This window comes from Cydia splendana, chromosome Z (genome assembly GCF_910591565.1).
Source record: "Cydia splendana chromosome Z, ilCydSple1.2, whole genome shotgun sequence".
Taxonomy (NCBI): Eukaryota; Metazoa; Arthropoda; class Insecta; order Lepidoptera; family Tortricidae; genus Cydia; species Cydia splendana.
The window spans coordinates 30,552,768-30,624,856 of NC_085987.1; the positions used below are offsets into that span (position 1 = coordinate 30,552,768).

At 38.4% G+C, this 72,089-nt stretch overlaps 1 protein-coding gene across 1 annotated transcript; it reads left to right on the forward strand.

Moving 5' to 3' along the window:
- Window positions 1-25,186: 25,186 nt before the first annotated feature.
- On the forward strand, window positions 25,187-59,646 carry LOC134804878 (uncharacterized). Its single transcript, XM_063778185.1, has 4 exons — window positions 25,187-25,339; window positions 27,085-27,137; window positions 48,556-48,786; window positions 59,219-59,646. Exons 1-4 carry the CDS (start codon window positions 25,294-25,296, stop codon window positions 59,591-59,593), a joined length of 705 nt encoding a protein of 234 aa, XP_063634255.1. The 5' UTR covers window positions 25,187-25,293; the 3' UTR covers window positions 59,594-59,646.
- Window positions 59,647-72,089: the final 12,443 nt, after the last annotated feature.

Genomic DNA, 72,089 nt, shown 5'->3' on the forward strand with positions numbered 1-72,089 from the left:
CGCCGTATGCCAGTCATTTCGGTGGGATGTACGAGGCAGGTATTAAAAGTTGTAAATATCATTTGCGACGCGTTGTAGGCAACGCACATTTGACATTCGAAGAATTGAGCACGACCTTGACCGAAATTGAGACCTTGCTTAATTCTAGACCACTTACTCCTATGTCATCCGACCCCAACGATTTTTTACCGCTTAGCCCAGGGCATTTCTTGATTGGTCGTCCGCTAACTGCACCTGTGTGCGCTAGCCTGAGCAACGTTCCTGAGCATCGGTTAACGCGTTACCAGAGAGTCGAACAGCTTCGTCAGCATTTCTGGAGTCGTTGATGGTCGCGAGAGTACGTGACGGAGTTACAAGCTCGATCGAAATGGAGGTTCCAGTCTGACGACCTTAAAAAAAACACGCTCGTCGTCATAAAGGAAGACAATACTCCCCCGCTTAAATGGAGTTTAGGCCGCATCGTCAAAACGTATCCAGGCAAGGACGGCGTCTCAAGAGTGGCCGACGTAAGGATGCCTTCAGGAGGCACTGTGAGACGCGCTTTCTCGAAACTGTGTCCGCTTCTTCAGCCAGACTGTTAGTTACGTCATCACGTTTTGTAAACTACCAGTTTCCAAGGCCGGGAGTATGTTAATGCAACTTATGTGGGAGACCGTACCCAATACAACTTACGCAGCCTACCGTACACATATCGCATCATCGGCAGCCAATCAGCGCCGATATCACGACATCTACAGCTCCTGTGATTGGTCCAGGACGTTGCTATGGAGGAGCCGAACCCCACTCAAGCATTCGCTATTCATCACCTTACTAGATGCACGCATACGTGCCTTTTTTATATATACTTACCTTTCTTCTGATTTCTATACAAAATGTACTAGTTTGTAATTAAAGTATTTAAAACGAAAGGCGTCGTCTACATTATTGCTGCTGAACCCGCTCCAAGAGGCTACGAGCTGAACCTAGCCAGATCCACGCGAGTACAGTTATATTTGAATTAAATACACTATTATCTATTATATCACACCAAACTCAGAGCTCTATAAATTGCACACCTTCAATTCTTGTTGTTTGTTGTTGCCCATCCACTCCCGCACCCACCGCTGAATAGCTGCCAGGCGCCCGAATTAATTAATAATGATAGTATGGCATACTAACTAGAGGGATTTCGTTGCTCTAAAAATTGCATACCTATTTCCGTGGCTAGCTCTCCGGCTATACCGTCTAAAACCACCAACGAGTGCCGACTCCGCCTTAGATGAGGTGCCGCAGGGTCGCTATCAGCATTCGACCGCGTGCGCCCCGGCGGGAAACACATAAAGGCCTAAAATAAACGTCAATTGCCATATAAGAACAAATCAAAAATGTTTTTACTCTTTTACGTTATATTACAACCTCTTATTTATAGATTTTTTAATCTAACCCAATTTTTTTTTTTGCCTTAAACAAACATCAAAATAAATAAAAAATAAGTACAAAACCAAAACCAACTGCTGAAAAGTCACGTACCTACACCTAGAAAGTATGAAATGATCAGCAACATACCTACATCATAAATGCGGAAATAACTCTCTGTTACTGTTTTCTCTGAACGGATTTATATTAAAGTAGCTTTTGCCTGCGACTTTGTTCGAGCCAAATTGGAATACCGTACAATGCACAAAGTTATCACATTGCGTAATAGGTATACATATTTTACTAGAGACCCGTTGCTGCGTCGAAACGCCGCTAGAATACAGGAATTCCAATAGTGAAATAAGTACTTAGAAAACTTTTGAAACCTTTTGACTTTTGTAATAAAAACCGACTTCAATACAGATTAAAACGCAAGCCTCGGTAAAAACCACTTGTTTGTTAATTTTCTTAAAAATTACTGAACTGATTTGGAATTTTTGAAATCGATTCATAAACAACGGGGTTCTGCGCGACCAAACATTAAAAAAAAGAGCCGAATTGAGAACCTCCTCCTTTTTGAAGACGGTTGAAAAAGAAGCCACTTTATCGATAAGAAGTCATTGCCAATAGATAGGTAGGTACTCGAGAATACACTCGTTAACCTTTTCGACGCAGTGTCAAACAAAAGCTGTCACGCTGACGCTACGTCACCGAAATGTCAAAACTAAAATTGAACTTTATGGCACTTAGGTCTTTGGCGTTGAACCTACACGGTACGCATATATATCGGTCATTGGCGTCCAAAAGGTTAAAAAGATATTTTAAACATTGACGATTGAATTGAATATGAATTTGTTTTTTCAAACCTAATGAAAAAGTTTTCTTTTTAGGGTTCCGTACCCAAAGGGTAAAACGGGACCCTATTACTAAGACTTCGCTGTCCGTCCGTCCGTCCGTCCGTCCGTCCGTCTGTCACCAGGCTGTATCTCACGAACCGTGATAGCTAGACAGTTGAAATTTTCACACATGATGTATTTCTGTTGCCGCTATAACAACAAATAATAAAAACAGAATAAAATAAAGATTTAAATGGGGCTCCCATACAACAAACGTGATTTTTGACCAAAGTTAAGCAACGTCGGGAGTGGTCAGTACTTGGATGGGTGACCGTTTTTTTTTGCTTTTTTTTCGTTTTTTTTTTGCATTATGGTACGGAACCCTTCGTGCGCGAGTCCGACTCGCACTTGCCCGGTTTTTTTTAATCTCTGTAATTTCATTTTCACGACCGGTACTTTTTTTGCACATAAATTTGGTACGCGACCACAAACTCAAGAATGACGACACACTCGTGTAGTAAGTAAGTTATGGAGCGTATTCAGCGGTCAGTAAGAATTCTATGTATTTATACCTAATGAGAATTTTCATGAATTTTTGCGTTGATTGATTAGGTCGCAGTGGCTATATAAGGGTCAAATTTAATTTTCACTCGTCAAATAAATAATAAAACAAACTTTGGAAAATAATTAGAATGTATTAAGTTACTAAACAACAAAATTATAGGCAAAAGGAAAACATAGGAACATGGCAGAGACAAACATAGATTACATGGTAAATGTTGTTTTGCTGTAATGTATTATCCAGGAAGGAAACAGGGAAATACATTTTTATGGAGCAGCCGCCATCGTGACAACACATACGAATTTCACTTTTATTTTTTTAGTTCAAAACGAAGAGCTCTACAATAGTTACAACGCTGATTTAAGCTACCTAGACTGAATTTCCGGTCGGGTATTACCGAGTGCAATGTTGAATAGACTTATTTGGTTTCTTAATCTACTCGAACCTATTCGTATGCTGTGCTAGAGAACACATTAAAATAACTATTTCAGGTCACCTAATTCCACCGTGGTAGGTGCATACGAAAGATTGGATAAACTACTACTTAATCATGAAACTCCGCGCGGTCTTCAACCACCGAAGTGTCCTTATCGTCAGAAATATTGATTTCCCCACCGGAAACCTTTTCATCATGCGCCGAAGTCTCCGATGTGAGGAGTGTTTCGTTTGATATTATCTCGCTCAGGTCTTCTGACGAAACCTAGAAGAATAATACATACGTGTGTTTTAGTTGGGTTACTTACTGACAAAGAAAATGAAAAGTATAGTATTAATTATTTCCCTAATATTTTTATTTTTGAAGTGAAAATTTATTTAGGCGCGTTAGGCACTTTTTTATACGGGAAAAACAAACTCGCGACACCGTCATTGTCAAATCGTCAACCTACGTCACGACACCAGTACGGTTACCATCAGTTTGTCACTGACATAAACACCGTCTAGAACGTAATTTACTTTCTATACATCCCGTTTGCACGAATATGCGAGCGAGATGTATAGAAAGTAAATTACGTTCTAGACGGCGTTTATGTCAGTGACAAACTGATGGTAACCGTACAGGTCATCCTTCAAAAATATGTCTGCAGTCTTATGGGCAGGGTGAATCTTCGACACCGCAGTATAATCAACAGTCGCTAAGGCCAAAGAATTGAATTGAATACAGAGTTGTTTAGAAGAACAGCGTATTGTATTAGTTAGGGAGGCGAGGTAGCTAAATGGCGTAATTCAACGGCGCCGTCGAGAGCTATCAAAATCGAAAGATAAAATAATTTCGAAAAGAAAAGCTCGTATGGCAAAAACCATTTTAGCGGTGGGTTTGGCGTGTACGGTTTTTCAAAAATGTAAAAAAAAAACAGTTACTTGGGCATTCTCGAGCGCGTCAGATATTCATACTACGTATGCCCCGAGTGCCTCTGATAACAACGGTATACTAATCTGCCGGTTTGCGTGGTGGGGGTAGGCATATAAAGTAGTCAAAAATGCAAAAAAAAAAAATTTACTCCAGCGCGTCAGATTTTCGGAAGGGGTGTTAAGTAGGCCCCAAGGAAGCTTCCTTTAAAAAAACTGACGATTTCGGCGTGACGATAAGTTACGATGAATTTTTGAAAATGCAAAATAAAAAAGTTTTTTTGAAATACTCGAGCGCGTCAGATTTTCATAGGGGAGGTTTATCTCGGTATCCTGAAAGCATATTTTTTTAATCTGAAAAAAATGTTGGTGGGTTCTCTTAATCTGACCGAAAAAGGTTTTTTGGTTTCGTTTTTTTCCTTTCTTTCTCCTTGATATAACGGGGAATTTAAGAATGACAATAAAGCGATAGATACAACCAACGTAAATGTAGATGAAATGTAGTACGAAGTGTATTATTTATTGTATAAAAAAATGAAATGATATAAAAATTGGATTAAAATTGTATTGTTATTTACATTTTTGCTCAATGCAATTCATCTTCTTCTTCTTCTTCACTGGAACTTTCATATTGTGGCTCCTCATCCACAATTCTTTCCTGCTGAGTGCCTGCAACATCCGTAACAATTATTTCTATTCAGTAATTTTATTGAAAGAATATTATAGAAGTATAAAAATTTACCCGAATCAAGCGTCTCGTCATTGCTGTCCTCAGTGTCATTCTCGTTGCCCAGAATATCCGGCGATACAACAACATTTTCATACGCATCGGGCAATTGATTCCCGATAAACCACGTGAACTCGAATTTATTATTATTTTCATTCCACCCATGATCGGTTGGTGCAAGGTCAGTGATGTCGTATTTGTAAGCATTCCTCCACAAATTGGCGATGTACCGAGTTCTGAGGCAATGTTGGTATAGCTCTGACTGGCATGGGGGTAAATTGCAAGCGTCGTAGTTGCGTACGTCCAACGAGAACGGCTTCGATGTGTCGTGCACCTTGTATGTTTTATTAAAAATGTCGAATCGAGCTTCGTTGACATCAGCGAGTTTCTTCAGTCCGTACATGTGACATATAAAAGATTGAAGCGTGGGGAAAATTGTTTGGATATCACAATGATCGGACCCTACATCAGCGAGCGCTTTTTGAAAGATCTCAGATTTTCTCAAAATATCAAAAGGTCTCTTTTTGCCTCGTTTATACAATGCTGGATTAAAATCGCATCCTGTTAAAGCGTGGAAAGCAGGCAGTGCGCGTGAAAGCATTGAGCCTAACTGAACTGACAGTGCCGAAACATCTATATAGTGACGTGCATTACCGACTCCGAGATCCATCCACACTCTAACCGATTCGTTCAAATGCTCCACATTGGCCAACATAATGACCAGAATATCTGTGTCTGATGTTCGAATGATTGTTGTAGAACCTTGTGGCAATTGACAGGCAAGGAAAACCGTAAAGTAAGTATATAGATCGAGGTTGATAGTAAGTATATAGGTTGAGGTTGACATCGTTCGCGACTTATATGCCGCAACGCGTTCTTAGGAAGACGAAATGGCTCCTCCACACTTCCGGTCATGCGGAAACCGGCAGATTTTGTATTTTTAGTAAGTTTTAGATTATATTCTTCAAAATAAAAAATAAAAAAATCGCGCTCGAGAATGCCGGATTAACGTTTTTTTTTTACAAGTTCGCGACCCTATAACTCGGCGGCGTCAAGGACTTATCGTCAGATTAGTTAAATTTAGTCTTTAAACACTAAAATCAACCCCCGATATCTTAATCTGACGCGCTCGAGTATTTCAGACTATCCATTTTTTTTTACTAATCTGATCGTCTATCCTAGGCGCGCGTCACTACATATAGAGCTAAATACTTTACAATGTTGTTCTATTAGGTCTAAGGTATCTCTCATATCTTAAACTGCCACGCTCGAGTATTGCAGAAAATTCCCCTATTCGCCTCCCTAACCATATGTATGTTGTATGGATGTTGGATGAATGTTGATTTGATTTTGGATGAATGTTGGATTAATGTTGGATTGATGTTGATGGATGTCGATGGATGTTGATTTATGAATGTATGTACGACAACGACTACGACGATGACGATGTCGATGATAATGATGATGATGAGTTTTCACTTCTGTCGGCACTCCCTACTGTCTTTTTTTTTTTACAGCCAAATTGAGACAATTGCATATAGATATGATGATATGTAGATGGCTTTCAGATATGTCTCAGATAGCGAAGCAGTTAAAAAAACCTAAATAAAATAATACATATTAGTTATAAATATTATTATACTTACGTTCCAGTTTGGAAATAGGTCACTATCCTGCGTTTTTGAGTCCTTGTAGCTAACAGTTGTCGCCTGTAGAAGAAATCGTGAAATACATCATTTAAAGTTATAGATTTGCTAAACGAACACACCACATTTTAATAAGTTTGTGAACAAATAAACTTACACATCAATTTCTTCTTTGGAAAGACTGGCTTACATTTTTAGCCTTAATAATTCTGGTGCCTCTTGGAGTTTCACAACTACACACTTCACAAAAATTAAATGTGTCTGAAACAAAAATATAATATTATCATGGAGAAAAACCAAAACACATTATGATTACCTACTAACCGTTTCGATGCTTTCATATTTAAATAAAATGATCAGTTGAGTGCCAAGCTGATGATATTAACGTAACATGTGAATCAATATGAAGAACTAAAAGGATTCATTAAATACATTTGACTCATAATCAATGTATACCTTAACTTTATAGTACATTGTAGGAGAGGACGGAAACCGCTAAAAGATGGACGAGTCGTTTGAGTAATACTCAAGTAATACGAGTCCATCTTTAGCGTTTCCGGCCGAGGCATTACATAGTGCTTTTCACGACTACTGCGAGGAAATAAGAAAACATTTGCATAACTATGTACTAGCCCGCGATTTCTCTGGTAGCAAATTACTAGCCACTGCCTGTGCTGTCTCTTGAATTTCGGTAGGCGTCAGCGTAAGAATATAATTTTCTTCACTAGAAGAACTCATTTTTATAGCGAGCGTAGATACGTGTTTCTTGTATTTTTTAGTCAAACACAATTTACACTATCCAATTCAGTAAGTTTTTTTCAGATCCCGCCTTTTTTACTTTTTTTATCACTTTTAAGAGGCGTTTTTCTGCTATTTGCTTCAAAGCGACTCTAAACTTAGACGCGTTTTTGCTAAAAAAAAACACAAACAGCTACAAAAGTAAAAAACGCTTTAAGCGTGAACTGAATGGATAATTGTTAAAAAAATTTAACTGAATGGTTTTGACATTTCTTTTTTTTTAAACAAGAAATTGGTCCTATAAATAACCTAATTTTATTTATGAAGGAAAAAGTTGCGCCAAAAAAGACCTTTTATTAATTTTTATGTTTTAAATGATACTCATTGCTGTAGCGAACCGTCACCAATGACAGATTATGATAACAATGAAACATTGTAGTAGTGGTGGTTCAGGTGCTACAGCTATTGCCTACTTTCCAGCTTGGTTTTAGACCATCTATTGCCACATTTCCGAACAGTGGCGTGAAAACACCTTTAGGTGTCGTTGGTGTGGAAGGAAGTGCATTTTTAGTTGTTATTGGTATCCTAAAAGGGTTAAATTAGAAACTCCATCTCACCTAATATCAATACGTCGCATTCCATGCATCGATCGTATCTTGGGTGACCGTTTGATCGCCTTATAATTTATTTTCTAAAATCGTCGCATTTTGCTAAAATAAAACAGAACAAAGATTTTATTTTATGAATAAAAAAATTACACACTGCGGCAAAAAGAGCTTATAAATATAACTAAACTAAAAACTAAAACAAATCTAAACTAAACTAAGTCTAAAAAAGACGCTTAAAGCCATAGATGTAAGTAAATTGAGGTAGATATGGTACCAGGCGCACGATAGTGAGCCATTAAATATAGGTTACGGAACCTATATTTAGTTAGTCGTATGGGTGACGCCAACCTGTCAAGTTGTCAAAATAGTTGGATCAAATTTTAGTTTTGTCAACTATGAACGTCACACGTCTACATAAATAAAAGGTCATTGCTTAAAGCTGCCAGCCTTTTGGTGTCCGGTGACGTTGACCAGCATCTTCGAGATGTGTTTGAAGAGACCGAGTGCGCTAGGACCTGATGGACCCATGGGGCCTCGACGCCCAAGGGAATAGAAAACTACATTTTAGGCGATTAACGATACCTAGGCATAGGCTTCTCTAAAAATACTAAGGAACTTAGACATGAATCCTCCTCTCTAAGACCTTTATTATTAAGTTATTGTACCTAGTACCTACCTATCAGTGTTGGGCATAATGTAATCTAACTAACTACTGATTACTAACTACAACTACATTTTGTAGTTAGTAATCGTGATTATTGATTACAAGAAGTAACCGTTAAAAGTAGTTAACATTTTTGATTACTAACTACTAATTGTAGTTGCAATCACGGTTGCGTGATTACTTTTTCTAACTACTTTTCTATCAGAGAATTCAGCAGAGATTGGCATTTCGTAATTGATTCCTAATAGGTTTGAAGGGAGTGCAGATTTCAAAAATGATGACCATTTTTTAATCCAAGATGGCGGCCATGCACTTTGCATAAAAGTTGTCATGGATATTGTTTTAAAGGTTTTCGGAAATGCAGAATTCGAAAATGATGGCAGTTTTGGAATCCAAGATGTCTGCCGTGCACTTTGACATAAAAGTCGTCATGGGTGTCGTTTCATAGGTTTCAGGGAGTGCCGGTTTCGAAAATGATGCCAGTTTTGGAATCCAACATGTCTGCCGTGTACTTTGACATAAAAGTCGTCATGGGTGTCGTTTTATAGGTTCCAGGGAGTGCCGGTTTCGATAATGATGACAGTTTTGGAATCCGACATGTCTGCATTGTACTTTGACATAAAAGTCGTCATGGGTGTCGTTTTATAGGTTTCAGGGAGTGCAGAATTCGAAAATGATGACAGTTTTGGAATCCAACGTGTCTGCCGTGCACTTTGACATAAAAGTGGTCATGGGTGTCGTTTTATAGGTTTCAGGGAGTGCAGAATTCGAAAATGATGACAGTTTTAGAATCCAACATATCTGCCGTGCAGTTTGACATAAAAGTCATCATGGGTGTCGTTTTATAGGTTTCAGGGAGTGCCGGTTTCGAAAATGATGACAGTTTTGGAATCCAACATGTCTGCCGTGCACTTTGACATAAAAGTCGTCATGGGTGTCGTTTTATAGGATTCAGAGAGCGCAGAATTCGAAAATGATGACAGTTTTCGAATCCAACATGTCTGCCGTGCACTTTGACACAAAAGTCATCATGGGTGTCGCTTTATAGGTTTCAGAGAGTGCCGGTTTCAAAAAAGATGACAGTTTTGGAATCCAACATGTCTGCCGTGCACTTTGACATAAAAGTTGTCATGGGTTACAGTAATCAGATTAACGACTACTTTATGTAACCTGATTATTGTAGTTAGGTTACATGTAGTTATGACTACTTGTAGTTAACTACTTTTAGTCGTAATAAGTAGTTAGATTACAAATAGTAGTTAACTGCGCCCAACACTGCTACCTATGTAGGTTACTATGCATCAACACGACTTTCTTTTACCGGAATACAACTGCATACCCGAAAAGAGAATGCACTGATAATCACACCATTACTTTTAGGTACGGTCAGCCAAGAAAGATCATCTGATTGATAGAGTTGAAAAGTGGTAGACCTCTTTCTTGGCTGACTGTACCTACACATTTACATTACAATCATAGGAACCAAAATTACTTACATTCCTTTCGCAGAGCTCGCCGAGGCATCCAAGCATTGCAATGATGGCAAAATGTCTACCAAATTGAGCTTCATTTTTTAATTTTGGGATATTTGTTAAAGATATCACTTGCGTTGCATTGTTTAATAATTCTTCTTATTTAATACTATATAATAAATAACTACAAATAAATGTAAAATAAAATCAAAGACCATATAATCACTATCGTTCTAAAAATGTCATAAATAAAATAATTGAAGAAGCGTAAAATAATTGAAAAATCATAATTTGAATTTGGAACCGAAAGTCTATACCCGAACTCAAAATACAAACTTTTGTGGCTTCCCTTTCATTCAAATGGAGTTGGACAACAGAATGAGAGAGAAACAATCCATGTATCCAGTTTGCTATTTGAACCTAATTTTGGGGTTCCTTATCTCAGACGGTAATAACGGAAGCTAATATAAGATCATTTTATCGCCAGAGAGATAGAGCACAAAGCGCGTGTCTGCGATGCCAAAACGGCTGGACAGATTCCAATACACGGGTAGCATGTGAACCCACAAATACTTTTTACTATTATGGTTATGACTATTTTGCCCGCAAGAAGTTCGGCATCTTTTAGTCTAATAAAAACCGGCCAAGAGCCAATCCAAATCCAAATCGCACTTCATCGCCTTTTTTCCGCAAAATTTAATAAGGACTGTTCAGTTTACTAAGCGGACACTCTTACACCTCTTTTAATCGGCGAATTTAAAATCAATACAATACAGTACAGCTCATAACAATATAATTAACAATCCCTTATTTATCAATTGCTACATATTTGTTCCCATAATAGTCAAATATTTTTCCCGAAGGACCGAACAAATTTGGAACATAGCAAGTTAGTTCTGCAATTAGGATGCACAGGATTCACTGCGAAAAATCGTAAATAAGGTAAATGGCCCCTGTTTCGGCAGGTTAAGGCTTTCGAGAGAGAGTTGAGAGTTTGTATATTTTTTTTAATATTACTAAGCATATCATTACCTTGAAAGCTTTTGAATAAGTTATATTAGTTCTTTTTTAATAATTTAATTTATAAACTGTAGGGTTTTAGTTGAAACTTTTTTATTATATGAATTTTGTCGTGAACCTCTTATTTGGCTCCCATTTCGTGATACAAATTTAGGTCAGCTCCTAAGTTCGTGAATTCGTGTCCCCTGTTTCGGCATAAAGTTTTCTTAGAGTAATTGGTGATAATTTGCTGATAATCATTTATATTTAACGGTCTTACCTACTTACGAATAATTGTATGGTCAAATTAAAAAAAAATATAAAAAAAATGTTAAATTGAGAGCTATAGCTTAAAGTTTTTTGTACTCGTCGTCTTTAATGGTTGAATTAAGACTTTGTAAACCATATGGGTACTTTAATACGTGATTACGAGCCAAACTATTAAAAAAAAAAAAAAAAAAAAAAAAAATTATTTACAAAAAATATTTTACTATCTTATACGTTAAATATAAACATACACAAAAATAAATCAAATAAATTGAATAATAAATAAAATTGTGCTAGTAGTTAATATGAGAATATACGTGGAAATATACCTTAAAATTTTTAACTCGGGTCACATTCAAACTCGTTTTATGAGAATTCTAGTGAAAAAAACATATACCGAATTTCGCTCATACGAAACTTCATGAAATACATTAATTGTTTACCAATTTATTTTTTTAATTATCTTCGTTGTTATATTTAAAAACAAACACTCAAAATGTATCTAGAAAATCCTTGATTCGTTAGTGGCACGAAATAGGAGACACACGAAAAATAAAATGACCGCTATTTCGTGAGTCGATTTATTGCAATTTTAAGTTATTTCTATGTATATATTCAATATTTATTCTTATCAAATCAATTACTAAGGAACCCACAGAAACACTCCCAAAAACTTTTATTCGAATGGGTTTAGCTTTTCCTTCCTATAAGCTTAACAAGTGAGAGCGGGCACTTTACGCCTAAAAAAAGTGCACGCATACAACACAGCTGTTCGCGGCCGTCTGACAGTTTCGACCGTCGTATTACTCTCAGTTTAATTACTAAAATATTGGTTATTATTTTATTGAAGAGATTAAATAATACAGATTTTTTTCATATGTATAATTTGAATAAAAAATAATTGAATTCCTTATTATTTGCGCCAGAAACAAAACTAACGAAATAACGTACTAACACGAACTTGGGGCCGTTTACCTTATGTACAAATTTTCCAAGTTAAACGTGAATAAAATAATTAAAACATTTGGAGAGCATCATATGCTTGAAGATTTTACAAAATCCAGGCACAGAAGCGGCCCGGCCAATCCAGAAACAAAAGTATTGTCATGCGGCTGTTAAAATCAAAAAAATACTTATCGGTTCGCGAAATTCCCAAGACAGCAGGCGTTAGAGTAGGCATAGATTAAAATATAAGAAGTATGTACAATAAATGGACCCATAAAAAGAAAAAAATGGACAAAAGAATTGCAGAGCAGCGAAAGCAATCGAAAAAAAGAAGCGTCAAACTGTACTACATTTTACATTAAGATAAATTTCGTAGCATTTTAATGGACAACGGAAAATGCGTAAAATGTTGCTGTAGTACGTTACCAATGGACCTGATGCTACCATGCCGTTGTAGAAGATGAGGAGAGTAACATCAAAATTGACCAATTCGTGAAGAAAGTCCTTGTCTGGCAGGCAATTGGTTCCTGTGGCCTTAAAAAGTTTGTTCTATTTTGCGACATGAACTTTGGTTGCGACATTTACAGAAAATAATGCATCCAATAACGAGTACTTTCCGTCTATCAGACGCATAATGTCACCTCTTCATTTTGGCCTGATTTGGCAAGTGCCCCCTATGCTGGTCAGAAAGTGAAGCTACTGAATTTGAAAAACATTGATTTCGTTCAAAAACAAGTCAACTCATCTAATTGCCCGGAGCTCCACCCCATCGAGTGGCACTAGACCAATGTGACGATGCACTTAAAAAAGAGTAGATGAGAAGCTAAAACATTGAAAGAAGTCAAACGAATGTTGTTTACAAGTTGTCAAAAAGTGTCAAAAATTGATGTGCAGGCACTTGAACGGCGCAACCGTGTAAAAGTACGAAAATCTTACCGATGTTATTATATTATACTATATAATTACATTAAAATGTTTTGCGTTGGTTTCCGTTTTTATTATATTTATCTAAATAAAGCGATACCAGTATTAGAAAAATGTAATTTATACTTTTTTGTGTGTCCGCTTAATAAAATGAACAGTCCTTATGCACGAAATAGTTTTCATATCAATATTTTTCTAAGATAATAGAATATAACCTAACAAAATACTACTGACATAATAGTCACGAATAAAAAAGAAATTAGAAGTTGTCACGTTGACACAATAATATTATGATTGTCAATCATTATAAACAAAAAGCAGAATTATTTTTGTATTTTTTATTTTATTATTCTCTAAAATGTTGCACGCAACTATAGTTGTATTTTTATGACATTTAATGTCATTTGACATACATTGTTTTAAAAATATATTAGGGCGAAAAAAATTTGTACCTACCGTAAAGAGTTATATCTAGAGGTGTAATCCTAAGATAAGTATTTTCACCACACCAGCTCGGAAAGAATTACTTTGCACTTCAAAAACGGATAGCAAAGTTGCACTTTGCTATCAGTAATTCATATGTGAGGCAAAGTAATCAAATGCAAATTTTGAATTGTTTTCTTATGTTTGCTGGTAGAATTGACTATTAAATGATGATTTTGGATGATAAATATTTAATAACATTCATTTGAATTTGATTTGGTTTGATTTTGTTTGATATCTTACATTTAATATTTGCTTCGGGTTGGTGTGGTGAAAAATTTTGTGTTTCACTCGGGCGCAAATTTTGTTTAACCCTCGTGCTTTGAAACCCTCGCAACGCTCAAGATTCCATTTTTCGAACCACTCGCTACGCTCGTGGTTCAATTTTGGAATCTTTTGCTTGCTCGGATATCAATATTAGCACGAGCGGTTAAACAACAACTTTGCCCCCTTGTAAAACAAATAACTATTATTTTATAGTTAAGAACAAAAGTGAATATTCAAATGTATTTGTTTTTTCTGCCAACCATACCCTCTGCTACGAAAACTGCACGTTGATAACGATCACTATATTGAGCTGTAGGACTACACTGAGAGAAAAATCATCACCAGGAATTAATAAACAGTTCTGTACTGGGGGAAAAAATGAAGTTTTAGTAGTAATCATGGAAGTTTCACTATTTCTGTAAAATTTATTTATTTCTACAAACAGCTCAGTAATACTAAATCTAATTTCAGCAAACAGACTTTAGTAAATGGAGCATTAAACAAAGTTCAGTATTTGTTACAATCCATTTTTATTACTACTAAAATTCTCCGATTTTTACTAGTAAAGTTTGTGATTTTTGGAAAAAAGCATCTGTGATTTCAAGTTATGATTTTAGTAAATGTCTCAATTACATAGTTTTGTAATATCTAAAAAACGAGTTCGCGGGAATAACATTACCCCATTTAAAATAACAATTCAGTTGTTACTATAGCGACATTACAAAGTTTACTGGTATTTAGTAGATAGACTTGTTGTTCATTGTTGTACCAATCACTAAACGAGTTTTGTAATACCAACACAGCGAAACGAATGTTAGTGATTTTAGTAAAATTGACTACTTGCTACGTTCATTTGGTTAGAGTTAGTATTGTGTCGGATGTCGGGCGGGCGTGTCTCGTGTCTTCTTTGTTTAAAACATACTTAAGTTAAATAATAAATTTAGGATATATTGTGGGCCATGGACATATTAACCCGCGACCTACTGTGTAGTTGGGGTCTACAGGAATATATTGTTCTGCAACTTCGAGCTAGCTGTTGTTATTCTAGTGATAATGACATCAAAGGTAAATCTAAACTGTTTGCAATTCCAACCTCCCTAGCACAGGTGCGCCGCGAGAGCATGTTGCGCGCGTAATAACTACTAGTCTCTTTCTGACTGTATGAATAAGAAAGGAATGGGTAGAATATCTCGACAGGCTTTTATAGTGCCTCTTTAGTACAGAGATATACTACCAAATGCTTTTTTATTCATACAGACAGAAATAGAGACGGGTAGCTACCACGCGCGCGACATGCTCTCGCGGCGCCCGTTTGCTAGGGGCGGAGGAATTGCAAACAGTTTAGTTTTTGCCTGTGACGTCATTATCTCTAGAATAACAACAGCTAGCTTGGAATCGCAGTACAGTTTAGTAAAACCTATGACGTCATCGTCTCCGATATTGCTAAAGCACGCTTAGAATTACAAAACGGTTAGTTTTCACCCATGACGTCATCACCTCCGATATTGCTAAAGCACCTCTCGGAATAACAAAACCAAATTTCTGAAATTACTCTAGCATACTTCAAATTACAAATATAGAAGTTGTATTTCCTACTAAATGGAAATTGCAAAAGTCAATTTGTTCCTATTAGTTGACTCTCCTTGTCCCCGGATTAAGTTTTATTTTTGTAATTCTAAAATAAATAAATAAATTAAATAAATATTCTTTATTGCACCAATAATTATACATTTTACATACATGTAAAACTACAAAGAAATTTTAACGGAAAAATAGAACCAGGTAACAACAGGCGGTCTTATCGCTAAAGAGCGATCTCTTCCAGACAACCTTTGGGTAGCAGGAAATGTAGAACTCAAACAAAAGTCAACAGGTAGTGCACGGAGCAAAATATGGAGACTATTAAACACAAACACACATATTACAAAACTACTTATATTAGTATTACAACAAAACCTAATACACAAATAAATATACAATATATATATACATAATACATATTTATACTTACATATATACAATATATAAAATGGCAACTTAAGGCAGAGATAAAAAGTATACTTTCAGCTGATTTTTGAAAATGGGGAGAGATTTAGCTAATCTTAATTCTACTGGCAAAGCATTCCACAACCGAACAGCCCGGAAGGTAAAGGAGGTGTTATAAAATTTTGAAGTAGATGAAGGAGGAGCAAGAATATGAGTCTGAGAACATCGGATAGAAGAGAGATACTTGAAACGCTCTTTGAGATAAGGTGGTGTAGCGGGATTAAAGAGAATGCCATAAAGAAGGGCGAGGACATGAGAGTCACGGCGAAGTCGAATAGGAAGCCACTTGAGCTGAGAACGGAATTGTGATACATGGTCATATTTGCGCAGGCCAAATATAAACCTTATGCAGAGATTCTGGAGGCGCTCAAGCTTATTCAGCTGGTCCTCCGTAAGGTCCAGATAGCAAATATCAACATAATCTAATATGGGCAGTAAGAGGGATTGAGCTAGCGCAATCTTAGTGGCGTAAGGCAAGAAATTTCGAAGTCTGCGGAGTGATGCACTTGCTGCAAACATCTTCCTGCTAACCTCACGCACCTGAGGCGCCCAAGAGAGACTCTGGTCCATCATCACACCGAGGTTCTTTACCTGGAGAGAGTAGGGAATCTGAATGCCGTCAAAGACAATGGCAGGTAGAGAACCAAAATCAATCCGAGCAGTAAGCTTTGAGCTACCTATTATCATAGCCTGAGTTTTAGTAGGGTTTACCTTGAGACCGTAACGTTTGCTCCAATCTAAAATGCTCTCCAAGTCGGTGTTCATGGCGCAGATAGTCTGTGATAGATCGGCAACAGAGCCCTGAGAGTATATTTGAAGGTCGTCGGCGTAAAGGTGGTAGGAGGACAAAATGTTGGAAGTGATGGAGTTTATAAAGATAGAAAAAAGAAGAGGAGACAACACGCCGCCCTGTGGGACACCAGCAAGCGTGTTGCACCACGAAGATCGAGAGGAATCCACCTTTGTACGCTGCCGACGCCCCACTAAGTAACTGTGAAACCAGTCAACTACTGCAGGAGATACATTAAGAGAACGCAATATGCCTAACAAGATGTCGAAGTCAACCGTGTTGAAAGCATTACTGAAATCCAGAAGCGATAATACCGTGATCTTACGATTATCCATACCAGCCCGGATATCGTCAGTAATTTTTACAAGAGCGGTAGTTGTGCTGTGGCCTGTACGGAAACCTGATTGGTATGGGTTCATGAGCGCGTGTCTGTTCAAAAAAGAAGTAAGCTGCTGATGGACTAGACGCTCTAGAACTTTAGAGAGGAAAGGAAGAATGGAAATAGGACGGTAGTCTGAGAAGGAGGAGGGACTGGACTTTTTAGGCAAAGGAATAACGTCGGCATCTTTCCAAAGCGACGGGAAAACATTAGAAGAAATGGAGCTATTAAGGATACAGGTGATAATAGGAGCTATGAGGTCAAGTAGAGGAAGGATCATGTTACGGCTCAGGTTATCGACTCCAACGGCATTAGACGAGATTGCTATTACGTTCTTCTTAACGTCACTGACAGTAAATTGAGCAAGAGAGAAAGGGGGATAGTCTGGAGTTGGGATATTTGAAAGAAAGTTAAGGGTGTCCAACTTAACTGACCCAGAAAAAGTGGCAGAAGAAGAAAAGTACAGGTTGAGCAGATCCAGGTCGACGGTATCACTGATTGAGTTAAGGGGTTGCTTCCCAACTCCAAGTGACTTTAGAAACTTCCAAACTTTGGCAGGGTTCCCATTTTCTACGGAATTGTGAATGTGTCGCCTCTGAGCATCTCGGCATATTGTACTGCAACGATTCCGTAAAGCATGGTACTTAGCCTTATTTTTGTCTGAAGGGTGTCCCTTGAATTTAGATTTAGCCAAGTTCTTTTTTGCTATTAGTAACCTAATGTCCTCAGTAAGCCAGGGAGCGGGAAGGTGCCTAATTTTTACCGGGCGTATAGGGGCGTGAACATCGTAGAGATGAGTTAGAGCAGAGTTAAAGAGCGATACCTTCTCATCCACTGAATCAGCCTCCAACACCCCACTCCAGTCGAACATCGAGGTGTTTTTGTTAGTTTTTTGTCTCAGTGTAGGCCGATCTGTGAAAACTTGTACTTTTATATTTATCTCTTTATTTATTTTTCGTCTTAAGTTAGGTTATTTATAATATGAATATGAATATAAAAGTAAAATATAAAAGCACTTACAAAACTATAAAAAAATACATATAAACACATTATAAAAAACCTAACCTAGGGTGCCGCCAGCGGCGAGGCAAGGCCCAAGCTACCGGTGGTCAGGGCTGCAGAGAGAGGAACCGGCGGACTATCCGCGCCGTGTCCAAGATCACCGCCTTCTGCATCTGACCCTTGATCCAACCACCTAGCGAGAGTCTCTCAAGATGTTGGTCGAGACTCTTCGCTATTAGACCGTTCACTGAAACGACTATCGGGACAATGATCGTCGAATCAACATCCCACATGGCGGTTATCTCGTGAGCCAAGTCTAGGTACTTACTGGACTTGTCCTTCTCTGCCTTCACGAGATTATCATCATGGGGGATGGTGATGTCAACGAGCACGGCCCGACGTTGCGATCGATCTATTATTACAATATCAAGCTTATTGGCTACAATAGTCCTGTCAGTGATGATATATATTTATTATTATTATTTATTATCAATTAGTATCAGTTTAAATATTAGGATTAATAAAATTTTCAACACACACACTCGTTGAGAGACGCCGAGGCAGGAGAACGAGTGTGTAAATACATGCTGCTCTCTTCTCGCCGCGCCGTTACTCGTCGTCGATCGGATCGGAGCGGCACCGAGACTCTCGGCGAGAAGCTCTCGACGAGTGTGTACAGCCGACATTAAATTTGCCGCTTTTTTCTACAGGCGGAAATCGCTTGACAGACTATATTTCTTTGAGCAGCATAGACAGCCTCATTGACCGTAGTCCACACCAAAGAGTCTGAATGTTCAAAAATATTGGATAAGATAACTTTCCGAAAGCGCCTTACCAAAGAAAAGTTTCAATACTCCGGGAATTATTTTACTCGAATGACATTATAGGTACTCGTATTGAGTAATTCGACATCACACTTTGTAATAATGGAAAATTTAAAAAAAATACTAAGTAGATCTAAATATTTTCGAAATTGATTTCTTTGGGTTAGATATGAGGATATTGGGTATTGTTTGAGGTATATTTTACAAAAAATAATTTAATGGTATCGTATTTGGGGGCCGATTTTTGAATTTCGAGCGCACGATTTCGTCACTCGAAAATCGGTGGAAAACGGAGAAATGCTAATTTTTGAAATACGAGCGATAGAAATTGGGATCGAGTGGTATTGACCACTCGTTTTCAATTCTATTAGTAGAATTTTAATGCCGGGTACTGGAGATATTATTGAACGAAATACACGAAATCGACCGGTCGAAATTCAAAAATCGGCCCCCTGGAGGAGCCCAAACTTGATACTTATGTTTTGAAAATTATTATAATTTTAATTGAATACAAGTGACTGAAATGTAATAATGTGATATATTTTTAGAACCGGCTCCGAATGCCCTTTGATTTGATACCACACACGATTGGTTTCTGAACAAAAAATATTTTTATTCCATACAAAAAAAGATGACGTTATAACTCCTTTCCGTTTTTGTTTATTTTTTGGTGCTACGGGTCAAATTGATTCAAATTGCCTAAAGATTAATCGTGCCGATTTTCATACCTTTAACACCATTTGCAGCTGATTTAGGCCAACCGCTAGCACTATATTGACGTACAAATGTTATAAAACTTAATAACTATGGTAACTCAGTTTGTTATTAATAAATTCTTACAATTAAATGAGCATGTTATCATATATGAGAGCATTATACAGTGTGTTACCAGGACCCGGGCTTTTTTTAAGGGAGGTTAAAATATCGTATATCTATAATGTAACCATGACATTAATTTAATTAATAAACTAAATTTCAGACTTCGTTAACTTTCTAACAAAATGTTAACTGCCCGCAATGTATAGCACAGTAAATTGACAAGTGCGAATGACAGCTCTTCATACTTTGTTTATTACGAAGTTTATTTCAAGATGGACTTAAGATAACTACACCAAATTAAAGCCACTCTGGTCTCATTGATAAAGACTTTACTACCAACTAAATTAAACTTAAATACAAACCCCACATTTTAATAAAATAATACATTAACCCCACATAACACGAGTACCTACTTGACGTTGGTTTGGTACCTGTCTGAAGTGCTCGAGAATCCTTTCCTCAACTTGCACTGGCATGATCCCGTGCATGGCCCTTTCAGGCAGGGGCGATTGGCTGAAAAGCCGCTGTTATCAATCGAATATTGTGTGGATGTCGTCAATTTGGAAAGTGTTTCCTACAAAGCCTTAAGCCTTGAGCTGCAGTTCCACGTGTATCAAGAACTCTCGAGCATTGTAATGTAACGCATTTTAAAGAAAAGCTAATACCAGTTTTTCTAATATTTTTTGGTTTGTTTTGACAACCCGACGTGTTGACGACTTTTGAAATTGTCATGTCAAAGTTGACAAAAATCTTTTTAATTAAATGTATTAAAACCTCCATACATGAACCCAATGATAAAGACGCAAATAATTTTACGATAGTTGTCTCAGTTTTTTACCCTCGTACCACGACATGCCTTGTACCACGTGCGTTAGCGATATGAGTAACGACAATTACGCAGTACACCCACTACATTGCGAGTGCGAATTTTGGAAATTTAATTGAGCAGTCAATTTACATAATTACGATTTGCTAATACACGCAAACAACTGCTAATGGATTATATTATTACCAGTTTTAATAAAAGCCCACAGGCCGGTAACACATTGTATATAAAACAATAAACATTTAAGGTATCAATAATATCATATTAAAGATATAACATATCAAATTTAACCTTTAAATAATAAATGTATAGTACAAATTAGATCATTACAAAAACTGGACAAGTTATAATTGGGTGCTTTAAGTTATTGTGGATGAAATGAAACTTTCTTATCAGTTTTTGAAGCACAACGACAGCCATTACGAGTTAGTGTGGTGAAAATATTAGGTACCTATTTATGGTCACGTAATTTTAGGAAGTTGAAATTCCAAAGTGTATACTTACTCTCCCAGAATGTTGAATTCTTATAATGTTGAAATATTTAAGTTTAATTCCCATTTAATTATATATTATGTACGTAAAAGCAGGGCACCAAGAATGGGGCCAGCATACTGGTGAGCACACGAATGCGAGCTAATCGTGCAGTGCAACGCAACTAGTTGCGACCAATCGCGCGCGTGATGCAAACTCATCACCCAATCGCGTTGTGCCACGTCATGGTGCTCACCAAACGAGAATGTTCGTTCGGAATTATATGAACAGGCCTATCTTTACTTATGAAGTCGTTGTTTATTCTCAAAAGGTTGACTTTGTGACGTTGTCTGAAAGTATACATTTTGGGATTTAAATTTAGGAGAATTCAACTTTCTGTTCCTAGTGATTGGCATGTTTCACCTTCGTGGAAGACGGCCCTTGTGCACCCTGGGCCTAAAAAGGGCGATAGAGCGGACCCATCGAATTACAGGCCTATCGCTATCACCTCCCTTCTTTCTAAGGTCATAAAAGAACCTAGAAGAACACGATCTGATCAGCGACCGCGAATAGATATGGCTTTCGCCACGGTCGCTCGATTGGTGATCTTCTAGTGTATCTCACACACCGCTGGGCTTCCAACTCATTCCCTACAAAAATATAAATTACATATGATCTTTAGGGGAAACTCTCTACAAGTCTACAAGTATTTTATTTTTCAAGTTTCCGGCGAGCTCATTTTACCTACAATCTAAAACCTCATTATCTAGGTATAGGTCTTACCTTTAGACAGTTTTACAAAAATGCTACAATTATAAGTATTTTTAGGATTCGGACCCAGAATTCCGTACGCCCCTTTCGCAGCAAGCACCCATCATATTGACTACACTTTGAGTTATTTCTTGTTATCATCAGCGAATTGTATGTCACAATTTTATTTGCCGCCCCTAATTTTTTGCTGCTCTAGGCCCGGGAGTACTGGGGTCATTCTTCGATCTGGTGTAAATCGCTGTCGCTCGCGTTTTTCGGTACCAAACGAAGTTGGATCTTTACCGTGTCTTATACTAATTATAAGTAGTAAATAAAAAAATATCAATACAGGCCGTTTTCTATTTCACGATATCTTAAGAAGATCTATGTTTTTTAAGGCTCCAAAGGGTCAAAATGTCACTACCAACGCGTGTCGCCTGGCCAGATTTCATCAAAACATGAGCTAAAAGTCAATTTAAATGTAACTTTATGGCTAGTATTTACTAAGTGCCTAAAACTATATTGGTTAGTTCATTCATTATTGATTGCACAAATTAAATTGTGTCGTACAGAACTAAAAGGCAACATCGAACTTTTCCGGCCTCGCGGTACCGTCATTTCCGTGGATGCTACTTGCACATAGCTGTCCAATAGAAGGCCGTGCTGAGATCCTGCCGCTGCCCCCGCGCGCCCTTCGTCGCCTAGCAATCGACAGTTCCGAACACACTTCAACATTTGTGCCCGCATGTATTTTATTTTTAAATAATAAGTCGATTACCATGGTTTCGTCCAAAAATAATTGTCAGTTCCGTGTGTCGTATATCTCGGTAAGTGAAAATCATTTTAATACGAATCCTATTTGATATGATTACTTATTTCAATTGTTATGATGTCATTGGAAGAATGTTCTGGAACATTTATTATGTTTAGGGTTATGAGACAAAAAGATAGCTTTTATCATTACCGTGGTAGTCATTACCACAGAACCACGGTATTTTTCGACCACGGTAATGACTATTCTTCCACGGTAAGAACTTGAAACGCTTTTTTTATTGTTTATGTTCTCTTTTAACAAAATTTTCCGAAGGAGACTTATTTTTTCTTTGTTGTATTTTATTCATATACTATAATATTTCACTTAAAGTGAGAAAAATATATAATTATTTATATGGTGAAAATGATTATTTGTCATTACCATGTATTAACGCCATACTAAGCACATTAAATGTCATCACCATGACACTTTAGAATTGCGAGGTCCATATCTTCGCAGATAAGTTTCACAGAAAGGGACCAAGACGTTTTTCAACATCCTTGTATCCTAAACATTTGATTATGGTCAAACAAATACCTAAAATAAATATTTTTTAACTTTTTACCGTGGACTCGCCAATTTACACGGAAGAATGACCCACTGGGCCCTATGGCAAATCTGCCACTGAATCTCCACTTGGCCCGTTTTTCCCTGGAGTTTAAATTAGATAGAGATAAGAGAATTTTATTTGCATCCAAGTACCTAGCTACACTTTCATATCTTAGGTAATACCTTTAAGATTTCAATTAGAGCTTTAAGAGCAATTCTTGTAGGTATATATATTTATTTATTTATATATTTCGGGGATCTCGGAAACGGCTCTAACGATTTCGATGAAATTTGCTATATGGGGTTTTCGGGGGCGCAAAATCGATCTAGCTAGGTCTTATCTTGGGAAAACGCGCATTTTTGAGTTTTTATATGTTTTCTGAGCAAAGCTCGGTCTCCCAGATATACAGAGTGATCAATCCAAATGGGTCAGTATGGAGAAGTCAGAAACTATAAGAGATAGCGAAATCTGTTCTTAGGAACCATGGCTTCGATTTTAGATTTAATAATAATGGCATTCAATTTTTTTTTAATCTATCGTACATAACCGGGATTCGAACCTGGTCAATATTCTTGTTGTTTGTTTGTATGGCAACTTTTAAACGGTGCGTGATAGGTGGGGGGTGCTCGACCAAATATCATAGAGGGCCCCGAGACAAAACAAACTACATTAAATAAAATTCAAAATGGCCGACTTTTTTTAATTTTTTCAAGTTGGTCCGAGCGCGCTGAGATTTGGCATGCGGCGAGCCTGGGGGCCCAAGATTACCATGTCAAAAAAAATTTGGAAAAATCCAAAATGGTGGCGGACACGGGCAAAGTCAAATTTCCAAGTAGGTTAAGCGAGCCCGAAGGGCGAGTTTCAGGCCGGAAGGCCGAAGACCGACCCCGGCGGAGGGCCGAAGGCCCGGAGCCTCCACCTCGACTCCCAAAACGCGACTCCCAATAGGAAAAGTGTTGGGTCGTGTTTAAGCTCCAACTTCCCCCTCTCGTGTGACGCTTCGGGCCTTCGGCCCTACGCGGAGCTCGGCCTTCGGCCTTCGCAAGCCTCGACGCTTCGCCGTCGGGCATTCGGCCCGCCGGCTTCGCTCATCAAGACAGTTGACTTGGTAGAACGCTTGGAAGCACCACATTCACGCAGCTCGGCCTCCAGCCTCGCGTTTTGGGAGTCGGGGTGGAGGCTCCGGGCCTTCGGCCTTCCGCCGGGGTCGGCCTTCGGCCTCCCGGCCTGAAGCTCGCTTAACCTACTTGGAAATTTGACTTTGCCCGTGTCCGCCGCCATTTTGCATTTTTCCAAAAAAAATTTTTGACATGGTAATCTTGGGCCCCCAGGCTCGCCGCATGCCAAATCTCAGCGCGCTCGGACCAACTTTAAAAAATTAAAAAAAAGCCATTTTGAATTTTTTTTATGTAGTTTGTTTTGTCTCGGGGCCCTCTATGATATTTGGTCGAGCATCCCCCACCTATCACGCATCGTTTAAAAGTTGCCATACAAACAAAGAACAAGAATATTGACCAGGTTCGAATCCCGGTTATGTATGATAGATTTAAAAAAAATTGAATGCCATTATTATTAAATCTAAAATCGACGCCATGGTTCCTAAGAACAGATTTCGCTATCTCTTATAGTTTCTGACTTCTCCATACTGACCCATTTGGATTTATCACCCTGTATATCTTATACCTTTAAACGAGCAATTCATGTATGAATATGTACTTATTTCTACATATATATATATTGGGGATCTCGGAAACGGCTCTAACGTTTTCGATGAAATTTGCTATTTATAAATCGATCTAGCATGATCTTATCTCTGGGAAAACTCGCGAGTTTGAGTTTTTATGTTTTCCGAGCAAAGCTATACTAGGTCTCCCAGATATTTATTTCTAAAACGTGTTGATGTTATCGTACAGGCTTATAAATTGCTATAAATTATTACTCGTTTTAATTTTCTTGGTCATTAAATTATTTAATTGAATACGAGTAGGTACTAATGTTATACCAATAGGAAATGAAAAATTTTACGTAATTAGGTACTTACACATTTATTTATCCAACGCAAACTTATTTTTACGTTTACGCAAAATATTTCTGAATTCTACAGTCTACCTTTATTAGGTACCTATACTTATTATTGGAATCATGTCGGCCGTGTACACACATCCTTTTTTTTTAATTCTAACATTATGTAAGTACCCTAATTAAAATGATTTAATTATTATAATATTTTTAGTTAGTATAAATATAAATGCAATAAATAGTATTTTAAATGGGCTTGATTCTTTTATGAGAAATCAGGTAGCCATAGCCACCGCGGTGCACATAAGAAACAATGCTGTTTCACAGCTTACGTTTTAAGGCCAAAACATTCATTATCATAGTATTTGGGAACTAATTTATCAAAATATTTTTTTTATCTAATTTGATGCCTATAAGATATAATTTACAGTAGCTACATATGGTGTTACCGCTGGAGTGACGAAGTCGAAAAAGACCTGTCCGCCCTCGGAATACCCAACTGGCGCGAAGTGGCGCAGAATAGGGCAGAGTGGCGCTCTCTCGTGTCAGAGGCCAAGATCCTCTTTGGATCGCTGAGCCAGTGATGTATGTATGTATGTAATGTACATTACCGCCCCAGGGCGGGATTAAGGACAAAACCTGCCTATGTCAAAATTTTAAAGAACCATATACAGGGTGATTCAGGAGACGTGAGCAGGACTAACACTGTGCATTTCCTAAATTATAAGCAACTGTTTCGTATCAGTATTAGTGAGGTTAACGTTAATTTTGTAGTCGTGTTGAAAAAAAAAGTTATTAATTTATTTACGACATGCATGGTCACCCTAAAATTAGAATAAGTACTAAACTACCGATATTCTGTGTCAAATTGAATGTCATCACTGTCATCACGATCTGGTTACTTTTGAAAACTCGTATCTCATTCATGTTTGTCAGTTTATTTTCTTCGTAATCAAAATGCTGTCATTACGGTTAAAGAGGTTTTATGTTTATTAATTAGGTCTTGTGTTTTGTCCTCACCAAAAAGTAAGGCCCCGTTCGCACGGCAGCTTTTTCAACGCGCGTTAAAAAAGCGATTGAATGACGCAAATGGATAACCATGTATGTATTCACACGAAGGCGGTTTTTAAGCGCGGCGCTTTATTATCGAGCACTGTTCGATTTTCGGCGTTGAGCGTTGGCGTCAAATTGAATAGAGCATACGGAACTCCGTGTATCTGTTCTCACAAGCGTTAAAAAAGCGCCGGCGCTGCTGTCAGTTGGCTGTCAAGTGTCAATTTTTGGTGTCAATCGTCAAGATTATTATTCGTTTCACCTTAAAAATGTCAACTTATGCTTACAAATTCCTGAAATATTCAAGCTATATTCAAACAATACGTCGTAAATAGCAAATAAAGTATGGCTTTGCTGAAATGCGTACGTGGCAGTACGACTCACAAGTGATTTTTAAGCGTTCATATGAACACAAATATTGGAAACGGTAAAAAAGCGCCAACGTCGGGTTTTAACGCAACGCTTTTTAAGCTGTCGTGCGAATGGGGCCTAAATAAATAGGAAAAAGTGTGGTTGTTTCACCTAAATACGACGGTGATCGATCAATTATCAGTTACTGAGTGTGCAGGATTAGTCCTGCTCACGTCTCATGAATCATCCTGTATATGTACTTACTGTAAAACGTTGTACAATACACGTACGAAAAAGTAATTAGCAACTCGTGTCCATTTAAAACACTTCCCTCCTCGGTTTTTCACTTATATCTTGGAAACTTGGAAAAAACATTATGACTACCTTTGGTCGCGTTTCAATTTATCGCCACTCGTTGCGAATTTCCTATTTTTCGCACTTGTATCGTAATGTACCTACTATTTCGTATTCTGTTAAAGCTAATATGCCTTCTGGTATCCGATCTTACAGTACTGATAGACAGAAGCGTTACTGATCGCACGCTCCCAGATTGGTACCATGTGGTAAGTATTTTTTTTTTGTGGATAATGTCATAAATCCGAATAGGGCGGCCATACCTAACATAAGAAAAGTCTGCAGCGATTTTGATAGCCGACGCAGTGCCACAGAAGAAATAATAGTACTACCATACAGAAAGGACACTTCCTACAAACCCGAAGTTTGACAGCGGTTCAGGGTCGAATCATGCTATCCCTTTCTAATATATGGCACTATCCCTTTCGGCTATTTAGGGTTGTCAAAATTCAAGTGATTATCTGTGGTCGTGCACGCAAAAGGAAGTCAAGTGGTGCCAACCCTAATAATTGCTCGGAGCAATGCTGAGCCGAACGGTGCCGAGTTCGACCGAAGTCAGGAGTGTCTCCCCACTGGCAGTGCAAGTGTTATTTATACGTCATCATTTTATAGAAGTTTGACGTTTAAAATAACACTTGCACTGTCTACCGAAATCTCTGCAAATTTTTCTTGGTCTAATAGACCGCGAGCCACGAACAGATTTCCATGACCAATCGCCTCCCGGGTGATAACTCGTATATTGGTTAACGGCTATGTATGATGATCCCTCATGGATGTCAGCTGGCGCTCCGTTGGTGGGTTGAAGAATGGCAGCCACCGAAACATGTAAAAATATAAAATCAATTTTGTCATCTCTTCCCGTTTGATCTTCTAGTTTAGATGTTATTATAAATAAAAAAACCGTCAGCCGGTTGTATAGCGGTGGAAAGACCGTCAGCTACTTGCATAAACATGTAAAAAAATAAGCGCTGTCCTTTTTTATTATAGTAATAACTGAATCATGAAACTTTGCATGTAGGATTTCATCAGGCATTTCACTAAACGCCTTATGGATTTGCGGACATGATCAACTGACGGTCTTTCCACCGCGATACAACCGGCTGACTATTTTTTTAAATCATAATATCATCAAACTATCATCTGACAAATTATCAAGCGGGAGGCGATGACTGACGATATTTGCTCCTGGACCGCGGTCTATAACTTTGATGTGATTTCATTTGACAGTGAAAAGGCCCCAGTACACAGTGGTCAAGGATGGTCAATGACCATGACAAGCCGCTGCAATGGGCGATTGTGTGAACGACACGATTCCTTTGAAGTGCCATAAAAAGCGACACCTTACCGATTGCGCACCCTGATAGACAACTGATGGCCAGTCGTCCGCCATTGTATACCATTTGCCCCCTGTACACAATGGCGATGGCTTGTCATGGACCATCCTTGACCACTGTGTCTGAGGCCTAAATGATTCAATCCACACACTTTCATTTGCCTACTAGAATCTTGACTAGAGCTGGGACATGCAGGCAAAATGCGTAAGGTACCAAAAGTGAAAATACCAGGTTTACGAGTACCTACTATGACCCCCAATAGGCAATTTACATGTTTACCGTGCTGAAATGTCTTACAAATAAGGGTTATTTATGCAAATATCGACTTTTTATTAGTAGGGATCGGACGTATCGTGGCGTTTTGAGTCAAGGCCATTAATCAACTGACATACTTAGGTACCTATTAACAATGTAAAAATTATCTCCATTATTTTTCGATCCAACAGACACCTTGACGACCGTCTGTTAATAAAATTTTATTTTACCTACTTAAAGTAATGGTAAGAATGTAATGTGAAGTAATGGGACCCGGGTATGTCCTTAAACTACCTACGTCCAAGACCACCGGTGGACGGGCAGCAGCGTCCTTCAAATTCGGTGTACTCGACTGCGATCGCCAACCCGCCTGCCAAGCGTGGCGATTATGGCATTCACCCCCCATCATGCAGAGCACAATAAAACTACGGCCTCGAGGTTCCGGCGACCCCCGGTGCTCTGGCTATTGTAGCAGTCAGGGCATTGGCGGGGTCAGGGGTGCTAAGAATCTCCGGCAAATATCCAGCTACCCGCCCCGACGACGACTAGACTGGCCCTGGTAACACACAACATACGCACTATGAGGACTGACGAAAAGATCTGCGAGCTGGAAGAGGAACTGAGCAGGTTACACTGGAACATTGTAGGGTTATGCGAAGTCCGTAGAGAGGGGGAGGACACGACAACCCTGAAGTCTGGTAACTTGCTCTACCACCGGGAGGGCGACCAACAGTCCCAAGGTGGTGTCGGGTTTCTCGTTCACAAGTCCCTCGTAAACAACATAATAACCATCGACAGTGTGTCGAGCAGGGTGGTATACCTAATACTCAGAATATCCAAAAGATATTCGCTGAAGGTCATTCAGGTATACGCACCGACCTCGTCACACTCCGATGATGAAGTAGAGGCTATGTATGAGGACGTAAGTAGGGCCATACATACTTCTAAAACCTACTATACTGTTGTTATGGGGGACTTCAACGCAAAGTTGGGCAAGAGAAGCGGTGATGAGTTGAGAGTGGGGCAATTTGGGTATGGGCAACGGAACCCTAGGGGTCAGAGGCTGGCCGACTTTCTGGAGAGAGAGGAACTCTTCATGATGAACTCTTTCTTCCAGGAGCCGCCTCACAGGAAATGGACCTGGATGAGTCTTGACGGTTCCACGAGAAACGAGATAGACTTCATCATGACCGACAAGAAACGGATATTCAGTGAAGTCTCTGTGATTAACAGGGTAAAGACCGGTAGTGATCACCGAATCGTAAGAGGCTCACTAAATATAAATATTAAACTTGAAAGGTCCAGCCTAACGGCCTGGCCACGACATTGGTCTAAAGCGACTGGCGGGGCGGCTGGCGGCGCGGCAAACGCGAGCGACCGCCAGGCATGCCACGTACTTTCAGTAGCGGCGGCAGCGACTAGGAGCGGCTGGCACGTAGACGTATTTAAAAAGTTATTTTCTTCAAAAGTGGCACTTCAGTGCCTAGAATATATTTAATTGTTTGTCAATGAGTGCATGGGCTAAATACAGGACGACAAATTTATATACATCGTTTAGTATTTTATATATTGTCATATAGAAAGCACCCAGAAAAAAGACGAGTACACAAGAATGAGTGTGGTTTTTTTATGTGTCACATAAAAAAACTAACTTCGAGACCTTTCCGAGTGCACACTGGCACTAACAATGTTAAAAACGGTTTAAATTCATGAAAAACCTTAATTTGGCAATAACTCGAAATCCGTGCCACTTTTACTGGGGTCATGTTAAGTTGGTTTGGGTCCTCTTGGCTTGGTCTACCTCCAGTGTCACTGTGACATGTCACTTATGGGACATCCTGTATAAGCCTCCACGTAGCTGCTGGCGTACTCCACGCCTTCCTTACTTGGAACATCCATCCCTTTACATTTGAGACTTGATGAAATTGGCCGTTTCTAACAAAGGCAAAGGGACGTTCAAAGGAGCTCGATGGAGAAGTGACCACAACCCGGACCCAGTCTTCACAACAAAAGCAATAGACGGTACCCCAGTGGCCGCCGCGGCCAGCTAGTATGCCAGCTAGCTGATTTCCCACATTCTCAACACCGCCCAGTATTAGTTGTCATAGGTCTGAAAATACCGTTGGTTGAGTCGTATCCCGCCTAACACCACCTCGCGGGTGTTTGCTTATGCTAATGACCTGACCCTTGTGACACAAGAAGACAGCTTGGAAATGAAACAAAATACCCTGGAAAAGGACCCAGGTCCTAATATTTATTAGATGACTATTTCTCTCGGTAGCGTTTGTGCCCCAGCACTTCCAAGACCGAGGTGTCCATCAAAGAGCGTTACTACTACAACATTAAACTAGGGAAATTAAGGGATATTTAGTGAAAATAGCTGTTTATTTATACAACTAGTGTGTACTTATACTGTATTGTTCTAAATATAATAGTAAACTTTGAAGTGCTTATTGCTCACCAAAATAATTAAACTATGTATAAAAAACTGTAAAATCGAAAAAGCCGGTTTTATGAAAGTTAAAACCCGGTTTTTGCAATTGGCTGTAACCCCGGATTTTCCGGTTTTTTCGATTTCGGTGAAGCTGACAAAGCTGAAACGGGAAGATGGCAGCATAGCGTCGAGCAAAGCGGAGGTTTTAGGCGAGATCGAGAGGTTCTATGGACAGTTATACACTTCGATCGCAAAGCCCGTTGACAGCTTGTTAGGAGATCCAAGAGCCAAGCTGTCCCGACATTATACCGAAGATATCCCGGACATCAGTCTGTACGAGATTAGGATGGCCCTGAAGAAGCTTAAGAACAACAAGGCGCCGGGCAAAGACGGAATCACTTCAGAGCTTCTGAGAGCGGGTGGAACACCGGTACTTAAAGTCCTCCAGAAGATCTTTAATTCCGTCTTGTCTGAGGGAAAAACGCCTGAAACGTGGAATAGAGGCGAGGTGGTGCTGTTTTTTAAAAAAAGGTGATAACAGCCTATTAAAGAACTACAGACCCATCACGCTTCTGAGCCATGTATATAAGCTGTTTTCAAGGGTCATCACGAACCGTCTCGAACAACGACTTGATGACTTTCAGCCTCCCGAACAAGCCGGTTTCCGAAAAGGCTATAGTACCATAGACCACATCCATACGCTGCGGCAAGTTATACAGAAGACCGAAGAGTATAACTTGCCATTATGCTTAGCGTTTGTGGACTATGAGAAAGCCTTCGATTCGGTGGAAACATGGGCGGTGCTTGAGTCTCTTCAGCGATGTCATATTGACTATCGGTACATCGAAGTGTTGAAGTGTTTGTATAGTAACGCCACCATGTCGGTCCGAGTACAGGAGCAGAGCACGAAGGCGATTCCATTGCGAAGAGGTGTAAGGCAGGGAGACGTTATCTCTCCGAAACTGTTTACTGCCGTAATGGAAGACGCCTTCAAGCTCCTGGAATGCCAAGGACTTGGCATCAATATCAACGGCGAAGTCGGCGAATACATCACTCACCTTCGGTTTGCCGACGATATCGTGGTCATGGCAAAGTCGATGGAGGAACTCAGCATGATGCTCGATGACCTCAACCGAGTTTCACAACGGGTGGGCTTGAAAATGAACATTGACAAGACGAAACTTATGTCAAATGCCAATGTTGTGCCCATCCCAGTCTCTGTTGGGAACTCGGTACTCGAAGTCGTGGACTCGTACATCTACCTAGGACAAGTAGTCCAATTAGGTAGGTCCAACTTCGAGAAAGAGGTCAACTGCCGGATTCAACTCGGTTGGGCAGCGTTCGGGAAACTACGTAATGTCTTTTCGTCCGACATACCTCAGTGCCTCAAGACGAAACAAGGCCCCAACGTTATCTGTTCACTTTGACGGCGCAGCAACTAGAATCACTTCTCTCTCCTCGCTCTTTTAAAAATGCCATTTGTCAAAAAAGGACAACCATACTGTTGACAAGATGAACTTCAAATCAAAGTGTTGCCTTTTTTGGTGCATCCAGGCTGTGTATGTGTGCGTAAAAGCGTGTATGTGTGCTCTTTTAGGGATGTAAAAAGTCGATTTTAACCATGTTATATATCGATAAACGCTACACAGCGGAACGAAATAGCTATTAATTGAAGCTTCAATATCTTCGTTAAACATAAACATAATTGAAATGCTAATGAATAATAAATATATAAGGATATAATAAAATAATTCAATTATTGCGGAACACATATTTTAGTAGGTACTTATGTATTTTAATTAAATATCTGAACTTTCCTTTCGTTCCCTGCTGGGGCGTGACGATAAAATTGTGATCTGATAACCACAATAAAGAATAAAAGCGTTTTTGTTCATTTTAGGTATCGTTAAACCCTTGAAGTAAAATTAAAATTGCAAGAAATGTCGATAGTTTATCGATATGACTTTATCGACATGGGTACAGCAAGGTGGTGTTAAATTGTTAATCGTACACTAAATCAATTTTTTAACAAGCAGATACGTCTGCGAGCGATATTCCAAATTTTATATTAAAGGAAAAAATGGAAAAAGTTACGCTTCCGGCAGGACTTGAACCCGCATCCTCCACAATCCGTGTGTTGCTCTTAACCAATTGAGCTACGGAAGCCCTACCAGGACATCGCAAATCTTTCCATTCCTTTCTTTATGTACCGAAAGACAATTACCGTTAAAAGATGCCGTTAAAAGATGTAATTGTCTTTCGGTAGATGTCGCTATACGCCACCCCAAAGGCGTGTTTACATAAAGAAAGGAATGGAAAGATTTGCGATGTCCTGGTAGGGCTTCCGTAGCTCAATTGGTTAAGAGCAACACACGGATTGTGGAGGATGCGGGTTCAAGTCCTGCCGGAAGCGTAACTTTTTCCATTTTTTCCTTTAATATAAAAAAATCGTACACTAAACAAAAGTGGTAACAGTGACAGCTCGCTTTGACGTCATCTCTAAATATTATAAATCTATGAGACGAAAGTCTTTAATCAATGTGTGTTACCAGTGATGACTTACGGCTCCGAAACGTGGTCTTTCACTATCGGCCTCATCTCAAAACTCAAAGTCGCTCAACGAGCTATGGTCGGAGTTTCTCTGCGTGATCGAATCAGAAATGAGGAGATCCGTAGACGAACTAAAGTCACCGACATAGCCCACCGGATTAGCAAGCTGAAGCGGCAATGGGCGGGCCACATTGCACGCAGAGAAGATGGCCGATGGAGTCGAAAAGTGCTCGAGTGGAGACCACGGACTAGCAAGCGCAGCGTAGGACGTCCACCCACAAGATGGACAGACGACCTTGTTAAGGTCGCCGGAGGACGCTGGATGCGGGTCGTTTCCAACCGGTACGAATGGAGGTCCAAGGGGGAGGCCTATGTTCAGCAGTGGACGTCTTATGGCTGAGATGGTGATGATGATGATGATGATGAATAGTAAGAATGGAGGAACAAGGTGATGAAAATTTCATATTTGTTTTATTTCAAAAATTAACGTCCGTACTTTTAAATACTCGACAAACCAAAAGTCGTCCATTAAAAATAACTGTCTCTAATGGCTCAATTGGCTGCGTCAGCGCTGGGCCAGCGAGATGGCCATGCGATGGTTTGTACGCAACTACACGATGGCGACATTCAGTTGTGATCTATCCGGTTTCCAAGATGGACGTGGAAGCATAAGCATTTGCAGCAATATCTATACGCCACATACCTATATTTTCAAGTAATTAAATGGCGTAGAAGCTGCAGGAGTTTTTCATGATACCTACTTCCCGAAAAAAATGAATGTTAGAATTTTTAAAGGTTTTTTTTTTATTTCATGTTAACTTATAATTTGCGTAAATTATTTTAGAGCATTTTTATTTAATTTTGTTACTAGCTTACCAACATAGCTGTGCAATGTAGGTACTTACTATGTATAGTTAGATATGTATCTAATATTCATTTATTTAACTATTAGTATGTATATTTATATTTATTTATTTAAATTGTAAATGTACTGTCTGCGTAAATTTCCTATTCCTTCATTACAGCTTGGCAAAAAAGAGTACAAATTAAAAAGTGGCAACACTGTATCCCAACAAACAAAAATTCCTCTTGTATTGGCTTATATTGCCAAAAATAATATTCTTATATGAGCCATATTATCGCTAATAAGGGTGCATTTGGGCACAAATTATAAGGACAATTACCGTATATCCCCCTTGTAGTTGCTTTATTGTAAGCTTTCTTAATCTTGTACGTGCTTTATTATGACATGCAACAAAGAAGTCCAACTTATAATGGCAAGGAAAGCGCTCTTAAAAAGCTAATCCATACTAATATTTTAAATGCGAAAGTGTGTCTGTCTGTCTGTCTGTTACCTCTTCACGCTTAAACCGCTTAACCGATTTTGATGAAATTTGGTATATAGATAGTTTGAGTCCCGGGGAAGGACATAGGGTAGTTTTTATCCCAGAAATCCCCCTTTAAGGGGGTGGAAGTTTGTATGGGGAATCAATAACCGCTGAACCGATTCGGTTGATATTTGGTATACAGATAGTTTGAGTCCCGGGGAAGGATATAGAATATTCTAGAACATTCGAAAGTATTCTGGAATGTTCCACAATGATCTAGAATGTTCTCGAATATTCGACAACATTCCAGAATGTTCAGAAATGCTGTCGAATGCTCTCGAATACTCTCGAATGGTCTGGACTGTTCTAGAAATGTCTAGCCACCGAGACCCGAGACGAGACGGCTTCGAATGTTTCAGAATATTCCACAACATTCGAAAGTATTCTGGAATATTCGACAACATTCGAAAGTGTTCTGGAATATTCCACAATGATCTAGAATGTTCTCGAATATTCGACAACCTTCCAGAATGTTCTGAAATGCTGTGTAATGCTCTCGAATACTCTCGAATGTTCTAGAAATGTCTAGCCTCCGAGACCCAACACCTCACCAGGTACAAATTTTTGTAGGTATATACAGGGTGAAATTTAATTCACTGGCCAAATTGAAACACCCGAAAGAACTCGAAAAAATATTAAACACGTGTTTTTTCTTTTAATACCGCTCAGTACATTTTTTTCGAAATAACCCATCATCAAGTTGTCCTAAAAACCTCGTACGTTATGGTGAACCGACAACTACCCATTACACCCGCTTCTCTCTTATCAGTTAAGGTCATTGACACCCCGCCCCTCCCGCTGTTTGCAATAGCGTCACCAATTATGAACCCTATTGCAGCGAGATAAGACGCTTACCTACATAAGTTGCTAATTTTTCCTTCATACTTTAACGGGCTTAGAGCCGTCAAAATGCAAAGGCAACCCATTTTTAATCTAAAATATTATTTCTGACTAATGATTATTAACAAAACGTCCGTGGCTTAAAAACAATGAGTAAAAACTAGGTCAGGAATCTTTGCATTCAGGCGTATTTAAAAAATTGAATCATCTTATGTACTTACATTTGATTAAAAGTCGACGCAATTAACGAAAGTCCCACGAGATGGTACTCTTGGATTCAATCCTTGTCTGCGAAGGCGTGGAACTGATTCCATTTCGTATAATCTTTGTGCACCACGTAAACACTCACCACTTAATAAATAACACCATACCATTTCCTAATATTCCCGGTTCGAAAACATTTTTTTAAACCTTAGTACGCGCGCGATTATTATTTTAAGGTTGGCGAGTGACGAGTGACTAATCATTTATGCTTACCGTTATGTTTACCGCTAGCGCGGAATGGTTTAGACTACCCTCGAAATTGATAAACCTGCCTACCATCGCCAACACTAACTAGGTGGACCCTATTGCAACGATTATAAGGTTTAGTGAAGGTCAGATAAGGGTTTTGCTGATGTTGTTGTTAAAACCTACTATTAGGTTTGTTTACATTTGTGGTAATAGGGTGACCACGACTCGTGGAAAGTATTTAAAAATTGAAAAATGAAAATTAAAAAAAAATGTACTCTTTTTTTTCGCTTAATAGATTCCTTAAGTGTAACCTTGTGCCTGGAATGAATATGGCCAGTGATTTAAATTTCACCCTGTATTTATTTAAACATTATTGCACAAAATACAAAGAAAATGTACAAATGGCGGACTTAATGCCTAAAGGCATTCTCTACCAGTCAACTATAGCCAACCATAACTTCAACTACTCCCACTTCTTCAACTTCAACTTCTCCAACCTTTTCAACTTCTTCAACTTTAACTTCTCCAACTTATTCAACTTCAACTTCTCCAACCTTTTCACCTTCAACTTCTCCAACCTTTTCAACTTCTCTAACTTCAACTTCTCCTACTTCTTCAACTTCAACTTCTAAAACCTTTTCAACTTCAACTCCTACTTCTTCAACTTCAACTTCTTCAACTTCTACTTCTTCAACTTCTACTTCTCTAACTTCAACTTCTCCAACTTCTTCAACTTCTACTTCTATAACTTCAACTTCTCCTACTTCTTCAATTTCAACTTCTTGAATCTTTTCAACTTCTTCAAATTCAACTTCAAGTTCAACTTCTCCAACTGATTGATTGATTGATTGATTGATAATCAACCTCTCCTACTTCTTCAACTTCAACTTCTTCAACTTCTACTTCTTTACCTTCAACTTCTCCTACTTCTTCAACTTCTCGAATATTTTCAACTTCTTCAAATTCAACTTCAAGTTCAACTTCTCCAACTCTAACTTCTTCATCTTTTTCAACTTCTCCACTTCTCCAACTTTTTTAACTTCTCCAACTTTCTCAATTTCTTTAACTTATTTATCTTCCTACTTCTTCAACTTCTACATCTTTTTAAATGGCAAAAATTAACAACTATCCAACTTCTTCAAATTCGAATTCTCCAACTTTTTCAAGTTCTTCAACTTCGACTTCTCCAACTTCTTCAACTTCAACTTCTCCCACTTTTTCAACTTCAACATCTCCTACTTCTTCAACTTCTCCAACCTTTTCAACTTCTTCAACTTCAACTTCTTCAAATTCAACTTTAACTTCTCCAACTCGAACTTCTTCAACTTTAACTTCTCCAACTTCAACTTCTCCAACTTTAACTTCTCCAACTTCAACTTCTTCAACTTCTCGAACCTCCAAGTTGGACTGGAGGTGGAAGTGATGCTAAGATACAAAAAATATGGTTGTTTGTAAAGGGAGCATTCCACGAGACTGTCGCTTACATAACGCAATTCTTCTAATACTTCTGGAAATGCTGAGTAAGCGATATTGGGTCAGGTAATATTTCATGACTTGGCTAACAAATTGGCAGTATATTCTCGAGATTCACGTATTTTATTGAGGTAGCTGCCATACAAGGCAAAAACGTTATGTAAGCGACAGCCTCGTGGAATGCCCCAAAGTCGGTTTACGGACGATAATTTTGCGTGATAACGTCATAAGAAAACATTACCATTACATTACGTAACGTTAGCATGGAGATCTGTCCACAACGTGACACTTTTTCGTGCATGCTACCGGTGTTCATCGATTTATAAGACGTTATTACGTCAAAATTAATTAATAAATAATAAAAAATAATATCTTAAATTCAAAAGGGCTCAAAAGACTTGTCGTTACAAATAAAGAAAGTTCGCATTTTTGACTAATTAGTCATCCATTTTGGGGGTGAAAAGAAGGATGTAATAAAAAGCAGATTTGTTTAAAAATTATGGTACCCAAATTACTAATTCCACGCAGACGAAGTCGCGGGCAAAAGCTATATATATCCATACTAATATTATAAAAGGAAGTCTGTCTGTCCGTCTGTTACCTCTTCGCGCTAAGAGCCGCTGTTTTGCCGTTATGAGTTTTACTCCCTTAAATCTGACGATAAGGAAACGTGTATAAGGGCTATTGCCCTTATTAATGCTTTCAATTTGATTCTTATAAGTATACTAGCTTTTGCCCGCGACTTCGTCTGCGTGGAGTTAGTAATCTGGGTAGCCTATTTTTACCCAATCTGCTTTTTAACGATTCCCCATACAAAATTCCACCCCCCTTTTCACCCCCTTATAGGTTGATTTTTGGGATAAAAATTACCCCATGTCCTTCCCCGGGACTCAAATTATCTCCATACCAAATTTCAACTATATCGGTTCAGCGGCTTAAGCGTGAAGAGGTAACAGACAGACAGACACACTTTCGCATTTATAATATTAAACTAGCTTTGCCCGCGACTTCGTCAGCGTGGAATTATTAATTTAGGTAGGTAGCTATTATTTTATTCAATCTGCGTTTTGTTGATTCCCCATACAAACATCAACCCTCTTTTCACCCCTTCAAAGGGTGATTTCTTGAATTAAAACTACCCTTTGTCCTTCCCCGGGACTCAAACTATCTCTATACCAAATTTCAACTAAATCGTGAACCAGCACCGGTGCTAAACCCCGCGGGCGGGACTGTTCCTATTGACAAAGTTTGTTGTGCAGTTGTTGTTAAGAAAAAATTCCACCCCTTTAAGGAATGATTTCTGGGATAAAAAGTATCCTATGTCCTACCCCGGAGTCAAACTACCCCTATACCAAATTTCAACTAAATCGGTTCAGCGGCTTAAGCGTGAAGAGGTAACAGACAGACAGACAGACACACTTTCGCATTTATAATATTAGTATGGATTACCCGAATATTTGCATATTTACTATGAAAACTGTGTGAGAATTCAATTTCATGGTAAAATGTGATAGGTATGCAGTGTGTTGTGTTATCAATGCGCCTTTGTATTTAAGCGGTTTTGTGCTAAAAATGCGGGTAATTATTTTGTCATGTTTTGAGCAAGGCCATTATAAGAGCAAAAGGAATTAGCACATCGTCTACAAATACTCTATAAGAGTTAAAACTTTATAATAGCAACAGGTGTTGCTTAATATGATTCGCCATTTTACATATATATGTCGGACCCTGACATCAGAAAGACGTATTGCAGCGTTATAGTTCATTATTTTAGACCCTGTATAAAATCGATTAGCAATGTTGAGCTACATGTTATTTGATTGTAACGAAATAAATAAAGTTGCGTAGAGAGTAACGCCGTCTATTGGCGCATTGTTGAAATAAAGTTGCGTAGAGAGTAACGCCATCTATTGGCGTATTGTTGAACTAAGATGATAGGTAGAAGGCTTTGGAACGTCGAGAGGTTTCTCTCGAGTGAGCGTAGGCACGAGTTGGCGTTTTTGTCGGTATGCTGGTAGACTGGTCGAGCAGGTTTGCCAACTTGACTGAGGCGGGAGCGGAGAGGCTCCGCCGCTGGTAGTTCTTCTGGATCGGACCGCGCTAGAGATCGGACATACTCGTTAGCCAACCTCGTGCCTAACTCGCTACGTTCCTGAAGGTTTATACCTGAAGGATTATTCTGATAGCTTATAAAAACCCGCGTTCTTTAACCATTTAGCTAAGTGTTTTATTTCAAGTGTTATTTTGATTTCTTATGTTTCATTAGAAGCTTACTTTTGTGAAATAAAGAAATGATGTGTTATGTGTTGTTTTAACTTGTTTTGAAAAGATTTGTCCCTCTGAGTTTGTTGCCGGTCCCATATAGGGCTAAATCTTCTCATGTTAGAGGCGTAGGGTTGGAGCCGGCCTAGTTTGACTTGAATAAAGATTTAAACGGTTTCTTTTTACTTTCATATCGCTCCCTTGAGTTAAACATAGCAATTAGTTCTTTTAAACATTTAGTACTGAAGTATAGTAGGCACTAGTATGGTTAACGAGTCCTAAGGTTTATTTCATGCACTGGTAGCATGGTAGCATACTGGTTTAGCTGTGAAGTAATACATCGAGATACTACCCCACGCGCCTACCGCCTTTGAGACCATCGTTAATCGACATCAGCAAGTGGGATAGATGCAGAGTTTCATGTATTGCTTGCACAGCCACCTGGGAGCGTGGTGTATTTCCGTGTGTTTTGGTGACCTACATTCCATAATCTGGACACGTGGTAATGGTAAGCTCACGTGTCTAACCTTAATTGAAAGGTGAGTGCAATTCATTATGTTATTTGGTGAGAATTATTGTGAAATTGTGAATTATGATTGAGGCAGTCTAGCATAACGGTTGTGACGTGACGTCATCTCTGGGATCGTTACGTTTCTTTGTAATCAATTTTTGTAATCCATTTAAATCGAAGCGATCTTGAGTTATTTTGATTTGAAATCCATACTGTTAATTAAAACCAAGTATTAGCTATCACGACGTGATATTATTTCATCGCTCACTTGTGAATCTACCCTCAATAATTGATTTTTCATGAAAATACAATTAATTTTTAAAATCCATTTAAATCTAAGTGATCTTAAGTTATTTTGATGTGAAATCCATATTGTTAATTAAAACCAAATATTGGCTGTCGCGACGTGATATTATTTCATCGCTCACTTGTGCTTCTACCCTCAAAAATATTTTTTTTTGAAAATACAATGCACCGTTAGAAATGGATCCTGCTGATTTGCCAATGCATAGGATTGTGTAATCCCTACCCTGTAACGTTTAGTAATTAATAAAATTGCGACAAATTACTGCCCGTAATGCCGTGATAGATCACAAATCGTGCATACTATGAAAGCATGAGCTACGCATATGAAAATTAATGTTACAGTGTGCTGCAACCTGAGCAGGGACAACTTACAGACGCCATCACACCTGTAACACAGAAGCAGCTGTGCAGTATCGTCTGTTCCGGAGATTTGGAAATAAAAGGACAGGTTTCGTTCCAATTGTTTATTAGTGAATTTTATTATGAGTGTAATGGCGAAGCATAACAGTCTAACGTAACTAATTAGCTGTCACTTTTCGTATTGGCCCATTTTACCGTGTTACTTATTTTTGGAACACATGTTTGTTTGTTCATAGAATGAAATAAAACGCACTCGTTGAAGTTTAAATTTTATTCTGAGATTTTTGAAGTCCCGTATACATTGGAAACATGTTTTTTTGTGTCTGCTACATTGCATTTAATAAACCTTTGCGTTTATCCTGCTTACATGATAAACCTGATGCCGTGCTAATGATGATTTCAGTAACAGCCAGCTATGTTAAACTACTTACATCGTGCATCTCGCCATCTGCCGCAGCAACGGCAACTGCAAGGCGGAAAGCATCAGCCTTCGTGCTTGGGTTGGACTTCACCACCACCTTTGACTGGGACGCGTGCATCATGCTTTATTAATCTGGTGAGCAGATCCCATTTTGTTGGGATTATTTTGAGAGGATTTACTTCTGCATAGAAGTTTTGAGCGAGTTTCTGTTGTTAAAGCTAAAGTAGAAAGCTGAGTTTCTGTTGTTAAAGCTAAAGTAGAAAGCTATCTTTAGTGATTTTGATCAGTGATGTTCAGTTTCAGTTGATCAGTTGACGCTGATAGTACCAATGGTTCTGAGTAACGTGATTTAAAGAACCGTTTTTATTTTCTTTTTGGAATTCATTCTTAACATTGTTTTTGCTTTCGATGGACTGAAAGCTTGTACTTTCGAAGGACTGAAAGTACGTCCGATGGACTGGGCAATACTGTCATGCTTTCGATGGACTGAAGGCAAGCCCGATGGACTGGGCACTACTGTTTTGCTTTCGATGGACTGAAGGCAAGCCCGATGGACTGGGCACTACTGTTTTGCTTTCGATGGACTGAAGGCACGCCCGATGGACTGGGCACTACTGTTTTGCTTTCGTTGGACTGAAGGCACGCCCGATGGACTGGGCACTAATGTTTTGCTTTAGATGGGTATTGTTTAGTGACCGCATCAGAAGTGCCAGAGCATGTAAGAGGTGCACGTGGTGTGCTTTTTATTTGCAGAATGCTCTTTGCAAGGAGTAGCACTTACGCGGCTGAGATGGTTACTTCTGACGAGGGTCTGGTATCTGCCGAAGGACTGGCAATGCACCGAAGGACTGGTGTTGTTTTGTTAAAAATGAATTCCCGTTGATGTACTGTGTTCATGAGTAAAATTGGCATTATTAAGTCAGAGTGCTATTTATTTTAAGATGTCCTACAATGATTATTATCACATTTGACCAAAATATTTTTTTTAATGCCAGATAATTTCCCCGTAAATTGATATTGATGACAATAGTAGGGATACTGTCGAGCAATGAATTAGAGCTGTTGTGATTTGTGTTTTTGATGTTTGAGATTGTTCTGTTTTCACATAAATTTGAGAGTATCCGCCAGATGGAGGCGATGATTAATGGAGGGTATCCGCTAGATAGCGGCGATGATTACTGATTATTTTTATTAAGTCGTTGCTCGATGGACTATTTTTGACTAGAGAATTGAGGATTGTTAAAGTAATTTTGAACAATCATTTTTTCTGGTTGGATTGATAACAAAGTTTGATTTTAATAGTAATTTGAGAGAGACCCAAATTGTGGGTCAGGAATGACCGAGCGATGAGATACTGTGCTGAGTATTTTGTTACAGAATCAAATGCATACACCCACACACGAGGACGTGTGTAGCGCAGGACGGCCGTGTCGGACCCTGACATCAGAAAGACGTATTGCAGCGTTATAGTTCATTATTTTAGACCCTGTATAAAATCGATTAGCAATGTTGAGCTACATGTTATTTGATTGTAACGAAATAAATAAAGTTGCGTAGAGAGTAACGCCGTCTATTGGCGCATTGTTGAAATAAAGTTGCGTAGAGAGTAACGCCATCTATTGGCGTATTGTTGAACTAAGATGATAGGTAGAAGGCTTTGGAACGTCGAGAGGTTTCTCTCGAGTGAGCGTAGGCACGAGTTGGCGTTTTTGTCGGTATGCTGGTAGACTGGTCGAGCAGGTTTGCCAACTTGACTGAGGCGGGAGCGGAGAGGCTCCGCCGCTGGTAGTTCTTCTGGATCGGACCGCGCTAGAGATCGGACATACTCGTTAGCCAACCTCGTGCCTAACTCGCTACGTTCCTGAAGGTTTATACCTGAAGGATTATTCTGATAGCTTATAAAAACCCGCGTTCTTTAACCATTTAGCTAAGTGTTTTATTTCAAGTGTTATTTTGATTTCTTATGTTTCATTAGAAGCTTACTTTTGTGAAATAAAGAAATGATGTGTTATGTGTTGTTTTAACTTGTTTTGAAAAGATTTGTCCCTCTGAGTTTGTTGCCGGTCCCATATAGGGCTAAATCTTCTCATGTTAGAGGCGTAGGGTTGGAGCCGGCCTAGTTTGACTTGAATAAAGATTTAAACGGTTTCTTTTTACTTTCATATCGCTCCCTTGAGTTAAACATAGCAATTAGTTCTTTTAAACATTTAGTACTGAAGTATAGTAGGCACTAGTATGGTTAACGAGTCCTAAGGTTTATTTCATGCACTGGTAGCATGGTAGCATACTGGTTTAGCTGTGAAGTAATACATCGAGATACTACCCCACGCGCCTACCGCCTTTGAGACCATCGTTAATCGACATATATATATAGTTAGGGTTCCTTTCTCACAAGTGAAATCCCGTGCCTATCTATTTACTCATATAAATTTTGCTTGTCCGCAGATTATACAATGGTAGTATTCGCGAATGTTGTCAAATTTTTAAAATCAAAAGATCTCAATTTACATAACATGAGATGGCCATGGAACTGGACTCATTTTATACTAAAAAATAAATGTTATAATTGTTGACATCCGGACTCATCCAAATTTACCATTACACGTTGTGATTGGTCGTGAATACATGAAAGTTTTGCAGCAAGACGACCGGTCTGGCCTAGTTGGTAGTGACCCTGCATGCGAAGCCGATGGTCCTGGGTTCGAATCCCGCTAAGGGCAGTTATATGTGTGAAGAAGACAGATATTTATTTTTGAGTCATGGTTGTTTTCTATGTATATAAGTATGTATTTATCTATATAAGTATGTTTATATCGTCGCCTAGTACCCATAGTACAAGCTATGCTTAGTTTGGGGTTAGGTCAATATGTGTAAAATGTCCCTAATATATTTATATATTTAATTAACTTTCTTTTTCTGTCAAAATTGTAAAGAGAAACAAAATACTCATGTTCCATAAAATGATCCTCTACGGAACCACTGGCTGATAATTTGGTATCAGATTGTTCATTTCGTAGTGGCGAATCTAGTTATGTAAAACCTTTTAATACAACACTTTAGAGAATAATGCCTTTATAATTATTATATCAGTGAATATGGATTGCTTTAATTCTTGTAAGAACCATATAAAATGCTATTTTTTTTTTTGCCGGATAGACATCTAATAACATGCTCCTATGAGTCAAAAAGCGTCATAGTTATCTTGTGCATTACTTTTATAAGAATAAATGGCCAAATTAAGCGCCTTTACACTGCTTTGAATATTATACAGCTAAAAAGCAATGTAACTAGCCTCTATAAGAACAAAACATTTTGAACCCTTATTGTAGCCATATTAATTGGATTTATTAACGTGTACATGGCCAAATTATAAGAATAAAGGTAATATTAGCCAAATCTTCTTATAATGAAGCCTCTATAAGAACAAAACATTTTGAACCCTTATTGTAGCCATATTAATTGGATTTATTAACGTGTACATGGCCAAATTATAAGAACTAGCAAAAAGCAGAGCTTTGTAAGGGCTCGCGGAGTTTTTCTACCTAAACGTACCGGACCGCGACTTTGATCCAGTACGGCTACCACCAGTTTTGACATTGACATAACGCTCACGTTTAAGTAACTTACTTTCTATGCATCTCGCTCGTACTCGCATATGCGAGCAATAGTGGAAGCGAGATGTACAGAAAGTAAATTACGTAGACGTGAGCGTTATGTCAATGTTAAAACTGATGGTAGAGGCTCAGTCCGACGCTTGTTCCATGTTCGATCGAGTGGGTACGTAATGCTATAAATGAGAACAAGAAATAAATATACTAAACGGACCCCGGTCGCTGTCCGGTACGGCTGTCTGTTACAGGCGTTTTACTTTGTCCATTAAAAACTTGTCCAGACGACAAAATCAAATTGCCAATATCATCCACACGTAATATACAATTTCATAAGCGCTTATTACATCCTACACGGTCGCCCAGTACTTTTTGTAAGGAAGCCAACTGGCTTTCCTACATAATTTGGGTCAGCGAGCCAATGTCCTTGAATTTATTTTTGCGTCCACACCACACAATTGAGCGAAAAACTATCCCGTCTGGACACCTACTGGCGGTAATCACGCTGCTCCGCATATAAACACACATATAATTTGCTCTCCTAAGTGCTCATCAGGACGAGTGAAACGACCAAAACAGCGTTTGCCTATGTTGCAACAAACTTGATTTCCAATAGGTACTGCCAAGGTTCAGCATCAGCTCTATCTTAGGTACTACTCTCCTAAGTGCTCATCAAGATGAGTCGGATGACCAAAGACCCAGCTCTATCTTGGGTACTGCTGTACCAAGAGATCATCATGACGAGTCGGATGTCTAAAACAGCGTATGTCTATGTTGCACCAAACCTGAGTACCACTAGGTACAGCCAGGGTTCAGCATCGGCTCTATATTGGGTACTGCTGTACCAAGAGATCATCATGATGAGTCAGATGTCTAAAACAGCGTATGTCTATGTTGCACCAAACTTGAGAACCACTAGGTACAGCCAGGGTTCAGCATCAGCTCTATCGTGGAAACTGCTCTTCCAAGTGCTCATTAAGACGTGTCGGATGACCAAAACAGCGTGTGCTTACATTGCACCAAACCAGAGTTCCACTAGGTACAGCCAGGGTTCAGCATCAGCTCTATCTTGGGTACTGCTCTCCCAAGTGCTCATCAAGACGTGTCGAATGACTAAAACAGCATGTGCCTATGTTCCACCAAACCTGAGTTCCACTAGGTACAGCCAGGGTTCAGCATCAGCTCTATCTTGGGTACTACTTTCCTAAGTACTCATCAAGACGAGTCGGATGACCAAAACAGCGTGTGCCTATGTTGTATAAAACCTGAGCTCCACAAGGTACTCCCAGGATTCAGCATCAGGTATCTTGGGTACTGCTCTAACAAGTGATCATCATTACGAGTCGGATGTCCAAAACAGCGTAAGTCTATGTTGCACTAAATCCGAGCTCCAGTAGGTACTGCCAGGGTTCAGCATCAGCTCTATCTTGGGTGCTACTAGGGCGGTTTGATAAGTAACTTGGTTCGACCTGAAAACAAATGAGTTGAGGAATGTTGTGTACTTTTTATGAAACCAAGCCTTATGAAAAATGTGAAGAACTCACTCAGTTGAGATGCTTATGGCTTCATATAATTCTCATTATTTTATTCTTCTGCCAGCTAAAACCAGATCCTGAATTTCTATCGAATGTTCCGTTCCAGTATTCACAGAAACGTTTAATTGCTAAATTGTGAATCAATCCGAGCGAAGCGCGGTGGGTCAGAATCCAAAATTTTAACCCACTCTTGTATTCATCGTTGTTAATGGCGTAAGCGCCATCGACAATATTGAAATTGAAAACACCACATTAGGTAACGTTGTTTGAGTACCCACAACACAAGCCTTCTTGAGCTTACTGTGGGGCTTTACAATTTGTGTAAGAATGTCCATTTTTTTTACTACTAACGCCATCTATCAGAAAAACAAATAATTACTTAACATTAGCAACAAAGTGTTATTCCTTTATTTTATTTTTTTAGGTTTATAAAATGATATTTTTATGTTTGATAACACATCTAGACATGAATTTGAATTACTATGTTAAATCTCAAACCTAACAGTGCAGTAGTTTTTCCGTAAAGTGTACCACAAGAATGCATAGATTGTCGAATAGTGAAGGACTCGCTTCGCTCGCCCTAATAAAGGTAATATTAGCCAAATCTTCTTGTAATGAGCCGTTAAAAGGTACCTTGACATAATGAATGCTATTTTAAAACAACTATGAGTGTTTAGCCCTTATAGATTTAATTTTATAAGGATATTTTGATTGTTGGGGGTTGTGCACAAATCACGCGAGGTGTTTTCGGCTACGTTTTGACCCCTCCCTCCCCCTTGGTGATATTTCTTGAGGTTTTTGGCAACCCCCCTCCCCCACATAACGTCACGTGTATTTTTTTGAAATTTTTCTATCCGACCGGTCAAGGCCACGCGCTCCAAAACTTTATAAAATACTTAGACTCGCTATTTTGAAATGCGGAGTGAAAATGTATGTTTAACGAAACCGAGAAAAAGTATCTTCTCACGTGGAAAGTATTGTTTCTTAGTTTCGTTCACTGTAGAAAAATACACGTGAGGTCTCCTTATACCTCCCCTCCCCCAACGTGATCTGTAGTGATTTTTTTCGTGACCCCCACCCCCCCTATCGAACCTCGCGTGATTTGTGCACAAGCCCTTGGGTAGTGTCGTCCCCTTCAAACCAATTAATATAAGAAAACGGGACGACACTAACAGCGTTGCCACTTTTTAATTTCTACTCTTTTTTGCCAAGCTGTACTTCCATAATGAGGTCACGTACTCGTCATTTTTAATAAAAAAAACCGTAAATTGATACTGAGCACAAACGTTTACACTCGACCGCGTTCGAGCACCCACTGTGGATTGGGCCACGTGTAGATGCGTACCGCCATCGCTGGCCCACTACCTTTGATGTGCGGACGAAAAACCGACACCGCGGCCATCCCATCGCCATTCGCCGCGCCATAAGCCATCCGACACCACTACCCTATCTACACGTTGGCTCATCATGGTGGCCCATCGTGTAGCTGTAGAGGAACCAAAAAACCATTTCACGAAAACCGCCCTACCTCTAGGTGTGGACATGATGCGTGGTGATTGTAGCAATTCGACAAGTCATGATTTTTATCCACGTCAAAGGGAGATCAACACGATACGTCAATTATCGCTTGTCGAATAGGGGTCCTGAGTGTCCTGACTGTGCAAGTGTTATTTTAAACTTCATAATTTCATACCATAGAAGTTAGACGTTCAAAATAGCACTTGCACAGTCCGTGCTATCAAAATCACTGCAGAGCTATCTTGGTCTATAGTTTTTTAGCGAACCGTGAGTTCTCAGTCCGGGGCGAACTACTAGTAGTACTAGTTATATACTTAATACCTAGATACATAATTTTACCTACTTTTATTAACAAACTACACGTGTTGTACTTCTTTAGACTCCGGAAGTCATGAATTGGGATAAAGACACGCTGTTTGATTTGGAAAAGAGTATTTACTTCAGTATGCTGAATAATTATGACTCATTCGTGTATGTGAAAAGCAGGTATAAGAGACATGCTGCCTTCTCGATGGGAACATATGCTTTCACGATACGCAAAATATATGCACAGCAGATGCATTTGATCCGTCGTTGCAATTTATTCAAGGGAAAATTATCCCGTGCCGAGGTAAGAATTACAATAGCAGGTAAGGTCACTGTGGGCAAGACCGTCTACAAGGCAAGTCAGTCAACACGTTGTAACTTTCGAATTTGAAGGCGTATGCCATGCCGCTTTGGAGTCCAGTCGGTTAAGGGGCCACCCCACGCCAATCACCTTTGATCTAAATCCCTTAGTTTTCTAATGTTTTTGTAGCTTATATTAACAGCAACAGCTTTAAGCAATATAGTATCCCATATTTACTGCAAAGTTCATTGTCTTTGAGATATTTGGCATCAAAGTTGAACAATTTTAGGCTAAAAACTGGTTTTCTGGCCATAACTTTTGTGTCTAATTAGTTTAAAATTAAAACCCTGGACACGTTTTTCGAGACGTCAAACAGCCGTATTCGAACAATGAGATACGTCAAATTGTCAAACAAGTGTCAAAAGTGACGTTTTTGTTTGAAGAAACGTCAATTTTGACACTTGTTTGACACTGACATATCTAATCCATATCGTTTCTAGATCTATTACCTGGGGTCGCCAATTTTTGAAGTTTCTTTTCAGGGATTTATTTCGGATACCATCCTTAAATTTCAAAGGTACGAGAGTCATCTTCTTGAGATTAGCCCTCATTTCGCAATTACCATCATGAGGTTCTGTCTCTTTGTACCCAAATTGACGTATGTGCTCCGCTGCTGTCCTTTTACAAAATTCCAAAGTTTACTAACACTAGTTGATAACATGGTTAAAGCAAATTTGGAATCAGTTTTGAATTTACAGTTGGCCGATGAATCGTGGACCCAAGCGTCTCTTCCAATTCGATACGGTGGGCTAGGGGTACGCGAGATTTCGTGCGTCTCCGCACCGGCGTTTTTGTCTTCTGTTTATAGCACAGCAGCTCTCATAGGTAAGATACTACGGGATTTCCCATCAAACTATGAGACTGTTGGCTTGGCGGATGACAAGAACGCCTGGTCTATTGCCTGCCCGGGCAAAGAATTTCCCGAGAATCGGGAATCACAGAGGGCCTGGGATGACGTCCAGTCCAAAATTATATACGACGACCTTCTTAGCCGCAGCACTGGTTCAGAACGTGCCAGACTCTTGGCGGTGGGGACCAAAGAGGCCGGGGCCTGGTTGCACGCTTTTCCTTCGGTGCACACCGGTACCTTTTTGGAACCCAACACCATGCGCGTGGCAACCTGTTTGCGGCTGGGTGTCCGTGTTTGTGCTCCTCATCGGTGCCCTTGTGGTGCCGATGTCGATGTTCGCGGCCACCACGGACTTTCGTGCCAGAAGAGTGCTGGGCGTTTTTCCAGGCACTCGTCCCTCAACGACATTTTGCGACGCGCGCTCCTCAGCGCTAACGTGCCGGCTTTGCTGGAGCCCTCCGGCGTCCTCAGGGACGATGGTAAGAGGCCGGACGGCATGTCATTGATTCCATGGTAGATGGGCCGGGTGTTGGTGTGGGACGCTACATGCGTCGATACACTGGCCCCGTCCCATCTTCATGGCACCTCCGTCTCACCGGGTGCAGCTGCGGATGCGGCTGAGCGAAGAAAAAGGGCTAAGTACAGCCGCATCGGCCAAGAATATATCTTTACCCCTTTTGGTGTGGAAACACTCGGCCCATGGGGTCCCAGTGCCCTGAAATTTTTCGGAGCGATATCAAAGAAGCTGGTGGATGTGACTGGGGACCGTAGGGCTGGCAGCTTCCTCACACACCGCATAAGCATTGCAATTCAGCGTGGTAATGCTGCCAGCGTCTACGGGACCTTGCCGAGGGGTGATTTTTTATTGTAGTTTAGGTTTAGGAATGTTTTATTTTTATTAATTTAGAATAGTTACCTGACGTATCTTAAAGTCAGAATCGGGCCGAAAGACGAACCCAAATATGTAGATTTCGTTCATGTAAGATCCTTCACTGCAAACTGCATACGAAAAAAGTGTTTTTTTAGACAATGTTTTAAAAATTCATAAAAAAATAGGTATGTATTCATTTTTTTCAAAATACTGTGGACAAAACCGGAGATAAAAGATTGAAAAAAACCGATAACCGTTTGTCTTATAATTCTATCTGTAGAGACTGTAGTGCAAAAAAAGGAGATACCTACGATACGATTCACAACTTGTCAAAAATCGATGAAAACCTCGGGTAGCCCCTTAAGCAGTTATGCGCGTTAGTTCCCTCACTCTAAAACAGATGGCGCTGTGACAACCAACTTCAGAGCAATCCGCCTAAACAAGTCATTTCGTGTTTTGAACTCGGAAGTCATAGTACGACAGCCGTTCAAAAAAATTGTTAAAAATATTTTTTGAAAAGATTGTGCATCAGAAAGTAACTACGTAAGTAGCATAAGAACCACCTATCTTTATTCTGTGTTTAAAATAGAGATGCACCGGATATTCGGTTACTATCCGGTATCCGGCCTATCCGGCCATTATTTTAATATCCGGCCGGATACCGGCTAGTAACGTACTATGCGATAGTAACATTGCTTGATTTCGGGATAAACAATTTGGATTTAACCCTTTGCATGATTTTGAGGGTTCCGTACCCAAAGGGTAAAAACGGGACCCTATTACTAAGAGGGTTATTCCCACTAGTTACCACCTAGTTTTTACCAGTGGTAACTACTGGGAATTTTTTTCCCACCTTTTACCACTGGTAACTACTGGGAATAAAAATTCCCAGTAGTTACCACCAACTCGGTTTAGTGGTAACTACTGGGAATTTTTATTCCCAGTAGTTACCACCAAAACTTTGTTAGAGTTAAATACTAATAAAAACAGTAGGTATGAATAGTATAAATAGAGTTATTTTGAATTACCTAATAAAATCACTTAAAAAATCATCTAAATGGATTATTAAATTTATCCTTAAGTACATATATCATAGTTTTTGTACTAGTACCGGGTAAACTGTTTCAATATTTTTGGTCACTTTTAAGGGAGTTTACTAAAACACTAATCGACTTATAGTTATTTATTAAATTACTCTATATATTTATACTACACTATTTATAGTGTTTTTATTAGTATTTAACTCTAACAAAATTTTGGTGGTAACTACTGGGAATAAAAATTCCCAGTAGTTACCACTAAACCGAGTTGGTGGTAACTACTGGGAATTTTTATTCCCAGTAGTTACCAGTGGTAAAAGGTGGGAAAAAAATTCCCAGTAGTTACCACTGGTAACAACTTGGTGGTAACTAGTGGGAATAACCCTACTAAGACTCCGCTGTCCGTCCGTCCGTCTGTCATCAGGCTGTATCTCATGAACCGTGATAGCTAGGCAGTTGAAATTTTCACAGATGATGTATTTCTGTTGCCGCTATAACAACAAATACTAAAAAGTACGGAACCCTTGGTGGGCGAGTCCGACTCGCACTTGTCCTGTTTTATTTTATTTTTGCCCGAAATGAATATATAAGGTGCTAACAAATTAGTCACGGATATTTTAAGAGATAATACATTACATTAAAACAATTAAATTTTAACTGTAATTAAGGAACCTTTGTATATCATTTTTTTGTGATCATTTAACACAAAAAAAAATACCTATATAATATTTTTTTAAATAATCACCCTTATTATGTACTTGTCAAGATGCTTAACACTGTCTGTCATGTCACGTCACGTCAAGTTTAAAGAGGTTCTAGAATGTCTAAAGAGGTCTCATTTAATTATCTTATTAACAGGGTGTTTTAACGTAGCAAATTTATTTCCTAGTTTTCTCCAAAAAAACATAACAAAACCAATGATGTTTCATACTTAAACGTACTCCGAGAACCGAGTACTATCAGCTGTAAAAATATCCGTGACTAATTTGTTAGCACCTTATTGGTCACGTATAATTGTTTACTGATTCTGGGAAAAATAATAAAAAAATTATAACATCAATTTTTACTGCGAAATCAGTGTTAGAAATTGAAAAGGCTAATTTATATTGGTAATATATAATTTTCATTAAGAGATAGGTACATAAAAAATCAGAAAGGTACACTATTTGTGATAATATGTACCTATAATTAAGTGTTTAAATATAAAACAATTACAAACCCCGAAAAAAAGGCCCAAAATCACATCTTACTAAAAATCATCAACTTCTGGGTGTTTCCAAGTTTTCCGACATATATCGTCGTAAAACAAATGTAATTTTTATAAATTAAAATAATGCGTAAAAAAAACAGAAAATGGATTAGTGTTGAAAGTTGACAGTCTTAAAAATTAATATCAATCACCTCCGAAAGCACCTTTATTTCATAGGACAATGTTATGATGGAAATTTCCATCACCATGCAAAGAATGGTTAAGAAACAGTCACGGTCATTAATCATAAACGTTTATTAATTTAATAGTAGATTGTTGAAAGGGTTGAAAGCCCGAGTTAAACACTCTACTTTTCATATCGAATGCGAGGAAACCAAACAAGACAAGACAATTTCGCAAAATCAGTAATTGAAGTACCTAATAGACCTACGGCCATGATTTTGGTATCGGATGAATTCACTTAGCACAGATGTAATATACGTAAAGCTAAGCTAATTGAGCCCGGTAGACATCCGCCACCCCCTGGCAGGTAGGCAGAAGTAATTTGTAATGGATTCAAGCTTTTAACTCCTTTTTAACCCCGTTAGAGGATGAATTTTTAAAAACGTTGATATTACTTTTCTTGTACTCTAATAATATATGCATACACTCGTAAAAAATTTTGATCTCCATACAAATTTTCAACCCCTATTTCGCCACCTTAGGGGACGCATTTTCAAAAACGCTGAAATTAGTTGTCTTGTATTTCAATAATATATTTTTTAACAAAGTTTGAAATTCCTAGCTTAAAATAAAACATGAACCCCATACAAACTTTCATCCCCTTTTAACCCCCTTAGGGGTTGAATTTTTCAAAATCGCTTCTTATATATTGTACACATTATAAATGTAACCTGGTGTGTAAATTTCAACTTTCTAGCATTAGTAGTTTCGGCTGATAAGACTAATAGTTAAATAAAAAAATAGCAAACCGATTTTGATTTGAGCGTCAATATTTTAATTTTTTTCTATTAAACTGTACATTAAATGTATCAAAAAAGAATTCCTCATGCCCAATTTATCTGGAAATGATACCAAACTCTAGGTGGTAGGTAAATAGAAGCCGATATGATATGTGTAACTTTGGATGCCCCCCAGTGCCTAGTCCCTACCCACCAGGGGGTGGCAGATGGCTACCGGGCAGGGGGGCGATTTTTGAATTTCGACCGCTCGATTTCGTGTATTTCGTTCAATAATATTGTCAGTACCCGGCATTTAAATTCTACTAATAGAATTGAAAACGAATGGTCATTACCACTCGATTCCCAATTTCTATCGCTCGTATTTCAAAAATTAGCATTTCACTGTATTCCGCTGATTTTCGAATGGAGAAATCGAGCGCACGAATTTCAAAAATCGGCCCCCTGTATTGGCTTAGCATTACGTAGGTATACTACATCTGTGCCAAGTGAATTCATCCGATACCAAAATTTGCACGTCCCATACATTGGGTGACTACTTCCGTCACTAGGGATTGCCTCTTACTTTTTAATTTTATACTTTTTCGTTCTAAAAGCCGCAACAGACTGCCGGACCGCACCGCGACCTTGGTTCGCCGCACCACGTAATAACATAATAAAAGTATTTTAAATATTAAATAATAATTTAATTGATAATATCAGACATTTTTATCTTGTGTCTTATTTTATTTTCATGAATTTAGTGCTAAATAATTTTAAAACCAATTTATACTTGGTCAAGCAGATCTTGTCAGTAGAAAAAGGCGGCAAATTTGAAAAATGTAGGCGCGAAGGGATATCGTCTCATAGAAAATTTGAATTTCGCGCCTTTTTCTACTGACAAGATTTGCTTGACTGTCTATAATATCGTACAAACGTTTAACTGTGGCTGTATAAGATTCTGCCTTTGCTCATTTACGCAAGTGTAAAGCCCCCTCCACACTCGTGCGCGAATCGCGGCGCAAAGCCGCGAACTCGAGTGTGGCGTCGATTTTCGCAGACAGCGAAATCGACTCCTCACTCGCGTTCGCGGCTTCGCCCGCGATTCACGCGCATAGCCTGGAGGGGGCTTAAGGTTTAAAAAATATTTTTGGTGTATTCCTTTTGGTTCCCGCCTTATGAAATCGAGTAAATAGAATTGAACGAAAGAAATCAAGAATAATTTGTTTTTAACAATTTACTTACATAATTTTTTATAGAAAGAAGGATCAACGTGGAATTAGTAGAATTAAACAATTACCAATTGTTCCAGGTGAGGAAAAAGACACTATTTTTTCATTTTGTTTTCACCCAGTTGTTCGTGGGACGGGGACGCAGAGGAGTACACCACTTTTCTGCGCTAGAGCATAAACATACGTTCCTGTTCCTGCGCACCTTTTAGAACAACAACGACCCACATTCATAGCATGGTGGCTCCTCTACACGATGCGCCAACGTCGGCCAATCCAAGGGACGCAGCTATGCGGTAGAATAAGATAGCAATATCACTTGCTCCCTGTAACGCATAAATGCGTCCCTTGGATTGGCCGACGTTGGTCCAACGTGTAGAGGAGCCATGAGATATGAAAAACAATTTAAACATTCAACTGACTTGCACGCGCACTTAGTTAGACCGCGAGCCACGAACAGATTTCCATGACCACTCGCCTCCCGGGTGATAACTCGTATATTGGTTAACGGCTATGTATGATGATCCCTCATGGACGTCAGCTGGCGCTCCGTTGGTGGGTTCAGGAATGGCAGCCACCAAAACATGTAAAAATATAAAATAAATTTTGTCATCGCCTCCCGTTTGATCTTCTAGTTTAGATGTTCTAGATTATAAATAAAAAACCGTCAGCCGGTTGTATAGCGGTGAAAAGACCGTCAGCCACTTGCATAAACATGTAAAAATAAGCGCTATACCTTTTTATTATAGTAATAACTAAATCATGAAACTTTGCATGTAGGATTTCATCAGGCATTTCAATACACGCCTTATGGATTTGCGGACATGATCAACTGACGGTATTTCCACATCGATACAACCGCCTGACTATTTTTTTTAATTCATGATAGCATCTAAACTATCATCTGACAAAGTATCAAGCGGGAGGCGATGACTGACGATATTTGCTCCTGGCCCACGGTCTATGATGACAAATGATAAGGAGCCGGCCATCTTAGCCCTTCTGTAATATATAAGGTGCTAACAAATTAGTCACGGATATTTTTACAGCTGATAGTACTCGGTTCTCGGAGTACATTTAAGTATGAAACATCATTGGTTTTGCTATGTTTTTTTAGAGAAAACTAGGAAACAAATTTGCTACGTTTAAACACCCTGTTAATAAGATAATTAAATGAGACCTCTTTAGACATTCTAGAACTTCTTTAGACTTGACGTGACGTGACATGACAGACAGTGTTAAACATCTTGACTTAAAAATTAATTATAATATTTTTTTTTGTTCGGTAAATGGAAACAATAAAAATGATATACAAAGGTTCCTTAATTACAGTTAAAAGTTAATTGTTTTTATGTAATGTATTATCTCTTAAAATATCCGTGACTAATTTGTTAGCACCTTATATAATATATTTATTTTCACCACACCAGCTCGGAAAGGCTTACTGAGTGATTCTCAAAATAGTGGCATCTTAACCTGTCATCGAGTTTTTGAATTGAATGTATGTTTATTTGCTCTTTTTCATATGAAAAAAAAAATGTATCTAGATACACTAAAACAATGTTTATCGAGGCCAAGTCATTATTTATTATTTAAATTTAATACTTATATTTATAAAAAATAAAGAGTAGCACTTTTTACTGTAACCTGTCTTGTCCAGTCAGCAGCAGTAGATATACCTGAGCGGGCAAGGTGTCCAAGAAAACATATATACTTCAATCGTCACAAAAATAAGGACATCTAAGTTGTCATTTTCACGTAGGCTTTCAGTTCTTCGCATATATCTTAACTTCTGAGTTTTTCTTTAACACATACACCCTTATTTAATCACAATGACAATAACGGTTAGAAAGTCAGTGGTAACTAAGCACTCAAATTCAAGCTGCTGTCATTAATACCTACACGCACTGCCAATCACGTACGTCAGCAGCCAGGGTGCCACCAATTGCTAAGCAGTTGTTATTTCAATGGTAACTAAGCATCAACATTTGATTTGTTTAACTTTAAAAAAAATACTGTAGCAGCTACGAATTGACACCTCCTTTCTTAAAGAAGTATTTAGACAATAAATAAGTAGGTTCTACGAGAATGATCGGTTTTTTATTTTAACTGTCATAGGCGGCCGTTCTTCCAAACCTTAGAGCATATATATGTTAATATATTTATTTAGCCCGCTTATTGTACTAAAATATACTATACAGAGTGGCCCATTTAGATCGGTCAGTATGGGAAAATCTGAAACTATAAGATATACATACACCGATCTCTTCTTAGGAACCATGTCATCGATTTTAGTAACAAGAAAAACTGCATTCATACATTTAAAAAAATGTGTAGGTACTCAGCTTGGGAATCGAACCCCGAACGTTTTGAAAAATAAAACCAAGACTATTTCTATTTAGATAGGTATCGATTGTGTAGGTCTTAAGCAGTAAATGTTACTATGAAACATGATGTCTGAAATGAATAAAATGCATTGTTTTCATATCCTTTAATTTATTCTAGTAAGTATTCGAAAAGACCACCATTTTTTTCAATACCTTTTTGCATACATTTTTTTAAATGTATGAATGCAGTTTTTCTTGTTACTAAAATCGATGACATATAGTTCCTAAGAAGAGATCGGTGTATGTCTTATAGTTTTAGATTTTCCACTACTGACCGATCGAAATGGGCCACCTGTATAGTACTAAAATACGATGCTCCGAATCGATCAAAGAACGAAGGAGAAAATAATTGAATTGAAACGTAACACGTTCACTGTCCCAATCTGACATGTAAACCTTATGGCTTTGTAATAGAGGCTAGCCGTGGCCCCGCGTGAGGAGCACGGGCAGTAAAGGTGTTAAACATATCCAACTATAACTCCTCTCTTTATTTTGTTGTTTGGACTCATGATCCGCAAGAACGGTGCCTCCTCTTCTATAGATGTATGCGATAAAAACATCACTGCCATGCATATACACGTAATGCTAACTGTTGGCCATAGGAATGACGAATTTTGTTTTTACAACTTAGCAGAGAAGATAGAGTATACGGAGTTATATATATCTTTGAACTTATTGTTACTATAACCTAGCAGTAAACATCAAATGGCATTCCGCACAGGAGTAATCTAAGGAACACCACTGCGGGTTCAAACCTACAACGTCCTGCTACATGTGACATATCTTCAAAAATTATATAAACTAATGCGAAATTAACATAAAACCAGAAGACACAAATTAATAATAGCAGATAATAGAAATGAAACCCAAAAAAAAAAGCTATAATCTCTAGGTGCGTGCGACTGAGATTTGAACCCGCGGTCTCTGCTTTGAAAAGCAAACGCCTGTTACTGAGACCACAACGTGCCTTGACAATTGGCTCTAAATTCGGCTTCAGTTAGCTTTCGCTATGTGTCACATTCGTTTTGACGATTCTGCTTAAAGAAATAGTTTGTAGTAATAAGTTGACCGAGGAGCCCCTGTCAAATGGTTGAAGGGCAAAACGTGAGATAGATGTATGTGATGACAAGACTGTACTGCTTTCGATGATTGTCAAAACGCTTTACCTGAAATTAGCGTGGCTATTTTTCATTCAATATTCGACCATGCTTGTATGTATGCAAATGCAAATTTTGAGTTGTTTTCTTATATTATGTTTGCTGGTAGAATTATTTTTTAAATGATGATTTTGGATGATAAATATTTAATAACATTCATTTGGATTTGATTTTATTTGATATTTTACTTACATTTAATATTTGCTTCGGGTTGGTGTGGTGAAAAATTTTGTGTTTCACTCGGGGGCAAATTTTGTTTAATCCTCGTGCTTTGAAACCCTCGCAACGCTCAAGATTCCATTTTTCGATTTTTGTAATTTTTATTTTACCATTGTCGGCGTGATTAATTTAGGTATATGTATATGTTACCGGCTAAACCAGATTTTAGGACAAACTAGTTTTTCCAAGGCCAAACCATCAGTTGACCGTAGTTCTGTAGAAAGCGACCAACTTTTTATTTTTGTCAAAGTGACTTACACCCTAACTCAGTAGCTTTGATCGCTTTCTGCATTGATAAAAAAATTGAGTTGGTCGTTTTCTGCATAACTACGGTCAGTTCATCTTTTATGCGATTCGCTTTTACTAATTAACCTAATTATTAGTAGGTACATAGTCTTACCTGACCTAATTTTCAGGTACCTATTGTTTTAATAATTTAAGTGGTTTAATGAATTGCCATTATCCTCATTACAGCTGATAAAGAATGCAACATCATGTCAAAGAATGCACTACGCTATGCACATTGCGACTGACATAGTGAAAACCCTTTTTCAAAACTACACCAAATATGATCCAGACGACGTAGAAGACAATAAATTAAATATTGAAATAAATGACACCTTAAAAGATAATTCTATAAAGGACACTAAAAAACCTGAACAACCAGATGCCACAAGAGAAGGGGACCCTGGAGATAACGAAAGGCGGCGTCGTTTTGCACAAAAATCACGTATACCACGTGCTCATAGGCCAAGAAATGTACGGAAATCTCTGCGGTTTTTGAGCATGGCGGACTACACGCTCCGGCTTCAGCAGCTAGTTAAAAGTATTAAACCCTTAAATGCATGATTTTTTTCTGGTTGCCGGAAGTAATATAATGTGACACTTTTCATTGTTGTTCTGGGAGAATAAATAGTTAAAAATATTTTCTTCTTCTTCCTCGCGTTATCCCGGCAATTTTTCCACGGCTCATATATGGGAGCCTGGGCTCCGCTTGGCAACTAATCCCATGACATGGCGTAGGCATTAGTTTTTACGAAAACGACTGGCATTTTTAGGGTTCCGTACCTCAAAGGAAACAAAACTGAACCCTTATAGGATCCCTCGTGCGTCTGTCTGTCCGTTTTCTCGGAAACTATTGGACCAATTAAGTTGAAATTTGCTACACATATCTAGATTAGTGACCCAAAGGTGGACATGTAACGTAAACAAATGAATTTTAAACATGGGAGCCACTTTTGGGTAGTCAATGAGAAAGTAAAAAAATATTTTTTTTTCAAACTATATCGTGTTAGGTAATTCGCCAGTAACTGGCCACTTTTAGTAACTGCATGGCTGCCTTAAACTAAAAATGAAGTCTATTCACCTATAAACAGAATTCATTTTAGCATAAGGCGGCTAGTGATTGAAAGTTGAAAGCTGGCCAGTTATTAAAACCGTATACTAAAATGAATTCTGTTTATAGGTGAATAGAATTCAATTGGTGGCCAATTACTATGGAAAATCTGAAACTAAGGTAAGACGTACGACGATCTCTTCTTAGGAACCATGTCATCGATTTTAGTAACAAGAAAAACTGCATTCATACATTTAAAAAAATGTGTACTCAGCTCGGGAATCGAACCCGGACTTTTTGAAAAATAAAACGAACACTATTTCTATTTAGATATCGATTGTGTAGGTCTTAAGCAGTAAATGTTACTATGAAACATGTCTGAAATGAATAAAATGGATTGTTTTCATATCCTTAACTTTATTTTAGTAATTTTTCGAAATGACCACCATTTTTTTCACTACATTTTACATATTTTTTTTTATTGTATGAATGCAGTTTTTCTTATTACTAAAATCGATGACATGGTTCCTAAGAGATCGTCGTATGTCTTATAGGTTCAGATTTTTCCATACTGACCGATCTAAATGGGCCACCCTGTATATAAGAATAAGAATAATATTTATTTGAAATAACCTTGTTGACAATATATATATATATCCTGTGGCCCCACACTAGGCTATGCCTGTGACGTGGCAGCCGGGTTTTCAATTTGTAAGCAAAAGGTTAAGAAGAAACTAATCTAATAAACTAATAATTAAGGAAATTATGGAATTCCAAGAAAGAAAAAATGTTGCAGCTGTATGTGTGTGTGTGTATGTGTGTGTGTGTGTGCGAGTGTGTGTAAGGCGTAAGGCTACAGAGATGGTTATCATGTGAGGGATTAGATGATGACCTTCAACAGCATCTCAGTTCGAATATAGTTAAGATCTTTCAACCAGTTATGAATTTTGCTTCAAGAGGAGACTTTTCAGATATGTTGCATGCCTTTACTACTGAATTGTAAATATACGGATGCAGGAAGTTAGGAAGACGCCTCGCGAATGTGGTTTTTACGATGGGCGTAGGAATTCTAAAGACTCGATTACGGATTAGGGTAATATATTCTTCAGTTTATAGTTTTTTGATGCACGTGAGTTGCAACTCGTAGGATCAATAATTGCCTGACACTAAGAACATCCGCGTCTCTATAAAGGGAAACAGTCGGAAACAACCCGGGTTTCCCGAGAATGACCTTGAGCACAAACCTTTGGGCCCATTCGAGAGGCAGCAGAGCAGAGCTAGTGGAGCCACCCCACACACCATTGCAGTATGATAGGATGGATTCGCAAAAAGAAGTGTATACAAGCTTAAGCAACTCCCTCGTAGCAGAATTTCGTAGCAGCTTCATAATGAATAGGTACAAATGAAAGAGCTTATCTTGATAATCTCAAATATATTTTTCTACTCGTCGACTGTAATTCTAGAATTAAGATTTCGTGTACTTGCAATTGGGTACTTTTAATGTATGGGCTCCCAACTCAACTATAATATTCATTTCGATGCGGTTTAGTCAACTATAATGAATGTATGAAATTGACCAATCACAGTTCGCGGCGATCAAGGGAACGAAACAAAACCATAGCTTAAATTAATTATTTATTTTAGGTAGTATAGTAGAAACAATAGGGTATTATACTGTATTTAATAGTTATTTATGATACAAGTGTGGAAAGTAGGTAATTCCCAACGAGTGGCGGTGAGAATTTCCACACTAGTATCTTACAATATTTTACAATGCATTATGCGAGGGAAAAAAACAATGTTTGGCAGTAATTTGTTTTATTGAGGTTGTCATTATAAGTATATTCACCTTTCGTGTGTTTAAAACAGTACCAAAATCCTATTCACGCACAATCATGCATTGAGATCACTCTGATAGCACTTTTCGTGCGGTGTCAAAAGTTTAAAGGGCCATATGTACTGTAAAACGTTGTACGATACACGTGCGAATAGGTGATTCGCAACTCGTGTCGATTTAAAACACTCCCTTCGGTCGTGTTTTAATTTATCGCCACTCGTTTCGAATTTCCTCTTTTCCGCACTTGTATCGCAAATAACTATTTTATCTCTCATTTATCAACAGATTTGTATAATAAACTATAGTATGAATTATCTCAGGTGATTTTTTTGGGCTCGGACCCTAATCTGTTAAACAAAAGGTATTGTTTCCTTTATGCAGTGGTTACACTACTTACTGCTAATAGCCCCGACATAAGTAACGGGAACAAGCCCGTTTAAAAAGCAAACTTACCTTTCTATTTATATGGTTCAAATTCATGAAACAGCCCATAACGGAGATAACACGTTTTGTTATTATATATTGCATTGATTAGTGATTTTATTTACATTTTAATTCCGCGTTCCACCTAAACGGAATGAGTAGTAAGAGAGGCGCGCGGGTGAGCGAGATGGAGATAGAAATTCTTCCCGCGGGACCGTGCTCCCGCGGCCCGTTTCGATTTTCAATAATAAATATTTTTGTTATTGCTTTCGTTATCTTTCTGTGTCTGTACTTCTGTATCAAAAGGAAAATTATATTAAGTACGTTGTATTTTTTTATATTTAAAAGTATATAATTAAATAACATTTCCTGTATGATAGTTTCAGATAAGAATCACATCTTGTTTCATTGCGATTTTCAGTAGTCGGGTTTTGGTTTTTGAACTTATTTTTATAAATAATATTTTTGTTTTGGCTTTCGTTATGGTTAGTGTCTGTAAAAAGAAAAATAGTTATTTGTTTTACGAGGGGGCAAAGTTGTTGTTTAACCTCTTATTGATACCCGAGCAAGCGAAAGATTCCAAAATTGTAACGGTGTAACATGAGGAAACCGAATAATTTTAACAGCGTATTCATGATAATATTAAGAGACAAAAATGTCCTATAAACTTTTTTGAAATTCGCCTAGTTTCAGAGAGAATATTAATTTAAAAACAAAACAAGTTTTTATTGTTACATAGTGTAAAAGGCCTTTTTGATGGTGATGTTGCTGGGTAATTCTTATTCTTATGCATTTTTTGTGTAACACGTAAGAATAGCATGTATTTTTGTGAAAATAAGTAAACTCTATATCAATATACTTAGCAATTTACCTCTAGTTTTAGGTCAAACTAAATGTATTGTCCTAAAGAGTATTAGAAACATATAAAAATAAAATTACAAGTGCAAAATGTCACGGACCGTGTAGTGTGACTTCCCCAGATTTTGTGATATTTGATTTTTTTTTGATAAAATATGTAGTGATTTTGCAATAATTTACATCAAATATAAAACACTAATCCTTGTTCTACGACACTGTTTAAAAATTGTATGGATTTATAACGATTTTATATAATTTAAACAACATACATTTTGTGATTAGTTTTTGCGTCACCACCGCGCGTGGTAATATAAACATGCGGTACTCAGTAGAAAATTATCTTTACTACTGGCAGCCTTATTAAAGTTTTTTTAGAACAGCAACAAACTGTGTTCTTGTCAGGTTTACAAATGGCTGAAGGGAGAAGTTTTATCGAAAATTATTTATTTGTGTTCATTTGAAAAAACGGTCAACCTTAACGCGTCACCGCCGTGTTAGATTTTTAAATGTAAGTTGCAGTTTCACGTTATTGTGTGTAACATAAGATATACCTCATACATTGCAGATTAAGCTAATTATTTAACATTTGCAAAATCAAAGGAAATGTTTATGTAATATCGAACATGTTTCAAATTATCACGACCGTGGCCTCAAAAATCTGTCACCGCCACGGAATTTTGAGTCCACGTTCGTGACATATAGACACGTGGTCGTGTCATTCTTAATTCGTTTGATTAATTTAGAGGCATATGCACTTTTCAGAAATGCATTTTTATTAGCTACAGATCATTTGCTATGATTGCCCGACTGCCAAAGCAAAAAAAATGTTTATCGCTTGTATGTATGTATGTATGATGTGTATCGAATTCCTTTTCACGCTCTACAGCCTTTATAGTTTGACGGATTTCAACGTCTGAGCTGTCATTAGGTTTGTCGTAGTCATAGGAGTGACTTAGGCTATGTTAAAATAACTATATAAATCAAAATAGCCGAGTTGGCCACCAAAATGCCGAAATGTCACGACTGAGGGACACTTTGTCACAACCGTGTTTATGTACTCATTTTATTTACCTTTCCTGAGGGTATTAAGCTTGACCATATGAATCAAAAAATTGCTTTTTGTATGTACTTTTGATATATGTAATAATATGTGAAAAATAAAAACGTTCATAAAATTTTTTTTTGGACACAATTTAAGAATCACCCTGCTGCTATGGGACGTAGTCTAAATATTCTTACTGATAGATGTCAAAAAGTGACAAGTAACACTTTGCAAAAAGTAGGTTTTAGCAAAGATATATATAACTCCGGTTTTAGGAAAAAAAATGTAAAAAACAATTTTAAGTGACAAAATTACCAATAACATTTATTTTTTATGTACAAATACATTCAAAATATAAAAAAGTGAATTATTGGTTCGAATAATGGAATCTTGAGCGTTGCGAGGGTTTTCGCGACACAACATTTTTCACCAAACCAACCCGAAGCAAATATTAAATGTAAAATACCGTCATTATAGCCAACTTTGCCACCAGGGGAAACTTTGCCCAAAACGACAATTTTAAACAAATTCGTTAATGTAGAAAATTTTTAAATACTTATGGCCATCCTGCTATTTTTAGCAGGAAATAGGTTAAATTAAACAAAATTTGCCTCCGAGTGAAACAAATAACTATCATTATTGAAAATCGGAACGGGCCGCGGGAGCGCGGTCCCGCTGGAAGAATTTCTATCTCCATCTCGCTCACCCGCGCGCCTCTCTTACAACTCATACCGTTTAGGTGGAACGCGGAATTAAAATGTAAATAAAATCACTAATCAATGCAAAATAATTCTTTTTTTCAATAGGTACGTACGTAATAAGCAGCATTAGTACATCAATTTACATAAGAAAAAAACAGCTAATATCATTTCTATCTATGAGTACTGTGTGGCTTTCAATGCTGATTATTTCGTTACCTATCACAGGTACAGCCAAAAACATTATACGTACATGATGTACCTTTTAGGTACCTCATTTCACCATATAATTCATTGGTATTCATTATGGTGGCGCCGCTGCAGAGCAGCACACTGGAATTTGACCTTGAAAGACGAGGGTAGCGCCCTACCGCCCACCATCCCGCAGTGCGAATACTCTATGCCAGAAACGTCTATCAGGCAGAGAGATATTCGAAGGGAGTGCTATGCTTTCGTTCTATAAGGCGAGCGGGCCGAGTGCTTCAGAGTTGTGTCCCGTGTTAGCGCGTCTTTTCCGTTATGGGTCTCCTGTCGAAGTTATCATCTTATGAACTGTCCATCCAAGAGACTAGGCACCAGTGGCGGCGCGTCAAACATATCCATAGGCACAGTACAAGAACAGTAGTGAATCTTCATAGAAATGTGGCGCTGCCGGCTTGAATGTGTGCGTGCGCGCCGGGCGCCGTGTACGCACGCGCTGCCACGCACACATTAGCATAATATACGGGGGAATACGGTGGCGGCAGTGTGGGCCGTACTTACCGCGACTGTGATCGCGCGCATTCGAGTACGCTGCACGCCCGCTCGCATTTGCCTGCTCTTACCGGCCTTAATTTTTTTTATCATGACTTCGAACAGAGGAAAAAAATATTGTAGTGTCTTTGGGTGTCACAATAACGACTCCTCAAACCCGGACTTGTCATTCTTCACAATACATTAATTACAGGAATTATGGTACAGATCGAAATTACTCATAGTCCCACCCGATGACTTCGTCGTGAATATAGGAAGGATGGAGAAGGTGTTTCGCAAAGCGTTTGAAAAGGACCACATCAACATTAAAATCGGCACGTCAATTTAGGAACAATTAAAAGACATAGAATTTACGATGCCCTGCCCATGCTTCCCTAAAACCTTTTTACTAATGTTATACGTAAGGATGAGAATTTACTTTACTTTAACCGCTAACAGTAAAGCGTTCCGAACATGCAGAAACCGGAGGAACTTTTTTTTCTGTATTGAATTTATAATTTTTTTAATAAATGCCATTTCCTAATGTAAATATTTAAAAAGCGTTTTATTTATACGTCATTTATGAATTGTTAGAACATTTCATTATATTATATAAATAGAAACCTAGTGTTACTCATAATACGCAAATAATATTTAACTAAAAATAAAAGTGACAACCCTAAGCGCCAACGCAAGAGTAGGTAAATAACTTGCCGAGCGGCCTTAGATTCACTACTGTTCTTAGTGTACTGTGCCATAGGCAAGCCGGGGCTAATTTGGCTTACATATTTCCTTTACAACTCTGCTCAAACGTCCAAAAACAGGCAAGCCGGTGGGAATCGGCTTTCATGGACGCGCTGCCACTGCTAGGCACCTCTGCAAATGGATCGCTAGCCCTTTGTCTGGCAGGCGCATATTATGAGCCGTAGTAGACGGAACCTGCTCCAATAGCTGCTGCTGCATATCTGTGACATGTTGTCTATCGAAGACATTCATCGACATGCGGAAGACAGTACTGGGGATTCCTATACAGGGTGGGTGAAAAATAACTACATTCCCGTTGCCAGGGAGGTTTTGGGATTATACTGAGCAACTTTTGCTATGGGACCAACCCCGAAATCGCGAAAAAAAAGTTTACCCTCCCATAGAAAATGGACCAGCCAAAATGTATAAAATCAGCCAAATTTTTTTTCGCGACTTATTTTGATCCCATAGTAAAAGTTGCTCAGTATAATCCCAAACCTTCGAGCAACACCGGCTTCCGACACATCGGAAGGGAGGGGCCCAAGCGATATCTCACCGTACAAATCTTTCTGCCATTTTTCGCGGGGGGAAAGGTGCACACAGTCGCACTTCTCACACACTTACATACAAAATCCAATCTGTAATGACGACACAAATACATAGAAAATGACACACGTCAAAGACAAATCTTGCAAACCTCGATCTCTTTTTGTGTACGGACGAGTGACAAGTGTCACAACACGCACACTAACACATTTTCGTTGAAGTATGTCATTGTATTCTGAGAGATGAGAAGTCGGATTTGTCGCTCGACCCATCCGCAATTTGTACTGAGCGAGCAAAATCGATAAATCCAACAATTACATGAGACTAAAATATAATAATTGTGTTTGAATGTAATTAAACGTATGATATGTAAAAAAAATATTACATGTGAAATGTAACACTTTATTTTTGTAAATTTGATGTCCCCGACCTCTTTTTATAACAAAAAACCGAGCAAACAGACATTTTTGTCCAGCAGTGTTCACGCGCGCGTCTGGACTCGGTCTAGTGAAAAATCCAAGTGCAACTAGTTTTATTACCCGCGTTAGATTAGATTGACGCGCTAATCTTGTACCTCGGCAGAGGGGAAATAGTGCGAATGCCGCCTCCCTTCCGTGTTGCTCGAAGTCCCAAACCTTAACGTCCAAAAATTTTTTTTTAATACAATTGAAGGGATATTTACAAAAACAACTGCTTAGAGCGGTTGACACTTTTTTAAGAATATTGTTCATCGTTTCAGGTGTCAACCAGTGTAGTCAGTTATGTTGTTTTTGTAAACATCCCTTCAATTGCTCAAAAAGTTTTGTTTTTGTAGCTGCAAATCGTGCGTAAAGTTTGATTTTTTTACACTAGTGCTAAAAAGTAATCTGATTGATACTTTTTAAATAAATTAGTATTATTCGAGACCCACTTATAAATGACCCACCTGAAAAACGCGCGATTGGGTATAAAGGAGTATTAACGAGGTTCAAAAAATCGTTGTGCCAATTATAGAGGTTTTCATTAATAGAGATTGCGTTCTGAAAATTTTCTTTTATGGAGGTGCAAATAACCATTGAAAGTAGATTTACATGCTTACGTTCTGGGTTTCTGGTCTATATATACTATATATATTATAGCTTCTGTCTATACTTGCACTTTTACACTACATTAATTACTACTTTATTTTCTTATTAATCATTTGGGTTTAAAAAATTCCCTTGAATTGTAGAAGAAAGTTTTATTAGAATGTAAAAAGCATACTTTGTTTTTGATTTAATCAAAACTATTTCAGCTACTACAGGCTGTGATAGATGCCCAATAAATAAATTGAATTCTGGATGAAGATATAAATAAAATGATCATTGCTATTAAAATATTGTTTCTGCTGTCTACAACTACATTATTTCAATTGCAGAGGTAATAAGTAAGACTCGTTTCAATAATAGAGGTAAAAAGAAGAGCAAAAATAACGGATTTTTTTAGCACAGTGTCAATTATAGAGGTCTTAGTTGCGATGTGGTCAATTACAGAGGCAAAATTACGAAAAGCCCTAAAATCTAAATTGCAATTATAGAGGTTCCAAAATTTCAATTATAGAGGCCTTTTGGTCTCAAGGGACCGGGAACGGACTTTTGGTTGCAATTATTGAGGTTTTCCATTTATCCAGGTGCCAATTAACCAGGCGGCTTAGCACGGTCGCGTTTTTATCCCTTGTCACCATGCCTGTCACGTTCTAACAAGTATGTAAGTGCGAAAGGGACGCGCATAGTGATAGTTGATAAAAATGGAACCGTGCTGAGCCCGCTGGTTTCACTGTATATCAATATAAAGAAATAAAAAAGATTCATGTTTTTATACATAATTTTATGTTCTGAAATAATAATACAATTTCTTGACAACATAATCCACATTGAAAAAAAAATGGCAATTTAAAGTAAAACTTTTTTATTCCCTTCCCGCCTTTTTAGGGTTCCGTACCCAAAAGGTAAAACGGGACCCTATTACTAAGACTTCGCTGTCAGTCCGTCCGTCTGTCTGTCACCAGGCTGTATCTCACGAACCGTGATAGCTAGACAGTTGAAATTTTCACAGATGATGTATTTCTGTTGCCGCTATAACAACAAATACTAAACACAGAATAAAATAAAGATTTAAAGGGGGCTCCCATACAACAAACGTGATTTTTGACCAAAGTTAAGCTACGTCGGGCGTGGTCAGTACTTGATGGATGGGTGACCGTTTTTTTTTGCATTTTATTCCTTTTTTTTTCATTATGGTACGGAACCCTTCGCGCGCGAGTCCGACTCGCACTTGCCCGGTTTTTTTTTATTCAACACTTATATATGTGATTTGTGTTTGTAATTGCCACAAACGTATCATAAGTTATTAAATAAAAATTCAGATGATTTTGGAGTTAATTTAACGCCACCAGATATCAAAGCAAATGCATCCGTTGCAAGTGACATTATACATTGCTGCCTATGAACAATTCGTCAACTGGAAACGAGAAAAACAAACCGTATCATTCTCGGAAAACGTATTGTTGGCGTACTTTCTTGATTATCTGAAAAATATCAGGCACCAACTATGTGGTCAAAATACTCAATGTTAAAAACAATGATAAAGTCAAAAAACTAGGTAAATATAGGTAGTTACACACAACACACTTGACTGCATTTATGAAGAAAAAATCGCAAGGATATCAAGCAAAAAAATTCACAGATTTCGTGCCTCACACGACTATCGAGCACATTGGAAATGAATCTACGGAATTCGAAAAAATATTGTCGCTGAGCGACGAGAAAGTCTGGATAAGGAAAAAGTTACAAAATAAAACTACAACGTTGAATGATAATTATTTTATTCTTAGACTAACACAAGTATCCTGGACATAACTCATGTGAACAAACAAATTGCAAAATTTCCACACGCGTATCCAAGTTTGAATAATTGTCGCCGTGGCGCATAAGTATAGGTACATATTTCATATTTCGATTAATAAGCAGGATATATTAATGTTCAAAGTACAAGAAAATTATTACACGGCAAATCCGTAGTCAACTCGAGAAGTGGTGATCGGCAGCGGCGCCAGCGGCCCATTTGCTGCAAGATATGAAATTTTCTTGACAGCAGTTTGACGCGACGAGAGATGACCATAACAGCGTTTGTCTATGTTGCACCAAACCTGAGTTCCAATAGGTACTACCAGGGTTCAGCATCAGCTATCTTGGGTAATGCTCATCATGACGAATCGGGTGTCCAAAACAGCGTGTGCCTATGTTGCACCAAACCTGAGTTCCGCTAGGTACAACCAGGGTTCAGCATCAGCTCTATCTTGGGTACTACTCTCCTAAGTGCTCATCGAGACGAGTCCGATGACCAAAACAGCGTGTGTTTATGTTGTATTAAAAACGAGCTCCACTAGGTACTGCCAGGGTTCAGCATCAGCTATCTGCTAGCAGTCGCCAGCAACATGCTGAGGTGCGACCATTTCGTGGCACTTTTTCTTTTTTATGTTTCTCTGTATATAATAAGTTTTTATTTTGTGTCTCCCTCTCCCTCTCCCTCTCCCTCTCCCTCTGCCTCTGCCTCTGCCTCTGCCTCTGCCTCTACCTCTGCCTCTATCTCTATTTTTATTTCCACCACCACAAGAATGCATAGATTGTCGAATAGTGCGTTATCTACGCCCGTCTCAAACAGGATAGATAGAGTTAGACCAAGAAAAATCTGCAGCGATTTTGAAAGCCCACGCAGTGCAAGTGTTATTCTGCCGTCATAATCCCTATAATTCACAACAAACACCGATAACGAACTCTGCGAAACATGAAGTCATAAATGTCCTGTGAAAAATGTCGTTCTGACTTTTTGACTATTTTAAGGTTAGGCTACAGGGCAAACCCTTAACCCGATCGTCTTTGTTTTAGGCTCAAATTGTAGCTGACTAAATTGTCCAGAGCCGTTTTTCTCAAATTTTTGATATTATTCTTCGTTTCCAAATTATCGAGCACCAAAATCAAAAATTCGGAAATAATTGAATTTTATTTTCACTATTTCGACCATAACTTTTTTTGTTTTTGACTTTCTCGAATAATTATTTTTGCACCTTACAGCTCTCGTGATTATTCGTCTTTTGAGCCTATTTTTTAATATCATATCTTCACAACTTTCCGAGATATAAGGGGATCGCACTTTTTCGTGAAATCGGACCGTATACTGGAGCGAACGAAAAGACATTTCCAATGTCAAAATCTAAAGTTCTGAGGGTAGATGATATTGAAAAATTCGTCAACGAAGCTCCGGATCATCAGTACTTGGCAACAAATAATAATACAATGGTATTATTTTCGTAATTGGACTAAAAAATAAATAAAACTGTCTCTTTTAACAACTGTGCATTTTATTTCATTGTAGTTTTTTCGCAATTGTATTAAAAAACGTTGTTCGACACACGTGCGGAAGTGTCATTTTCACTCGTCCCGAGTCTTGACCCTCGCCCATCGGCTCGGGTCAAGAAACCTCGGTACTCGTGCAAAATGACATACTTCTCGCACTTATATCGAAAAGTACTATTTTGAATCCTCTCGTCGTGGTTATCAGAATATACCCCATGTATGTTAGCCGATTTTTCGTAGTTTTCGAGTTATGAATTTATTAACTTTTAACCTTTGTTAAGAAATTCCGGGGTAAAACTTTGCTTTGCTTTTATGCCTTCTAATAATTGTTCGTGGTATTTGCACTGATAACATGAAATAGCGAACGGGAGGCGGTACTTTACTCTGGGGTAGACTGCTACATGTATTTTATGTAAGTCGCAAGTCAGATCCCATATAGGTATTGAGTACAGCTGTCACCTTTGGGCAGGAGCACCTGGATGCCACCTTGGACCCTTTTAATCAGTCCAAAAGGGGGCGCAAATTTGGTGCCTGCCCCGGCGATCCTCTAGCTACGCCACTAGCCGTTACAGCTTTTGATTATTTTTAGGCAGGTACCAAGTATTTATTTGGCAACTGAATTATTATATTGGAGACCATTTATGAAGCACATTTTAAAAAGTAAACGGCTACTTATCTATTAATTCAAAAATGAAGTTCTTTTAAAATATTTTGTTTGGTCAACCTAACACGATCCTCCTCGCTTTGCTCGTCGTC

Bases quoted from the DNA above. Each gene is read 5' to 3' on its own strand.
- LOC134804878 (XM_063778185.1), top strand. From the start codon at position 25,294: ATGTCGGCCGTGTACACACATCCTTTTTTTTTAATTCTAACATTAT. The intron at 25,340-27,084 runs GTAAGTACCCTA...CCGATCTTACAG, and splicing joins TTTTTTAATTCTAACATTAT to TACTGATAGACAGAAGCGTT. The intron at 27,138-48,555 runs GTAAGTATTTTT...GTACTTCTTTAG, and splicing joins TCCCAGATTGGTACCATGTG to ACTCCGGAAGTCATGAATTG.